The 72,089-nt window shown below is 39.8% G+C and overlaps 1 protein-coding gene across 2 annotated transcripts; it reads right to left on the bottom strand.

Annotated features, from left to right (window-relative positions):
• Positions 1 to 40,847: 40,847 nt before the first annotated feature.
• Positions 40,848 to 56,645, bottom strand: NAF1 (nuclear assembly factor 1 ribonucleoprotein). 2 transcript variants are annotated; one of them, XM_083367541.1, is made up of 8 exons: positions 55,951 to 56,645; positions 55,202 to 55,331; positions 54,304 to 54,400; positions 52,693 to 52,775; positions 44,551 to 44,711; positions 43,445 to 43,496; positions 42,267 to 42,369; positions 40,848 to 41,452 (listed from the first exon to the last, which is right to left on the bottom strand). In XM_083367541.1, the coding sequence occupies exons 1-8, from the start codon at positions 56,577 to 56,579 to the stop codon at positions 41,007 to 41,009; spliced, it is 1,701 nt and encodes a 566-aa protein (XP_083223667.1). In that variant the 5' UTR covers positions 56,580 to 56,645; the 3' UTR covers positions 40,848 to 41,006. The 2 variants fall into 2 exon arrangements, with proteins under 2 accessions (XP_083223667.1, XP_083223668.1); XM_083367542.1 differs by having other exon boundaries at positions 54,304 to 54,397.
• Between the last annotated feature and the right edge of the window lie 15,444 nt (positions 56,646 to 72,089).

The raw sequence follows: 72,089 nt of genomic DNA, 5'->3' as shown, positions 1-72,089 counted from the left end.
TCCTGCTGTCATGTCTCCATCCCCTTTCTCTTCCTGTTCTGTTCTATATTGTTCTTTTAGCAATATATTCTCTAAACACAATTCTTTCTTTAACCTGGTCCTTCAAATGTTCCTATGGTGCATTCATCACCACTGTAATTAATAATAGTAGTTTGCTACATTTTATGTGTCACCCAATTTGCACCTGCTGGTTGCCCTCTTATTTTTATTTCCACCTGTACTATAATTGTAGACATTTTAAGAGAGCTAGGCATAATATATTCAAAATATTATAATCTGGTCATTGATACCTGGGATGAAAGCTCTGGATGGATTCTGTGGTCCTTTTGTTTTCTTGACTATATGTAATATTATTATGAGTCCTCTCTAGTATCAAAAGTCAAAAACATCAATTTCTGTCCTGCTTCTTCAAAGTCTAGTTTTTACTCTCATTATCACAGAAAAACTCATTGTTTTCTTACTTTGAATCAACATCTTCATCTAAGTAGTGAATATGGATTCAAATTAGCCAAAATCTACTATGTTTAACTTCATACCATGTAGAGATTGTGTTCTTGTCTGTCTAATTCACTGTTTAATTGAAGCACTAATTTTGGCAGGAGCATGTGAATCTTTGTTTGTAGCTTAATCACAACAATTTTATAGCCAGGTGAGTTTTGTATCTTGATTTTTCCCTCCCTATTCTATTCTTCCATTAAAATAACTCCTGAATGTGTAGGGAGTTGATTATGAAATTATATTGGATCAAAAATCGCCGTAGTTGACTTGTCACACAAAAAAGTGGATAGGTTTTGGACTGGATAGGTTTTTCAACCACCCCACTAATTCCTGCTATGGATGAAGGAGACAGATATCACTTACAAAAGCAAAGTTGCAATATTTATTCAAACTAAATTCATTTAAATTTCATGTTTTCTTATAGGTTCCCTAAATGTTCTGCTTCATTAAAAGCTGTTTCATGGCACCAAAGACTCTTTCCAAAATATGAAATGCTCAATATAAAACAGTATTTATGCAATATGAAACTTCATATAAACATATAGCAATTACATTTTGACAGTTTGATTATCTTCCCTATTTTATTTAAGATACATTTTAAAGAGGACCAGAACTTCTACGTTTCTCCTACAGTTTCTTGTCATGAAATAATCACACATTCTTCTCCTGCTGTCATGTCTCCATCCCCTTTCTCTTCCTGTTCTGTCCCTCCCCCATTTAAGGTTGTATACTATTGATGTAGGGACGCAGTGGCTCAGTGGGTTAGGATGCTTAGCTTGTCGATCAGATGGTTGGCAGTTTCGTAGGTCAAATCCCAAGTGCTACGTAACAGAGTGAGCGCCTGTTACTCGTCCCAGCTTCTGCCAACCTAGCAGTTCGAAAGCACATAAAAATGCAAGTAGAAAAATAGGGACCACTACGGTGGGAAGGTAACAGTGTTCCGTGCGCCTTTGGTGTCTAGTCATGCCGGCCACATGACCACCGAGATGTCCTCGGACAAGCCCTGGCTCTTCGGCTTTGAAACGGAGATGAGCACCAGCCCCTAGAGTTGGAAACGACTAGCACGCATGTGCGGGGGAACCTTTACCTTTACTACTGATGTAAAGGCTTCTCATGTTTATTCTTTGGAAAGCACCATGTACATTGAGCACACAATGACCCTAAGCTAAAAATAGCCTATTCTTCTGAGCTATATGAATATTACATGGAAACTGATGGCTGAACATTTGGAATAGATTGACTGTGTATTTTTTATTGCTAAGAAATACTGGGAAGATAAATTTATGACCCCAGTTATTGAAGTCTTCATGTTAATTGTGTGTTACGAAACATCTATTGATATGCATATGTCATGTGTTATAAAATCATACAGTTAAATGATACACAATATATGCTGTGTGTGTATATACATATATGAAGATGAGCAACTCACATGCATAAATACATATACATATGTTTCATCCAGGTAATAAACAACAGCACTTGAATATAGTAATTAGAGGAATAAATGCTTCCAGTTACAGTATTCTTTAGTTATGTCATAGCAATAATTGCAGGTTAAATCCCTTCTACTTTTCTTCAGTATTTAATAAAATTTACAAATATAAACCTTAAATAAATGCATTTTAAAAGGTCAGTTTTACAGACTTCAGTCAAGTTTTGTAAACTAATGTCTCTGTTATGATGACTTAAAGGATTAGCTAATGCTACAAAATGCTCAGTTTCACACAACAATTCAATTTTAGCCATCAAATGTTTTGGTTCAAGTCTATTCTTGCTGATTTTTCTCTCTTTTTTTTAACCAAAGAAATTATTTGGTAATTTGCTACTAAATTTCGACTGTGTGGTATTATGGGTGACTAGCAGATGCAAGAAGGTGTTCAAGGACCACCCACACATGCTCCCTCAGCTAGAGATTGTCCAATATTGCCATAATCCATTTTACTGATCAGTTCAGATTTATAATGGGTAATGCCAACTTCATGAGCATTATGTTTAGCTAATGTTAAAGCTTTAACATACATGTTAAAGTTCTCAAAATAGCTTTTCTTATATTAGTATTAGGGTTAGGGTTAGTCCAGCAAGAAAGCTAATAATGGAATCTTAAATGTATTTTTCAGAAGTTTTAAATTAATCCCAGATAAAAGGAAATTGAATTGTATATACAAAACCTGAAAATGAGTTTGAGAAATTGGTACCAAAGAATATGGTTAAGTCAATGACTTATGTGTTCTTTAACTGAGGTTTTAAAAGATGAAGCTTGAAACTGCTTGTAAATTTAAAAATAAAAAGTGTTCATTAATATTTAAAGAAGCCAATAAATTATTTACCAGTTGGTTAATCCTGATTAGATATCATCAGATTATTCAAAACTGGCAAAAATCCTAAATGCAATTGTCCAGAGAACAATTTAGTTCTGTAAGATGAGAGCTTAGTCAAGACAAAATTATTTTTCTGATGTAATCTCCCAATTATAATCTGAATTCCAACACACTTTTTTCAAATAATTCTTCTAAACCTGCAGTTATATTAGCTTGATAGCTAATCAAGGTATACCACATAGTCTTTCATTTTTGCTCAAATTTTCTTTTGTCAATTCATTTTCTAACACTTTTTTTTCCATTCGGAGGCAGGTAAATTTTGTTTGTGTCATCCCCAAGGCTTTTTTTCTCATAGAACGCTCAGAACGGAGTTCCGGCACCTTTTTTGGATGGAACCTTGTAGGGTAAGCAAAGCGGGTTGTATGACATGTGTGAGTTCCGGCACCTTTTTATTTTACAAAAAAAGCACTGGTCATCCCCAAAATATTTGAAGGTATTGTTCCAAAATTACTGATGGGAACACAGAATGCATCTAGGATCAGTTATAGCAGGCAAGATACATGAGAAGAGAAGAGAGGGGTTATCATATTTTCCTTTGTTGAATAGGGAAATCAAGTCTTTCAGTTCTGAGTCAGAAAGTCCTTATATTCCACATGAAAGAGAAATTGTATTAATGTGCTGTTTATGTTTATTTCTTTCTTAAATTTATATGCTAACCATCCCCCACTTTGGGGGGCTTACAATAATAATGTAATGTAATAGCAATAGCTCTTAGACTTTTATACCGCTCCTCTACAGAACTCTCTGAGTGGTTTACGGTGTCAGCGTATTGGCCCCAACAATTTGGGTCCTTATTTTATTAATCTTGGAAGGATGGAAGGTTCAGCCAACCTTCAGCCTGTCAGGCTCAATCTCCAGGCTGTGGGCAGAGTTAGCCGTCAATACTGCAGTCTAACCACTATGCCATCAGGGCTCATGTAATGTAATCAGTGGTGAGATTCAAATATGTGAACAACCGGTTCTCTGTGTGGATGCCGCTTCCAGAAGTGGGCGTGGGCAACAAAAATTAGCTACTGGTTCTGCCGAAGTGGTGCAAACCGGCTGAATCCCACCACTGAATGTAATGTAATGTAATGTAATGTAATGTAATGTAATGTAATGTAATGTAATGTAATGTAATGTAAAAAATAATAAATATCCTAAGCCAACCTAGCTTAGCCTTTCTTTCTTATTTGCACCGGAAAACTGCATGCATACAGAGGCCTGTTTAGGATTTAATGGCCTCCATAACGCATCCTATAAAGCATTAATGTAATCTATGTCGTATCTTATCTCTAATAAGAATTTGTAAAAGAGAACAAAGGTTTCTGTGTCTTAACAAACTTACTTATTACGGGGTGCTCAGATCCAATCTCTAAATTTCTAGAAGGCAAACCCTTTTTATTTTTTTAAATAAATCTAAGTAATGACACAAGTAAGAATTGAATCTACTTGATTGTAAGCAAGATAGGCAGAACTGACATGCCCTCGTGTGTCGTATTCTCCTGTGACTGGTGAAATAATGATGACCGTAACTTACAGGAACATTCTGTGTTCTTTTATCATAGGCAGATCCAGAGTTGCTGGACTTTAAACTTAATAGGATTCACAGTTCTTGTAACTTTGGAAGCTAATTAAAATGGTCTGATGATTCTGAATATCTTTCTACTGGTTCTTGGGAATTGCTGTTTCACATAGCAATTTTGGAGAAAAGAAGTTAAAATACATTGTATACCTTTTTTGTTTTGTTTTTGAAATTTTCATTTATATGATAATGTGTGCAATGTCCCTTGTTTTAACATTATCTTCCTTCTCACCTAAGGACACGTTGAAAGGGAAGACCACAAAGGGAAATGAAATAGCCAATATAAATAAAATTGTGCAAATTAACCTTAATTACATGTTTAGCATACGTTCCTGTATCTATATTGTTCTGTATAGGAGTTAAGAAACCAATGATAATACACAGAACTGAACTTTCAAAATACTTGATTAAAAAAATTGCATTAAATTCTACAAAAAAATGAAGAGAATGATTGCAAAATTATATTTGCATTGAAGAAATAGTCAACATGTCCTTTTTACTACCATTTAGAGTTCTACTCTTTTCTATTTTATTTTTCTCAAAACAAAACCATTGAAAAATTTGACTCAGGATTGTTTGGATATATTTGTGGCTCAGCCATTTTTAAAGAAGAGGAGAGGACTATGAGAAAATTAAAACTTATTCTCTCCTCAATTGTTCATTCACCCAATGTAGTCAACATTCCAAAAGCTGGTCTCTCTTTGACAATTTTGGGTAGAATCTTTTCATTTCTTGAAAAAATTCCCCATTTTTCAGACTTGCTAACATTGCATGGCATGATTTATTATCATTATTTTTCTCGTGATCCCATCTAGGGCATTTAGTTCTGCTTAAGCTCAGTCCACTATTCCAGCTCTACTGTATATCCAATGACTGGAATTCAATGTTGTTAATTGTCTTGATAGTATTTCTGACAGTGACTTTGGACTTTAAGATTTTCTTCATTCTTCTGATGTATTCATACTAATCTCTTTTACTTCACTGTTAAACTTGAAGGATGCTCAGGCATTTGTAATGAACTCTTAATGTTACTTTCACTGGCGATCATGATTCCTTCAGTTTCACTTATTTGTCTGTTGTTGCACAGTCCAAACTCCATTGCAATATCATGTCTGCGTATTAATTTTCCATACAGCTTCAGATTGTCCATATAAAGAAGGTGAGATAGTATAACAGATATTTTTGAAGTTTCATAACCATGGTCAATATTGAAAGTTCAGTATTGTTGACAGAGGAATCAGTGCGATGACAACCAGTAGGGGTGACAGTGAGTTTCCTCGAAAAAGACTTTTCTTTATATTCTTTGTATTAATCTCTCTCAAAAGTATTTCCATATCATAGATTTATTTTCTGGGGATGTCTTACCATCCACACCATCTCACCATCTGGTTGCTTGAGTCACAAAAGGGCAGGAGAGTGCACATTGCACCAGTGCCACTGCCATGAATTGAGGCAAGGCAGGTGTGTGTGTGGGGGGGGGAATGGAGCTGCCCCATGCACCCCACACCCACTTCTTCCCTTTCACTCCCCTCCCGAGCCAGACTGCCATGCTATGGAGGATGTGTGAGGGAGCCTCAGTCCCTTTACCAGATCCCCCTTCATCATTTTGGACCAAGGGGGGAATGGCGGTGAAAGTTCTCCACCGCCACTGTGTAACAGCCACATCCGCTGCTGGCGGAGCTTTCTTAGATCCTTCCTGCCCCTGTTTCGCCCCACCCCACTGATCAATTGCCAGGTGACAACCATCACCCTCTTGTCCTCTGCCTGACTTGCACTGCCTGCTCCCTCTTTCAGAGCTAGGGGGGAGTGACGGTGAAAGGCCTCCACCTCCAACATGAATACATAATAGCTAACAGCCATGCTCCATAAAGGAAACCATGTTCTCCTAACTATAACATGGCCTATGTACAGACTTTGCCAAAAATATAACCGCCCCTATACCCCCCCAGGGCCTAAGCTGCCTAAAGGTGTGTAGGGATATTCTGCTCACCTACAATATCCCCAGATGGGTTGAGATTGCTATTGAAAAACTCCATAGACAATTCAAGAAGCCACTCACAAGGGTCTTAGACAATTCACCCAGCCAATCAACAATCAACTTCTCTGAATGGAAGATGGAGGCTTTCTTCCCTTCTCTTTCTCATCAATGCTTGTAACAGGAAGTGACAAGACAGGAAAGGGACAATAAGTAATAATACCTGAACACATAATATGACCTAAAACAAGAGTATAACTACAATTGCCCAAGGGAAAAAAAGTTTGAAGAACAGTTAATATATATTGAAGAAATTAATGATACAATTACATTTTATATTTCTGTTTAGAAAAAGCAAACAAACTCTCATGGATATGGATAGAAACTGGGGTTTAGGATCTTGGATCCAACAAATCTTGGATTGCACTTAGAAAATCTGCACACTTTTTTTTTTTTGCAATTAGTCAATTGCAAAAGGCCATACTGCTTGGGATCTGCACATATGCCTTGCTGATGACATCCAAAGCTCTTTGAAAAATTCAGTGGGTATGAAGGTGAATATCAGTTGCACCAGCTGTGACTTCACATATTTATGAACAGATAATAATAACAGCTTACATCCTGTAACAATACCTTTAGCAACATCAAACAACATATACCACTCCCAGGTCCTTGAAAAAGAATTGTTAGGTAGATAAAAATGCCATTTACAGGCTAAATATCTGGTTGAATCTGCAACTAATGATAATATTTTAACAATACCCAGCCATTTTGGAATATGCTATATTTTTCAAAAATGTGTTTGAAACACATAGCAGATTTTCTTTAGGTTAAAGAGATTTCTTTAGAGATTTTGCATTTTAGAATGAAAGACACTTGTAGCAACTCTAAAACCATGGAAGACCTAGATAAACTCTTCTTGGAAATTGAAACAATAACTATTTAGCCCTTCAGAGAGGATGTGCAATAATGTTCAAGTCAACTTGCTTTCAATAACTGAAACATCCAATACATTGCCAAGTTGTTGGTTTATATACATAGAAGTTAGCAATACTTTGCTGAGTCAGAAGTACTTAAACAATGTAATGTACTTGTAATCATTGTTAAATAAGGAAAAGGAGAACAACAAATTAATTAAAAAAAATTAAAAGCAAACATGCCAATATTGTCTTTTCTCTACTGTGACTTTGTCTAAATTTGTAATCAAGCAATTAAAAAGTTACTGACATGTGAGCATCCTTCAGACTCTTTGCAGATATTTAATAGTTCTTATTTTTCTTATAAGAGGAAATTTCAATAAATTTAGCAGTAAGAAAGGAGAATTTGCTAGCTTAGAACATTGGCTGTGAAACTATTTAGAAGCCTATTAAAATTCAATATTATATGGCAAGTATATGAACCATAGTATGACAGAAGTGTTCTTCTAAGCAGGCAACTGATAAAAAATAATCATAACATGATTAAATAGAGTTAAATGCACACTTTCCTTCTCTTTGCCCTTTCCTTTGTGTGCTGCACTGATCGCTTTAGGATTTTAACTTATGATTTGCAGCGATACCATTTCACTTTTGCACCATTAAAAGTAACTTTTCTGTGCAGATTCTTATAGAAATTGATTTTATAGTAATCCAGCTATAAAATGTGCTTTTAGAGTTACTGATTTTTCTGATGGCAATGCCAGACATAATCTCACTTGTTCAAATCCATCATGATATAGGTCCTGTGCTCAAGCTTTGCTCTAAGACAGAGGCCCTTGTAGTAAATTGCATCTTCACATGCATATACTTAAACAAAGAGTATGGGTATGAGAATGTATTAAGAGTACTGTTTAGAAATTATTGGAGGAAATAATTTTAATATATTCAAAAGAGCCTTTTATTTTCAATAAAGGGAGAGGGTACTATAGACAGTTTTATTTCTTTAATCAAGCAGAATTCTAAATTATGAGGGAAATTGATCCCTACATAACATTTTTTCTCCTTAGCATGTGGATAACACATATTACAAAGTAACATTCAATAAGATTAGAGAAAAAGTGGCACAAGTGATATCCTGCAGATATTTTGCATGACATTTGATGTGTTGCTTGGGGCCTAAGAACCTGGAGGGCAAGTTGCTTATATGTAGACTGATTGGCCATGGTCATCCAGAAGTAGTTGACTGGAGTTTATATCTCTAGTTCAGTCTAGCTACAGAATTTCGTACAGTGGCACAAGGAAAATGGACTAAAACCAACCAGAATGCAACATATGATTCCTATGATAGCAGGCTTAAGGTTAGGATTTTTTTTCTTTTAACATTGGAAGAAGAGATCTAATCTCAAAAGTCTTTTTCTCATCAAGTCTATTGTGACAGTCTCACTTTTGTACTTTTTTTCTATCCAGATTCCCTCAAGGGTCCAGCCTGAAAACAGAGATAATGACTGAATTTCAATATGTAGTCTACAATTAAAGGCAGTGCTTTTTTTTTTGTAAGAAAAAAAGGTACCGGAACTCACACACATCATACAACCCACCTTGCCTACCCTACAAGGTTCCATCCAAAAAAGGTGCTGGAACTCCGTTCTTGGTGTTCTATGACAAAAAAAGCCCTGATTAAAGGTAAAAGGTAAAGGTTCCCCCGCACATGTGTGCTAGTCCTTTCTGACTCTAGGGGCTGGTGCTCATCTCCGTTTCAAAGCCAAAGAGCCAGCGCTTGTCCGAGGACGTCTCCGTGGTCATGTGGCTGGCATGACTAGATACCGAAGGCGCACGGAATGCTGTTACCTTCCCACCGTAGTGGTCCCTATTTTTCTACTTGCATTTTTACGTGCTTTCGAACTGCTAGGTTGGCAGAAGCTGGGACGAGTAACAGGCGCTCACTCTGTTACGCGGCACTCGGGATTCGACCTGCCAAACTGCCAACCTTCTGATCGACAACCTCAGCATCCTAACCCACTGAGCCACCGCGACCCTTTAGTGTACAATTACAAAATGTTTAATCAATAACAGGAATAATTATCCTGGTGTTCTTCTGCAGAAGCCATAGGAACCATTTGTACTGTGTTAGCCTGTTGTATCTTAATTTCTTTTGTCTCTACATCCTTTCATGTCACAGCAATGGAATTCATTTTTCATGTTTTATTAGCTGTGAAATTAATTCTTGAATTTGCTTTTGGATTATAGGATGGAATCCAAAATTAGCCTTGCCCGAACTAATTTAAGCCTTGACATGAATTTAAATCCCACTGATGTTAATGGATATGCCCACAGATGCCTCCCTTCCCACTTGCTACTTAAATTATTAGTTTAATTTAATTTTTAAAAAGTTGTACCTGGGAAGCATGGTAGAAGCTCCTTAGCTACTGAAATTCATGGTTCCTGAATGCTACTTTATCAATGTCTACTTTTTTAAAAAAATACATTTTAATTTGTTTGAACTTTATTTGAACTTTACTTGTATATAAAAACTTATAACACCACTTCATGGTTATATAACCTAGCACTAGAATTATTTTATTTCACAGCTTTGAAGCTCTTACTTTAAGATTGGAAGAATCTCCAGGCAAAGATCTTCCCTGTAAATTACAGAAAAGTACCTGCACATAGATAATGTTTCTTAGTTAAAAAAACCTTCAAAAATTATTATATGCATCATCTGTATTCTGTCATAATATTTTCATAATATAAATTTTGCTTGTTCTCTCTCTTGCTATATAATACAGTTGAATATGAGGGTAAAGGTTCGTTCTCTGAGCTTGTGGGTTGGTTTCCGAACGTTTCGTTACCAGCCTAGGTCACATCTTCAGCAGAGTTCAGGGGATGTCAGTGTCAGCGTTCTGTTTATAAGGGCTTCAGGTGTGGGTGAGTCAAGTGAGGGTCTGTGGTGGGTTTTGAAGTTGCATATGCCAGTTCAGTAATAGCCATCTCTCATTTGTCTTCTTTCTTTGAAACTCTGTTGCCTTGTAAATATTATATTTGAAGGCATCTGAATTCTCTCTAATCCTCTATATAACTGAATATGTCTGTTGCTGGATATTATATGCAAGAAATTTCTAGAAAATTACTTTGTCAATGCAAGGTAGAATAAAACAGAATTGATATATAAAAACTGTAAAAGAAGAGGAGGAATCAGATAAAATGCCAATTACTCACAATGACTATGAATAAGAACTACACGTATACTGCTGCCCAATATATTTCTAAAGAATTAGTATTTAGAGAATTGCAATACATTGCCAGATCCATCGACTTTGGCTTGGCACCTCGCTGGCATCCTGCCATCAAGCGGGGAAGGGATGGGGGAATTAATGGGCAATAAAGCTGTATACTTTTATGAGGGGAATTGGTAGGTGAGATTGATATGTTGTTGAGGAAGAACAGAGAGTTTTGGAATCTGATTCTTGCTGCTATGCTGACAACGCAAACCCTTTACCCTGAGAGTGGAATTTCACCAATCTAAACAGCTCAGCATTTCCAAAAGCATTTCGGAGGTGCTGGATTGGTTCCACAATGACGGATCATGGGGGGAGGGCTAGGGGGAACAAAGGGGTGAGTTTGGTATCGGTGTGTGGGAACTTTAGATTCCGCTTGACTCTATCAGCATCTCTTAGTAAAAGTGCCTTTTCACTTCACTCAAATGGAGTAAAGAGGTTTACTTCCCTAGGAGATCAGACTGGGGCAGGCCTGACATACATATATTGATAAGAAACCTACACACTCTGTAGAGCCCAAATAATCTCTCTAAAGTGAGTGAGCTGACAACAAAAAGTGAAATAAGTTATACACAGTGAGGCACAATGCCAGCTACAAACTATCTTTAAACTAATAACTAATCAAGAAAGCAAGCTTCCACAATTTTACCTGGTCAAACAAAGGATTAGAGGTCTTGAGGCATTCTGTATCACTTCATTCCATGACTGATTTAAAATTATTCTTAATTGTTCTAATTGAACATTATCTTTAATCCTTTCAAATCCAATACCTCCATTTTCATAAATGTTACCTAAGTTTAAACAGATCTGACTTATTATTAGTTAGATCACAATTAATTGCATATGTACAGAATGTAAAAGGTAGGTATTCTACTTCACAGGAGAGTCTGAGAACAAAATTCAAAACTTGAAAACTAGTTTATACAATGAAAATGGCCACTTAAGGCTGTTTGAAGGGATATAGGAGTGTTTGCAAGGGAGGTTTGTGAATTCAGAAAACAATTATTTATCTTGTACTGAGGCTACAAGCAGTGTTTCTAATTTTTGATGAAAGTTCTGCCTACAGGTTGGGCTTTCTAAGAATATTGTTCAATAGTTGTTTCTTACTGACTGGCTGAGCTCAGTGCTGAATATTATGTCTATAATTTGTAGGTACTTCCATCACAAATAAAGAATTTTTTTAAAATCCCATTTATATCTCGCTCTTCTCCGAAGACTCAAGGCGACTTACAATTTAAAGCACAAATCAATGTGCTTAGCAATAGCCTTCATTCTATGTATATGCCTGCTTATTAGGGCTTTTGCCCCCCCCCAAAAGCGGCATTATTACAAAGTCAGCTTAATTGCCCCCAACAATCTGGGTCCTCATTTTACCTACCTCGGAAGGATGGAAGGCTGAGTCAACCTTGAGCCTGGTGGGATGCGAACCTGCACTAATTGCAGGCAGCTGGTGTTACTTAAGGAGGCATTAGCCCACTGCTCCACCAAGGCTCTTGACTGGCCTAGTTGGCGAAAAGAAGCAACACTTGCAGCTGACTACAGATTTTTCTTTATCGTTCTTACACTTGACCCTTAAAATTGGATTTTTCATTGTTTTCCACCTGAGGAAAGTTATACGTGATATAGAAAGCATAAGATATTGTTAGCTATGGGAAGGTGGTTATTGTAGCAAATATAACATGGTGTAGTTCTGAAGTCATTTCAGGATATGAGCACTTTTTATTAACTGGCAGATTCTAATATTCATAAACCATAGGTCCCTTCAAAAGGTCCTCAGGTGGTTTTTGCAGGATTAGGTTCTTTCATTTAGGTTGCATAAATGAACCATGGTTCTTTTTCTCTGCAAGCATAAAATCATACTGGCAGCAATGCTAGCTAGCTATTCACCATCTTAGTATGCTACAGGCATCACAGACAATGAGAATGATTCACTATCTATATAAATAAATCATTATTATGCTTCATTCTGTAAGGTCCCAGTCCCTTACTTAAACTTGAGATACCATATCAATCTAATCAGGTAACCCAGGTGGAGACTTCTTGATCAAGCAGCACTTCATTTGATCAAATTAAGCAGCTGGGTGGCCAACAATCTGGAACACTGGCAGAGTTACATCCAGAAGTGCCACGCATCAGAAAGTTGGTAGCATTGATTTGTAAACTTTGTTAGCCAATGAAAAACAGACAACAGAGCCATTACATCATAAAGAAGACATCAATCATTCCTGTACACTCCCTTATTCCCTCCTTCAGTATATCCCACCCAGGTGCATGTTTCCTAAGCTTGCCTGAAATTTCTCTGGTGCAAAAGCTGATTACAAAAAGCAAGAAAGCAACAGTTAGACTAAACAATTTCCCTTTGTTCCAGAACCCTTCAACACCAAGCTCAAAACACAGCAATTTCTTAGTCTAAGATACTGCTTTAAAAGTCAAAATGCAGAATGCCTTCACACACATAATGTTCTGTGTCTGTGTTCTCATTTCTTCTTTATATAGGGGGTATTTGCTGAAATAGTTATAATCCAGACATTTGACAAGAGAGACATGATCTTTCCCTAACAAGGAATTTTAGAAAGAAAGAAAAAAATAACATAAGGGAACAGACTAGCAAGTGTTTAGTTAGTATTTTGCTCAGACTCAGATACAAACATTGCTTGTCACTGGACAAGCAAATTGCTGAAACTATATTCAATAACATCTTGAAGCTGCAAATCCATGATACCTCTTTTGGGATTGATTAACGATAACTATATACTTACTGGATGAGAGTCTTATTAAGAAAATGAAAAGAGGCTTACTCTGGCTTCTTATCACCTCATGCTTTCTGCTTTCTTTATACTGTATATGGCTCATAAAGACAATTATTGTCATGTGCATGTGCAAATTCTAACAAGCTCAGAATCTTAATCTATCATATTTTACTGTGCTTTTCTGAAAATATAGTAAACAGCATTCTTTTAAGAGGGAAATTACCATAAAATTAAAATAAAATGAAAGACATTTCAAGCAGAAATAAATGGAAGGGGAGAATTGTTTATTCAAAGCCTGAAAACAATTCTCAGTAGAAATTTAGCTGCAAAGATAATTTGTTAATTTTAGATAAATGATAGAAACCAAATAAGTTAAGTAGCTTGCCTCTGCTGGCCTGAGGCTGGGACGTTCTTGAAATTAAGCTACAGCATCTTCAGCCCTAGAGTGAAAAATAGCTTCTTCTATCCTTGAAAGACTAATTAACACATAATACTTCAATAAGAATGTCTATTAATGTCAACTAATTATGCTTTGTTAAAGAAATACTGCTATCAGACAAGAAAACTATACTACAATGAAATGCCATGTAGCATAGGCTCTGTTAGCTTTTCCTATCCTTGTTTCTGTAAAATTGATTCACTGACTCGTGTCATTTCTTTGGGGCAGGAAAGCAAGAAGATATATAAAAACAAAAACTTCCCTAAGCCATAGTTACAATTCAGCAATTTTCAGCAAATTATCTTAGTAGATACACGACAATAAAATATTTGGCTTTGATATGAACTTCACTTATTTTAGCAGCAAAAAAGGTGAGAATAGAATAGAATAGAATAGAATAGAATAGAATAGAATAGAATAGAATAGAATAGAATAGAATAGAATAGAATAGAATAGAATAGAATAGAATAGAGCTTTTCAACTTTTTCACCCATTGTACCACTTTTAGGATATGGCAACATCCGAGTACCACCAGTCGCCTAGCAAGGTGTCAAAAACTTGATGACCAAACAAAAGGAAAAAAGTGATGAAGTACAGATAGTCCTCGACTTACAACAGTTCACTTAGTGGCTGTTTGAAGTTACAATGGCACTGAAAAAAGTGCCCCCCGAGCCACAGACAAGCAAGACACCTGCCTGCCCACCCGGGAGCGCTCTTCCTCCTGTCCAAAGTTTTCATTGTTGTGAGCATTTCTGTTGAGGATTGGCAGTGGGGGTGGGGGTTGGTTTTTATTCCCCCTGTCTGCTGGGTGGTTGCAGCAGGTTTGGCTCACTTCACATGATCCTGGGACACTGTGACCGTCATAAATATAAATCAGTTGCCAAGCATCTGAATGTAAATCACAAGACCCTGGAGATGCTGCAACATTCCAGCTGATCGGCGCTTCTTCTGGGCTCAGCAGAAGCGCCAGGATCAGCACCAAGCTCCATCTGGAGCCTCGCGCTGATCCTGGCGCTTCCACTGAGCCCTGACAGCCCTGTAGTTCTAGCCATCTCTCGCTCAGTCTTGTGCAGTGCTGCCACCAGTTCAGTTCATTCCCCTCCCCCACTACCACTTTTCTAGGATGGTCACGTACCACCTGCCAGGTGCCAATGTACCACAGGTGGTACCCATACCACTGGTTGAAAAGCAATAGAATAGAATAGAATAGAATGGAATGGAATGGAATGGAATGGAATGGAATGGAATGGAATGGAATGGAATGGAATGGAATAGAATAGAATAGAATAGAATAGAATAGAATAGAATAGAATAGAATAGAATAGAATAGAATAGAATAGAATAGAATAGAATAGAATAGAATCTGGAAGAGACCTTTGAGGTCTTCTAGTCCAGGCCATGGCTCAAGCAGGAGAACCTATACCATCTCAGACAAATGACTGTCCAGTCTCTTCTTAAAAACCTCCAGTGATGGAGCACCCATGATTTCTGAGGGCAAACTGTTCCACTGATTGTCCTCACTGTCAGGAAGTTTCTGCTTAATTCCAGGTTGCTTCTCTCTTTGGTAAGTTTCCAACCATTGTTTCTCGTCCTTCCCCTCTGTTGCTTTGGAGAATAATTTAACCCCCTTTTCTTTGTGACAGCTCTTCAAATACTGGAATACTACTATCATGTCTCCCCTGTTTCTTTAGACTAGCCAAACCCAAGTCCTGCAGGCATTCTTTGTATGTTTTAGTCTCCAGGCCTTTGATCATCCTAGTTGCTCTTCTCTGAACTTTTTCCAAACTCTCGACATCTTTTTTGTGATATGGTGACTAAAACTGGCTGCAGTATTCCAGTTGCGGTCTTACTAGGGTTTTATAAAGAGGTACTAATACCTCATGTGATCTTGATTCTATGCCGCTGTTTGTACAACCCAGAGCTGGAGAGATTTTCATCTTCTATTCCTACTTGAAGTTGAAACAGAGAGATTCTGCAAAGAATAAATATGAAACTCGAGCAACGTATAGCAAAACTGGTATAGAGCAGAAGAGCTATAAAAATTTTGGCAGTGAAAAGCTTCAAAGGGGGTGCTTCAACTTGATTAAAATGCAGTTGAATCACCTCAGGGAAGCAGATTCACAAATCAAAGTAGAGGCTCACTTTGAAGCAGGAAATTGAATTAAGTCACTTCAAAGAGCTTTATAGCCTTTTGCACTACTTCATTGGTGTAATGCCTTTTCTGCTGCTTCTACATTTGCAATGGATACTGTAAAATATAAGCTTGCAATTTCATTAGAATGCTAGACTGCAAGCTGAGCAACATTGCGGAGTCTCTAATGTTCACTTGAAGAATCAGCATCTCTAAACTCCTTATCAATCAGAATTCTGAGTGGATGGTAAGACTAATGCTGCTTTGGGCTCCATTAATTTTTTTCTCAACTCTCAGCTGCTTTACTGTGGTCAGCTACAACTCTTGTAGCTTTCTCATTGTATGAATGGAATGGTACGCTTTAGTGTTGCTCAGTATTCGGAATCTGAGCTAAAGCCAGTTCATTCCATTATACACATTTGAAATAAAACATACTTTTCCCCCAGGTTTGGCAGGTTTGGCATGGGTATTTCAATAATGAGTGACTCAATCCCAGAATAAAACAGTATCTATTCTAGCCCAATCATTTAGTAGTTTTAGGAATAGGGCATTATTTTCTCTGATCAAAGCCTCTTTCTTTATGATTTCTCCAGATCTGTAACATTGCATTATACCAGCCTGTCTTTACTATTTCTGGTAATTAACTAATTTAGATATTGCAAGCAAAGCACAAACCTGATGCAACAGAGTCCTTCTGATTTTGATCAGAGGTACTTCCTAAGAGGGAACAAGCTTGCTAGCCCAACAGAATTCTGTTTGTCTAACAGAATAACAGAGTTAGGAGGACTTCTAGTCCAACCCCCAGCACAAGCAGGAGACCCTATACCAATCTGGACAAATGGTTGTTTAACCCAGGGGTCCCCAACCACTGGTCTGTGAACCGGCACCGGTCCACAGTGTTATGTATTAGGTTTAAAGGAACACCTAAAGCACTTGTATAACAGTCACCACCAGGAGGCGTTGAACTGTAACTGTTTTGGCGGGAATCAGTTTCAGCGGGAAACAGAGGTTCAATCCGATTGGGTGGCTGCATATGTGGCCAGGTATATAAAGAATGCAGGTAACCCATATTCCAGAGCTCAGTCACTCCCACCTAATAAAGAGCTGTTATGCTGTACTCATTGTCCTGGCATCCTTCCTGCTCTCCAGAACCTACTAAAGACATTCCTATTCGAACAAGCCGGCCTGGCCTGACGGGGAATGGGTGGGGTTTTTACTTGCTATTTTAATATTTGTAATTACTGTTTTTAGTTGGGCATATATTTAATCCTTTTTTAACTTTTGTATTGTATTTTTTATGCTTGCCCTGTTCACCGCCCTGAGTCCTTTGGGAGAAGGGTGGTATATAAATAAAATTATTATTATTATTATTATTATTATTATTATTATTATTATTATTATTATTATTATTATTATTATTATTATTATTATTATTATTATTATTATTATTATTATACGACACACAGCATGCCAGCAACCAGGCTGCACAAACAAGTGAAGCCCCATTCACGGGATGTAAGCAGTACACAAAACCACACCCCCTCTGGTCTGTTGAAAAACCTTTCTCCACAGGGAAGGAAGTAGAAAGGTTAGAGGAAAAGAGGAGGAGAAGTGGGGAGAAATGGGAAAGGAGTGGTGAAGGAAGAGGAGAGGAGAGGAAGAAGAGGGAAGTAGGAAAGAAAGGAGAAGAGGAAAAAGAAAGAGAAGAGGGAAGAGAGAGAAGGAGGATGGATACAGTGAAAGGGGAAATGGGCGAGCAACACCCAAACTTACGAGTATGTATTTATGTATTGCGGTATATGTGTTGACGTGTTTGTGGAAGAAATGGAAAAAATAAAAACAAATAAATAAATGAAGGGGAGGAGGGCCCCACAGCACCCTTCCCTTCTGATCTTGAGTGAAGGTGGGGCCTATTCCCCACCACAGCACAGGGAGAGAGAAAAGAAAGAAAGAAAGAAAGAAAGAAAGAAAGAAAGAAAGAAAGAAAGAAAGAAAGAAAGAAAGAAAGAAAGAGAAAAACCTTTCTCCACGGCACCAGTCCCTGGTGCCCAAAAGGTTGGGGACCTCTGGTCTAATCTATAAAAACTCTTAATAATCTCTAGGGATGGAGCACCCACAACTTCTGAAGGCAAGTCATTCCAGTGGATAATTGTTCTAACAGTCAGGAAATTTCTCCTTTGTTTTAGGTTGCTTCTCTCCTTGATTAATTTCCATCCACTGCTTCTTGCCTGCCTTCTGGTCTTTTGGAAAATAGGTTGATTCCCTCTTCTTTATGGCAGCCCCTCATATATTGGAACATTGCTATCATGATGCCTGTAATCCTTCATTTTATTAGACTAGGCATATCCAATTCTGGCAACCATTCCTCATATGTTTTAGCCTCTGGAATTAATCTATGCTGATCTGGCTGGAGATTGTTGGTGCACCAGCAGTTAGCACCCAGATCTGCATAGTGTCAACATCCAGCTGGAGAATCCAATTAAAACTTCATGTTCATTCTGTTTCCGAAAATCTTACTGTTTATTGAATAAATGGCATGGTAATGTCAAAGCAAAACTAATTCTGAGGTTCATAGACACCAGTTCATAAAATTAAACAATAATTTTTCCGGCCAAGCCCCCTTCCTCTCACCGAGTTCATGTAAACAATTTCACTTTGTTATGGGAACCATCTGCTTCCTCTCCACACTTGCTGCAGTGTCCTTGGAAAAGTTTCAGGCTCTCATGGTCTTCAGCAGAATCATAGAGGTTTTGTTTCTCCATCTAACCAATTCTAAAGAAATACCTCCCTCCCTTACTCTAATGGTAAGTTGAAATGAAGAGGCATATAGCTGCCAAAGTTTCATTCTTGGCACATAGATTAACTCCAAGGTTAACATCAGACCATATGAAAGATATGGTTCAATGGTTCTGAGATCATGTCTGCTGTTCTCTTACCATTTTCTTGCCTATTTTAATATGTATTCCTAATCTGTATTTTATGGTTCTGTTTTTGGTAGTTTGGAATGTATTATCTTTTTGGGTGAAGATAGATGCAGAAAATTAATTAAGCAGCTCTGCTTTCTCCCTGCTGCCCATCACTTCCTTGCCATCTTCTCCCATTAGTGCAGGGGTGTCAGACTCAATTTCATTGAGGACTGCATCAGCATTGTGGTGCCCACGGGGGGGGGGGTGTCCACTGGGTGAACATGGGTGCGGGGGTCATGGCTGACTGAGTGGTCATGGCCACCTCAACATTGCTTGTGGAGAGGATGCCTGTGGGGGCAGAGCAGGTTGAGTGCAGATCCAGGGGGTCTCTGGCAAGTGGGGTGGTGGGCAGAAGGCTCATCCTGTAGGATGAGGTGAGGTGAGGCATGGGCTGGGGCAGCTGCTTCCTGACACCATCAGCCCCTGCACACAGAGGCCAGCGAGCACATGGGGAAAGATGGTGTCCATCAGCATCCACAGACTGCTGAGCCTTTGACTGGCACACTCTGGGTCTCCGCAGCCCACTGTGAATACAGAGCCAGACCTCAAGCAGCAGGTAGAGTAGGGGAGGGAAGGGAGAGACACATAATGCAGACCACCAGACACACCTACTCCATCCGATCTGTCTTTGCTTGCAGTTGGAGAGCAGGTCACTGCTGGTCATCTCCTCAGCCCCCTCGCAAATCTTGCCTTTGGCCTGCATGTGGAGCCTGTTCCCCTGATGCACTTTGGCCCCACCTCAGGCTGCCACCACCAGCAGCTCATGCAGGTCCATTAGTCTGCCACCACAGCCCAGAGTGGCACACCCACCCAGCATAAAGGAGACAAAGCGGCTGGCTAGGAATCCCCAAGTGGAGGTGGTAGAGCATACCCAGCAAGCAAAAGGCCACCCTGAGCAGGGAAAGCTGGATCCCCATCGGTGCCATGCTCCCACTCCCAGTTAGGACTGCGTGCCTCCCCCTATTTCTGCTGGGGCTGGGCGGCCATGACGCCAATGGGGATCTGGCTTTCCCCACTTGGGTTGGCCTTTTGCTTGCTGACCCTGGGCATGCTCTACTATCTCTACTCAGGGCTTTTTAGCCGACCGCTTCGCCTCCTTCGTGCTGGGCAGGCCTGCAACTCTGGGTGACGGCCTAATGGATCTGTGTGAGTGGCTGGCAGACATGGCTACAGCAGGTACCAAGGTGCCTGAGGGGAATGTGCTCCACCCATGGACTATGGGCAAGACCCGCAAGGGGGCTGAGATGACCAGTGATGAACTGCTTTCCAACCAAAAAGAGATGGACAGAGTAGGCCTGTCCAGTGGACCGCATCATGTGCTGCCAACCCCAAGTCCATGTGCTGCTGATGCTGCCACAGCACTGCTGCTGGATGGCCAGCCTGGTATTCACAGCGGGCTATGCAGCCCCTGCTGCCAGATGCCAACTGCCCCCTCACACTCGCCACCTCCTGTCCACGCACCTTGGGGGGCTGCCAAGCTGGCCAGGGCCAGGGTGGCAGGGGCCAGTCCCTCGTCATCTCTAGGGCATCCCTGAGGCTAAATATTGGCCAATTGCAGGCCAGATCCACAGGCCTTGTGTTAGACATGTCTGAATTAGTGGATCAATTGTTTCCTTAACTTTTTTCTTATTTATTACATGTTGAAAGAAACTTTTATTATTATTGACATTTGTCGCATGTCTTAGTTCAATCTGAGTCTTAGCTTTTCTGACTTCATCTTTGCAGATTCAGGCTATATGCTGGTATTCTGTCTTAGTTATGTGTCCCTCTTTCCATTTTTTATATTTATCCTTTTTTTTCTTTCAGTTTATCAAGAGTTCTTTATGTAACCATGCTGGTTTCTTCTTGGATTTCTTTTTTTCCCCAGTGATATTGTGCTAAACTGGGCATTTATAATCACGTTTTTCAGAATTTTCAAAGCTTGAGTTGTTTTCCCATTTAAGATGTTCCTACAGCGTGACCCCCTTCTATCATTTCATCTCTGTTAGTAAGAATTAAGTCCATTATAGCAGTCCCTCTAGATCCCTCCTCTATCTTTGGGCTGACACAGATGTTTGATGCAACAATTACTTTGCATTGCTTTACTACTTTGTAGTGTAGGAAAAGGGAATTCTACATATAGTATTATTGAAGATTGCAGTAAACGCATATATTTCTGAGAAGTCAGAGAAGTTTCCCCACTTTGCTCTTTCTTTCTTCTTTTTTCTTTCTCCTCTGCTCCACAGAACTCCTAGAAAAAGAAAAAGTGGCAGGACACACCTATATAGTTAGCCTCATCATCATTATCTTCTTATATAGTGACATAGGTTCTAATTAAAGGCACTAGGAACTAAAATCAATATTCTGAGGAATAGATAATATATGTGCTTATCACATCAATATAAAAAAATAGTAGGGGGTCAGCTCACTCTTCCCTAACAAAATATTAGGGTCATTCAAACAGAAAGAATCACCAGCCAAAAGTGAGATCTCCTTTTTTTAAAAAAATAGTAACATAAAGCTATAGAATAGTAATAGAAATTATATTTCTTCCTTTAAGGAGAAAGAGACTTTGAGAACTATAAATAAGTATCTTCCTTGCTTACATTTACTTTTTCAAAGAGATTAACAGCCTAGCATTGAATAAAATCCTACACTCCTCTAATTCAACAGAATCAGGGAAAGTTGAACACATCTGGAAAACAGCAATTTACACAGGCTATTCTAATGTATAATTTTCAGATGCAGACAAATAAGGCATTTGCTGGCAATGACATAATAAGAGAAAAGATGGAAAAATCATATTGTCTGCATAATATTGTATCACTGAGTAACTCTTAGATCAAACTAGATACTGATCACAACTTTACTGTTCTACCTTAGTAGAATTTTGTTGTTTTCAAAAAAGATTACGGCACAGAGGTTCATTATTTTGGTTTTCTTAATTCATATTTATTCCTTGTTTATTTTCCACTTCTGTTCTTTGAAATTCTTATTTGAAAAGACACATATTTACAAATAGGATTGTGTCACTAACATCTGCAGATGAATTATATTTCAGCTTACAAGGCTTTTGCTTTAACTGAAAATAACTTGCTATTGTGATTTTAAAAACATACTTGTGAATATTTAACTGTGGGTTATATAAAACATATTTTTTTAAAAAAATCACCTTTTTCATGATTTTGCTTTGAAAGCAACAAACTAAGAGGATTTAAAAATTCTTAATCATTCTATAAAGATTTAGAATGACTTCTGGTTTGCCATCATGGCACTGTGGAAGCTGGAAGACGAGCTCCGTCTTTTGCAGCTGGTTTTGTCCCACTGGGGGACCCTGGAAAGGGTCAAAAGTTGCCTTGTAGGGGTGACGAGCAAGGAGGGGACCCCTGCTTCCCCACTGGATCTGGGGAAGCCTTCCAAACCAGTGGGGGAAAGACTCACCATAGCAATATGGCTCGTCACTTAGTTGCTGACAACCAAAGTCAAAATCACCACCAAGCACCTTTAAAGCAATGAAGATGAAACTGGGTGAGATCTGATCTTCTCTTTAAGACTTTAAGTATTTTTTCCTGTAAAAACTGCCCAAAGTATTTTTCCCCCTGTGAAGAGAGAAGGAAGAGAATTTCTACCCCATCCTCTAAGAACAGTGGTGGCTAATTACCCAGGGGAAACAGAGCAACTATAACAACAATTTTAATCTAATTGGATGTATATGCTTTTGAAACTTGGGGACTAAAAGTGTTCCTATTCTTATTGGAGACATTTGTTTTTATCTAAAAAACAAAGAAGACTTGAAAATCTATCATAAAAACTTTGGACTTAAAAACCTTTAAACATCATCGGTGACATCTCATGGTGGAGTATGGTATTACCACTTGTTATTGCTTAAAAAAGACTTGGCTTGAAGCCCAAGAAAAAACTTCTCTGACCTTAACAGCTACCACCTGTGAAAAATTCAGCTGCAAAGAAGGAACTTTTGGGTGGCATATCTGGCCTGTTTGAACTATGAATGTAAACTTTTACTGACATTCAGAGCTATACATGGGGAATTGCTTTCCTATTTCTTTACATGAGAAGCATATGTTATCACACAAGATGATGGAATACCTTGGACTATAAACTCTTACTTGACAAACAATTTCTACTATAAAGACCACCTATAGATGTCCCATACCTAGCTATAAAAAACAAAAACTATTCTTAACATTTGATTCTAAACTCTTCAACTTAACATGCTGTTGTGATTCCTTGTCAACCAGTGGATCTGGCAGCTGAGTCTGGAGTGACATTAGAGTCTGAGGAGCTCCAAGATTTACAGTCAGACTACGAGCCTGGCCCCTCTAATCACGCTTGGGCTGAGACATAGCTGTGCTGGGAGCCTGAGTTGGACAGTGATGAACAACAGCTGGGACAAATCCCAGATGCTTGAATGTACTAGCAGGAAAAGCAAGTGGGACAGAGGAATGCAATGGGGCAGCTCCAAAGGCAACGGCGAAGGCATTACGAATGCCTTGGTTGAATTATAAAAGGGAAGGTGTGGGAGGTGCTGGTTGCCAAAGGCATCTGTTCATGTTGAGGATCGAGTTTCTGTGGACTGTGTTTGTTTGCCTTGGACATTGACTCTGTGAGAATAAAAGGGATTGGTTTTTCTTGTGGTTCCTGCCTGTTTCTTGGAAGAGGGGTTTCTCCTTGTGAGCACAACAAGGACTCATGTAGGCTGGGACAGAACACATACTATCAAGAAAACATGGATGAAGATCAGGAAAAAATCCTTTCCATGTTGAAATCAATACACAAAACCATTCCTTCAGCTTGTGACAAAATAAGATGCAACATAAAGGAACAAGATGCTAGCTTAAATATATAAACCCAGAACTTGACTACAACCAAAGAACTAACAAGGCAGTAAATAACAGAAGTGGAACAACTAAACACTAAGACAGAGGACCCAATTGACCAACAGATCCAGTCAACAGAAAAATCAGAAAAGGGAGTGACAACACTGAAAATGGAAAAGACTTTTTACAAAAATCGGAAGAAATTTGAGGAAAAGGAAGAAGAACAGATTGAATAGAAGATAAACCTATCAGGACAACTGTGGGAAATTGGAGTGATAGGCAATCTAATGAATACAAATGGGCTAGTTCTTCCAAAAAACTATAATCAAATGGTCTTTCTTATTTCAAATAATATATATAATAATAGAGGGAGAACTGTTTGATGATTCAAAAGCATTGATATGAAAGGTTAGTTGGCAAAGGAAGAAAGCCAGAGTAAGGCTGAAGAAAATAAGGGTTTTGATTTATTAGAGGGGATTTCATATTACTAACTAGAGGGTTGAATATGGTGGAAAATAGATAGTTTTTAGAAAATAAAGTAGCATTATAATTGAATAGGTAAGGTGTGTAACAAGACTAATTGACTTTGGTATGGAAAGGGGAAAAGGGAGAAGTTGAGATCAGCGACATTTTGGTAACCTAATATAAAATATTTTTAAATCAGTTGAAAATAAGAATTCTGTTTGTCCAATATGAGATAATAGATATCACCAGAAAAAGAGAGGGAGTATTTGAGCTTTTAAAAATTAGACCTAAATGGAAAAAAAGTATATTACTGATTTATTGGATAATCCAAACAATACATATAATGGTTTTGATCTATTAGAGGGTATACTGTATTATTAATTAGATGGTTTATTTATTAATTTATTATTAATTTTATTTGTATACTGCCCTTCTCCCGAAGAACTCAGGGCGGTGAACAGGGCAATACATGTTAAAAAACAAGAATACAAATATTAAAAGAAATTAAACAAGATGCCCAACAACAGCAATAAGTTAAAATACATTAAAAAACAGTAAAACCCAAGCCCATCACCTATCAGGCCAGGCCGGCTTGTTCAAACAGATAAGTCTTTAGATCGCGCCAGAAGGAGCGAAGGTCGGGCGCCATCCGGAGCTCAACCGGAAGACGGTTCCACAGCTCTGGCGTGCCCACAGAGAACGCCCTCCCCCTGGGGGCCACCAGTCGACATTCTTTGACTGGTGGCACCCTGAGGAGGCCCTCTCTGTGGGAACGCACTGGGCGGAGGGAGGTTGATGCCGGCCGCAGGTGCTCCTTAAGGTATTCCGGACCCTTGCCATGTAGGGCTTTGTAGTTCATTACCAGCACCTTGAATCTCACCCAGAAGACAACAGGGAGCCAATGCAGCTCACGGAGCAGAGGTGTAACATGGGAGTATCGGGAAACTCCCAACACAACTCTCGCGGCTGCATTCTGTACCAGTTGGATCCTCCGAGTGGTCTTCAAGGGCAGCCCCATGTAGAGAGCATTGCAGTAGTCTAAACGAGAGGTCACGAGCACATGAGTGACCGTACGCAAGGCATCCCGGTCTAGATAGGGCCGCAACTGGCGCCCCAGGCGAACCTGGGCAAAGGCCCCCCTAGTCACAGTTACTATATGGTCTTCTAAAGAAAGCTGTGAATCTAGGAGGACTCCCAAGTTTCGAGCCCTATCTACGGGGTTTAATATGATGGAAAATAGATAACTTTTAGAAAAAAGAATAAGACTATATTCAAATAGATGTGTGTTTAGAATATTAGATTTTGTTATGAAAATTACATCACAAATTAACTACTCCCTTTTATAATCACAACACTGCTGAAATTAAGATATTATGATATAATATATTCCAGGAACATGACATAGAAATCAAAGATGCACTATAAATATGCACTCAATCTGCTTTACACAGCAGCTATAAACACTAAAAGTGTCAGATATTATCCCTTGATTATTGTTGACAGTTTGACATGCTAATAATCTAAAAAGACTGTGCTAATGAGAAGTGGCTTGGTTTAATATCCCAGGTATTTTTCTGGCCTGCTAAATAAACTTGTTGCTTTAATGGAAGGTGTGCTACATTAACAGAGATACAATTTACACTGAATATTATAATTTATAAATAAACTCAAGCTCTTGTTTTGCAGGTAATAATCTTGGGAGTGAGAATAATCTGATCCATTTACTTGCAGATGACTAATTCTGATGTGTTAGCTCTGTGCAACAAAACACAGCAAAAGGATTTGCCAGAAATAAGAAAACATGAAGATTTTGCATAAGAATTAGCTACGTGAAATATGGTGATCCTGGAGCCCAGGCATAGAGTCTAGGTTTCATATGTGCTGACTTTGTGTCACTGCAGAGTTCTTGTGCAGAATTAGAGGTTGCAGGGGTGGAGAAAAAGGAGCAAATTCTTACTAAGAAGGCTTCTGGTTGCGCCTTAGACATGAAGGCCACTCTCTTTCTTTCTTAACTTTAGGAAGCAGGCAATGGCAAACTGCCTCTGAAAAACCTTGTTAAGACAACTGCAGGCACTAGGCTCAGGCACTTATCAGAAGTCACAACTTGACTCAAAAGAGCCAGAAAACAACAAAGCTCTCTTTTGGCTTCATCTTAGTCATTTGATCCCAAAAATGCAAATATCATTGTCTTTAATGATTGTCCCATGGTCATAATAACCGTAATGGAGAAATGCTATTTTTTAAAAAATTGTTAGAATAACTTTCTAATTCTGAACTCTCTTTTTAATGTGATTAAATTATTTTCAAATTATTAAAAGAATAATCTAAATCACTTACCAGTGTGGTAATTACTCGCATCTGAGCAAAGCCTCTTCGTATAAAAATGGATATTTTGGAAATGTACATTATTAAAGTATCCTAAAAATAAAAAAAAGCAGCAAATGATTCATGATTCTATTTGTAAGTCTGTGACTATGGAATTCGTTTAGGATTTTATGGTGTGTAAATACTGTTCTGAAATGTGAATGTTGTTTCTATCATCCTTAATAAATGTAGTTTATATCTTATGAGTTATGAGAGATTGTGTTTTTTTGCAAATGTTTATTACTGATTTTCACCCATTTTTTTGGGAAAACTTCAAACTATTTCAAATTGTTTTGAAATTGTCCAACTTGCTAGGCTCAAACTCTGTTTTGAGGTGACTTGCCAATTATTATGCATCAAAATAGTACAGAAAAGGGAAGGAAAATACTAAAATGTGGGAGGCATCAAAGCCATTCAGTGAAAACTTTTGTGCTTAATAAATGTCAACTGATTGCAGAGAGGCAAAAACCTGAAAGTCATGTGGGAAGAGAATGTAGTGCCTAGGAAGTCACAGTTGATTGGGATTTTCTGCTTCATTACATTTTGCTTGAAGGTCACACTTGTCTTTGAATATAATTCTCCAATCCCTTGCTTATCTGTACCTGAATAAACTAGAATTCAGTTTCAAAACACCTTCCTAGGATAGTTCATTTGCTAATATTTTGGGTGGTGCTAGAAAGCTTGCTATTTAGGTGAACCATAAATATATTATTCAGCTGTTGCAGCTGTTTAGGAGAATTCAGTTTTATTTTGATCAGTTTGGTTTATTTTTAGAAGAATTTAAAATTGTTTTAGAAGCTGCTAGCTGTTCAGAGTTTATGATGAATGTTAATAAGATTACTGACCCAAATTTAAAGGTGTATAAACAAAACTGTTTATGCAGTACTGATTTCCTCTCCCTTGTTATTCATGGACAGCTGCTCTTAAAAATTAGGAGTTTCTTCTGAACAGGATGACCAGAGAGAGAGCAATCACATGTGAAGAAAGATGCCCTTCCTTCAGTATTGAATCCAAATTACTACATATACTTAGCAATGAGAAAGCAAACAAAAGCTTATTATACTGTTTGTTGGTGGAACAACTAATTCACAGATCAAATGCAATGGCTGATACTATCTTTACTTTTGGATAAGTATCTTTACTACCCAAGAGGGCAAAAAGTGCAATGTTGTAGTTCAGTATGTTATAATGTTCAAGCAATGACAGGCTGCTACAGATTCACTCCCATAAAATATGTCTTCCTATTTTTTGCTGCTTCTCATTATCTCCATTGTGTGGGAATAGCTAAGGAGCATAAAGGTAAAGGTAAAGGTTCCCCCGCACATGCGTGCTAGTCGTTTCCAACTCTAGAGGTGCTCATCTCTGTTTCAAAGCCGAAGAGCCAGCGCTTGTCCGAGGACGTCTCCGTGGTCATGTGGCCGGCATGACTAGATGCCAAAGGCGCACGGAATGCTGTTACCTTCCCACCGTAGTGGTCCCTATTTTTCTACTTGCATTTTTACGTGCTTTCAAACTGCTAGGTTGGCAGAAGCTGGGACAAGTAACAGGCGCTCACTCTGTTACGCGGCACTTGGGATTTGACCCGCCAAACTGCCGACCATCTGATCGACAAGCTCAGCGTCCTAGCCCACTGAGCCACCGTGTCCCTAGCTGAGGAGCATAGGAGATAATAAATGTGCTCTGAACATTATGGAGTTATAGGCTCCAATGCATCAATCATTTACAGGCAAACTATTATTACACTCTAAAAAGATGTTTGTATCTCAGTATACACAAAGCTGCTCCACTTAACCATGATCATATTTATACATAAATTCCTTTCTGTAGAGTACTGAGGAAAAGTAAAGGGGCACAAGAAAATAACACATTGAAGAGATTACACATGGGAGATCTTCCATACTTGTACTAATGAAGCAAATTATCCCAAGGCGAAGAAAACTGCTTCAAAAAGCAAGTTGCTCTGTTTCAGATCAAAACACTGACGTGAGTCTGATCTGACTCTTCAATACCAGTATAGCTATTTTAATCTGACACAACACTTGAATCAAGTCCTTTGCTCTGAAGGTGTGCTTTAACTGAAAACTTGGCAAGAGAAGCTCCGTTCAAAGCTCCATACAGCTTTACTGCCTGGTTACTTATATTTCTTTGTTCCTGTATGTTCTGAAAAGTTATTCTCTTGTTGAAAGCACAGAATAATCCTTGGGTATATAAAGATTCCAGATTCTCCACAAGTTATTTTTTACAGATTGTACCTGTAGAGATACCCAGAACTTCCTGGTGAACTTACCACAGTGAATTATAGCAGCACTTTTTTTTACTAGCTTAGCAGTATAGCCCTTGTTTATATTATGCCAAGGATAGAATGGAGATCCCTTAAACAGGAAATGGAATTTTAATTATGTATCTGCCACAATGTCATTTATAGAATGGTGTAATCAGATACTCATTCTTCCACTGTAGATAGGTTGATGAAGATCAAGTAACATATTACTGTATGTTGTTGTTGTTAGTTGAGAAGTCATGTCCCACCCATCATGACCCCATAGACAACATTCCTCCAGGCCTTCCTGTCCTCTACCATTTTCTGGAGTCCATTTAAGCTCACATCTACTGCTTCAGTGACTCCATCCAGCCACCTCATTCTCTGTCGTCCCATTCTTCTATTGCCCTCAATCTTTCCCAGCATTAGGCTCTTCTCCAGTGAGTCCTTCCTTCTCATTAGGTGGCCAAAGTATTTGAGTTTCAACTTCAGGATCTAGCCTTCTAAAGAGCAGTCAGGGTTGATCTCCTCTAGGACTGACCGGTTTGAATGCCTTGCAGTCCAAGGGACTCACAGGAGTCTTTTCCAGCATCATAGTCCTCAATTCTTTGGCACTCAGCCTTTCTTATGGTCCAACTTTCACAGCCATACATTGCAAGACCATAGTCCTGACTATATGCACTTTTGTTGGCAGGGTGATGTCTCTGCTTTTTAATGTGCTGTCTAGATTTGCCATGGCTTTCCTCCCCAGGAGCAAGCATATTTTAATTTCTTGGCTGCAGTCCCCATCTGCGATGATCTTGGAGCCCAAGAAAATAAAATCTGTTACTACCTCCATTTCTTCCCCATCTATTTCCCAGGGATTGAGAGGGCCAAATGCCATGATCTTGGTTTTCTTAATGTTAAGTTTCAAGCCAACTTTTGCACTCTCCTCCTTCACCTGCAACAAGAGGCTCTTTAGTTCCTCTTCACTTATATTATATTACTGTATATTACTGTATATCATCTGGTAAAGTATATTTGAAGCATTAATAGAGCCCTGAAGGTAAATAAACTGGCCATAATTACAATGTAATGTGTGAATGATCTTGGAGGACAAAAAGAGATGCTGTCTTGGAAACAGACTAACCATCAGAGAAAGAAACTTGGAAGGACCCACCCTAATGGATTAAGCCAGGGGTGTCAAACTCAATTTCATTGAGGGCCGCATCAGCATTGCGGTTGCCCTCAGGGGGCCGGGTGGGTGTGGCCTGGGTGGGCGTGGCTAGAGTGCGTATGGCCTACTGGGTGGGCATGGCCAGCTCTACATCGTTCGCATCAAGGGTGCCTATGGGGGCCTGGGCAGGAGTGGGACAGATCTGAGGGTCTCTGGCAGGAGGAGGGTCTCTGGGACAGGGCCAAGGCAGCGGGGGCCATTCCCTCACTGTTTCCAGGATGGCTTTGCGGGCCGCATGAAACCACTTCACGGGCCAGATCTGGCCCCCGGGCCTTGTGTTTGACATGTCTGGATTAAGCAGTCAAAATGGTAGTGGGAAGTTTGTGAGAGTCTGTTAAAATAGCATAGCAATAAAGTAGAATTAGTTCGTCCAGAAGTGTTTCCTGTCTGGTCTCAACACTGTTAACATCAAATGTTCTTTCTTTGACAACATATGGAAATGCAGCCTTTTTCTTTAACTTGTGTATTACTCTTAACAGTTATAATTAGATTATACTGGGGGGGGAGAATGTGTATGGGAATTAGTTAGACATAACAATATCGTAGTAGTGTATGATTCAAGGTTGTTTGAAATAAGAGATGATAAGAAATGGGTTGGAGAAATGGAGGGAAAGTCTGCATTTCAGACTAATTGGAGAATGTGATTTATGACTGTTATTTAGAGGAGGGAATTGTGCTTGGATACTATGTGTTCAGGGGAGGGGAATTCAGATTTTGGCTTTGACCATGTATGTGCCAATGCTATGCTTCTTGAATAAAGATTCTTTAAGGTAAACAATGCCTCAAAGTTCTTTGAAGAGTTTCATCTGTCGGAACTATGACATCTGGTTTACCTGAGAAGGCTGATTATAATATACATTTATTGAAGATAAGGAGGTGAACATGTACAAATAACAGCAGTGGGAATCTTTTACAAGTGAAGAATATTAATGACTAAACAAGAGCTCTCTATATACAAGAATCTTATTACAAAATAAAGCCATATATGTCCTAAGGGCAATGGAGAATCAATTTATTGAATTAACTTTTTTTGAGAAAAGTTCATGATAGATTTATGGCAATCTATAATCAATTAGCCTTGGTGGAGCAGTGGGCTAATGCCTCCTTAAGTAACACCAGCTGCCTGCAATCAGTGCAGGTTCACATCCCACCAGGCTCAAGGTTGACTCAGCCTTCCATCCTTCCGAGGTAGGTAAAATGAGGACCCAGATTGTTGGGGGCAATTAAGCTGACTTTGTAATAATGCCACTTGGGGGGTGTATGAAAGCCCTAATAAGCAGGCATATACATAGAATGAAGGCTACTGCTAAGCTTGTAAGCCGCCCTGAGTCTTCGGAGAAGGGCGGGATATAAATGGAATAAAAATAAAAATAAAATAAATAAATAAGTAAAATCTGTACTAAATATTGATAATTAAGGTACCAGAGTGAAATGGCAACCAACTGTATGTCAAAAATCCAATGTCCATAGCAAAATATTTTAGTTTTGTAAAAGGCCATAACAGACCTTCAACTGAGATGTCCTAGTATCTTCAGAGGTGACCTGGCCCTTGTAACAAATAAAATGAATGGGGAGTTTCATATGACTAAAAGAACTCTAGTAACTGTCTTTGCATATAACAAAGGCTCACTTCTAATAAAGTCATCGTAAGTCAGGTGTATGATGGTCCAGCATGTTTGCCTTTTGCAGATGTTCATAATAACTTCCTTCTTAGAGGAAGCAATGATTATATCCAGAAAGTTGATTTGGAGAAATAAGAGGAAAATGTAAAAGATAAAGAGCATAATGGAGAATATAATAAAATGAATGTTACATGTCTGTGTAATTAACAGAAAAGAGAAAGATGTAATAGATTTGAATAAAACCTGACACTTTTTGAGTTGAATAATATGCACACAAGTAAGTGAAAGTGTAGGTTTAATTATGAATGAAAGCTGAAAGTACGAATTAGTGTCATTGAAGTAGGTGCATATGATAGCAAGAATCCTATGTTGGTAATTGTTGCATAATAATAATGGCCATTCTGGAAGATTCAAAGGTGGATTTTAGGAAAAATATGAGCCATTCTGAGTGAATGCTATCAAGGAAGAAAATTATTTTGTAATGAAAATGAATGGTGGTGTGAAAATGACAAGAGAGTACAGAAAAAGTGCCTGGGTTGTTCAGAAACCCAAAATGAATTCTCTGCTTAGAAAAATATTATCTTTTCATTACCAGTAGTAGTAATCAGACACACATTGTATCTGTGTCTGAGAGTTCGAAGAATGCTATTGTTCTATTTATATAAAGGGAAAGATAGCTGGAATTTGAAAAAAAAGATAGCCCATTTGAGGTTAGTCTGAGAAAGTGGCAAGATTTTCACTGAAATGACATAAAAGGTAGCGATAAACAAAATTGAGAAAAATATTTTTTTGCAGAGCACATTTTGCTTTTCAGTGGTTACTGAAAATTAAGTTTCTTCATCTAGGAAAGCTGTATTATGAAGAGAATAGACTTTATAAACTGTTTGTATGAACATGGATTGGGAATTTAATTGCTCAAAGGAGGGATAATATGATTGAAATAAAGCATTTGTGAGAATTGAATGATTAGTAAATGACTCAACATGAGCACAGTAAAACAATATGTGATGTTCTCTTCTCTATTATGTAAGGAATGCTTAAAATGGCAAAAGATACTACCGGTATGTTGACCAATCACTCGGTTTGCGACAAAACCTGCTGCTGTGGTCACAGGTGCGAGGGGTGTTGATGGTGGGCTGCCCCCCAGGGCCGGAGCCGGCACAGCTGGTGCTGTGGGAGCAGTGGGGCCCACTCTATATGACGGGGCTGTGCGGGGTGGGCGGCAGAGGCAGTGTGGGCCAGTCAATGCAGGGTGGCCACTTAAGGCACGCAGGGCGAGGCGACAGTGGCACAGGTCCAGCACCAGGCTGGCTGACACGGGTGAGCACAAGGAAGGAATGCACATAGACTCCGCAGAACCCACCTCCCACTCCTTGTCATCTCTTATTTACCTAGTTGGTGTAGTTGGGCAGCAGGGAGGGATGCAAAGTTTCTGCCAATTCGCCTTCGCTGCAGACAACTTGCTGGTGCAACGTTTGTGGCCAGGTATTTTGGCATGCTCAGCAGCAATTCTTATTGGCTTTCGAAAGCCAATGGGCTTTTGAAAGCCAATAGAGGGATAGCATAGCTTGTGCAAAAGCTTTTTGTGTGTGTGTGTGTGTGTGTGTGTGCAAAAAAGGGTGCCGGAATGCCATTCTGAGTATTCTATGAGGAAAAAAAGCCCTGCTTTATGTTTTAATCTTGATTTTAAAAATATTGTAAGTTGCCTCAAACCTTACCATGTGGATTGCATACAAATATTATATAATCGGTAAATAAAGGTAGAACATATGTTAAATATACATCAAATGATAATATGCTTCCCTACAAAGTCAATTCTTGCTCAATGACAGACCAAGGACTTAACTCGGAAAGGCAAGAGGAAAATCTAAAAGAGGTCTGTGCAACTTGTAGAAGGGAAAGGCCCACATTGATAAATTAAAAATCTTTGTGGTCTGCAAAGGAATGCTGGTGGGCTAATCAATGATTGGTGACTAGAGGACCATCTACAGTGTTGGAGTTTGAGGTCATGGTAAGCTATGGAGGCACTAGGCAACATGACTTTCAGGGCAGTGGTGTTGATTTTATTACTTTAAAAAAAAGTCTGTGCTCTGTCCAAGGGTGTTTGGTAGGCTGCATGTACAGGCCTGGTCTAGAATTTATTTTGGAGCATTCAACTATCTAGAGCAGGCATGTCAAACTCATTTTCTTTGAGGCAACTTCTTATAAAAGAATTGCCATTAATTTGTTTTAATAAAATAATTTAAATCAATTTTTCACTTGATTTCAAATTAAATGAATTATATTGGTTAATAATGAGATTTTTTTAAAGTACAATTGCCAAATGCAATAAACTGGTTTTACGTATATGTGTGCACTAATTATTTCAACACCAATACATTTTAACAACATATGCTATTTGTAAATGAATGCAAATGCAAATTATACAATTTTTTTGTGCAAAAATAAAACAAAATAACAATTTAAGTGCTGTTATCATTAGTTATCCTTAGATAAAAAATAATTTCATCATCCAAAATTTTGTTATACTGTATTTAACGAACAGATGCTTTGGGATTAAAAAAAGACTGACTACATTTGATTGTGTATCACCATGGCATTAAAACAAAATTCAAACAGTGTATGAAAAATAAAGGTTCCCTAAACGTCTGCTGGCTATATCTATACATTTTCCTTGACAGCGCTCTATTGCCTTCTTTTTAGCCTTTTTTTCAACTTCCCAGCTTAGAAAAGGCAAGGCACCAGGAGCTGAAAGTTACAGTGACTGTTTAAGCAGGTTGCTAAGCAACCTGTTCACACTCGTCCCTTCTTACCCTCCCACTTTTAAATTAGCCTGTATGGATTGCATTTCCTTCTATTTGAGCCATCTGAAGGCCTGTCGCTGCAATGTATTCTGCTGCTCTGCAACCTGGCTGCCTGAGGAGAATTTGGCTCTCCGGAACAGTTTCCTTCAGCTTTTGTGTGTGTGTTTGTGTGTGTGCAAAAAAAGGTGCTGGAACGCCATTCTGAGCGTTCTGTGGGGAAAAAAGCCCTGGATATATCACATATAACTGAAGATTGTAATTAGTTGTGTGTGCACGTTCAGCAAGTGTGATGTATTTGTGCTGGCATTTCTACAGGGAGTGCAGAATTATTAGGCAAATGAGTATTTTGACCACATCATCCTCTTTATGCATGTTGTCTTACTCCAAGCTGTATAGGCTCGAAAGCCTACTACCAATTAAGCATATTAGGTGATGTGCATCTCTGTAATGAGAAGGTGTGGTCTAATGACATCAACACCCTGTATCAGGTGTGCATAATTATTAGGCAACTTCCTTTCCTTTGGCAAAATGGGTCAAAAGAAGGACTTGACAGGCTCAGAAAAGTCAAAAATAGTGAGATATCTTGCAGAGGGATGCAGCACTCTTAAAATTGCAAAGCTTCTGAAGCGTGATCATCGAACAATCAAGCGTTTCATTCAAAATAGTCAACAGGGTCGCAAGAAGCGTGTGGAGAAACCAAGGCGCAAAATAACTGCCCATGAACTGAGAAAAGTCAAGCGTGCAGCTGCCAAGATGCCACTTGCCACCAGTTTGGCCATATTTCAGAGCTGCGACATCACTGGAGTGCCCAAAAGCACAAGGTGTGCAATACTCAGAGACATGGCCAAGGTAAGAAAGGCTGAAAGATGACCACCACTGAACAAGACACACAAGCTGAAACGTCAAGACTGGGCCAAGAAATATCTCAAGACTGATTTTTCTAAGGTTTTATGGACTGATGAAATGAGAGTGAGTCTTGATGGGCCAGATGGATGGGCCCGTGGCTGGATTGGTAAAGGGCAGAGAGCTCCAGTCCGACTCAGACGCCAGCAAGGTGGAGGTGGAGTACTGGTTTGGGCTGGTATCATCAAAGATGAGCTTGTGGGGCCTTTTCGGGTTGAGGATGGAGTCAAGCTCAACTCCCAGTCCTACTGCCAGTTTCTGGAAGACACCTTCTTCAAGCAGTGGTACAGGAAGAAGTCTGCATCCTTCAAGAAAAACATGATTTTCATGCAGGACAATGCTCCATCACACGCGTCCAAGTACTCCACAGCGTGGCTGGCAAGAAAGGGTATAAAAGCAGGAAATCTAATGACATGGCCTCCTTGTTCACCTGATCTGAACCCCATTGAGAACCTGTGGTCCATTATCAAATGTGAGATTTACAAGGAGGGAAAACAGTACACCTCTCTGAACAGTGTCTGGGAGGCTGTGGTTGCTGCTGCACGCAATGTTGATGGTGAACAGATCAAAACACTGACAGAATCCATGGATGACAGGCTTTTGAGTGTCCTTGCAAAGAAAGGTGGCTATATTGGTCACTGATTTGTTTTTGTTATGTTTTTGAATGTCAGAAATGTATATTTGTGAATGTTGAGATGTTATATTGGTTTCACTGGTAAAAATAAATAATTGAAATGGGTATATATTTGTTTTTTGTTAAGTTGCCTAATAATTATGCACAGTAATAGTCACCTGCACACACAGATATCCCCCTAAAATAGCTATAACTAAAAACAAACTAAAAACTACTTCAAAAATATTCAGCTTTGATATTAATGAGTTTTTTGGGTTCATTGAGAACATGGTTGTTGTTCAATAATAAAATTAATCCTCAAAAATACAACTTGCCTAATAATTCTGCACTCCCTGTAGGCCTCTTTCCAACCACATCCAGAAAAATTTGTAACAAACATTGGAATTCTTAAGGCCATGTTTGCTATTTCCCAGCAATCTGTTACTGGAAGGAAAAAGCAATCCCTGCTGCGTTACTGATCCCAGAGAAGCATTTGCATGTATGCAGGTATCCTTAGGGTGCCATAGTTATGGATGAGAAATATTGGTTGCAAAGTTGGCATTCTGGATGTAATACAGATATTTTGGACTTATTTTTGTTTCTTTGCATGTTTGATATTTTTAAAAAGGCATATGCTTCTGACTATGCCTATGCACATATGTAACATCTTTTGCTAGGATACATGACCACTGCTTGTCCAGAATGTGAAAAGTGAAAGATTGTGACTAAACAAAATTTTAATGTACATATACCACCAGAAATTATTTTAGCCTTTTTAATAAATGTTATTGATGTTAAGCTCACCATGGAAAACATCATATATTGTTATGTATACACTAGGTTAATTATTTAAAGATTGAAGTGCAACATAACTAGATTCTAAATAATTTATTTTTCAAAACACACAACAGTCCAAACAGTAAAAGTAAAGTCCAAATTAAGAATATTTCATTCTTAAGAATTGTTTAAAGTGGTTTAGTTGTAATAGATGGTTAGATTCAAAATAGTTTTCAAGAATATGTACAAAAGATACTTTTTTCTAGCATCAGCTAAATTAGAAAAATGAGAAAAATGTTTCTTATTTCTTTCCTGTTACCTTGATTTCATTGCAGATAGGAAATAGATTTTGTTATATAATTTTACCCTCCAAAAGACAGAAGCAGAGGAAAAATGTGAGATTCTTTCCTGTTGGCTATTTTGAATTAGCTGTTTTAGATTCTAAAAGTTTAGTTCCTAAAGAAGTAACCGTGTAAATAATTTTAATGTCCTCTTCTAGTGGAGTCTCTTTTATGACTCAAGGACTTTTATGACTCAACTCCCAGAATACCTGAGCCAGCATGGCTCAGCTTGTAAACCTCTCCCTTTCCCTTCAGCATGGCTGGCTCAGGATTTCTGGGAGTTGAAGTCCACGAGTCATAAAAAAGGACCAAGATTGCCTAGCCCTGCAATAGGCTTTCAGAGGGGAGCTTTTTTTTTGCAAAAAAAAAAAAAAAAAAGGTGCCGGAACACCGTTCTGAGCTTTCTATGAGAAAAAAAGCCCTGATAATAGTAGTAGTAGTGGTAGTAGTAGTAGTAAGTTGGAAGTGACGTTGGAGGTCAAATGGCTGTCCAGTCTCTTCTTCAAGTGGCTGTCCAATCTCTTCTTAAAAACCTCCAGTGTTGGAGCATTCACCACTTCTGGAGGCAGGTTGTTCCACTGATTAATTGTTCTAATTGTCAGGAAATTTCTCCTTAGTTCTAGGTTGCTTCTCTGCTTGATTAGTTTCCATCCATTGCTTCTTGTTCTGTTTGTTGTTTGTGGTGGAAAATTGACAGATTTGATCCATATTATACATAAAAGGTAAAAAGTAAAAAAAAAAAACAACCTACAATACTGAATTGGTATGCCTTGTCTGAAAATTAATAAAAAGATGAGAAAGTGGATGAAAATTACTGTGGATAACTAGTAGATCCTGTGGTGATTGTTGTAAGAAATGAGAATTTGTTCAAAGGACAAAAAATGGCTTATATATTTCTACAGTGAATATGCATAAACAAGATGTTTAAGAATTTATGGGTGCTGAATTCTTATTTGACACTGCGGCATGATGGGTGCAGGAAGATGGAGCTCTGTCTTCCATGTTTGACTTCACCCCACTGAGGACCCTAAAAGGATCAAAAGTCACCCCGAAGAGGCGATGGAGGAGAACTTTGTTGATTGCAGGAGGGCAGCGGCCCTTCCGTTTGATCTGAGGAAGCCCTCCAAACTGGTGAGGGAAAGCCTGGCTACATTTGTGTGGCCAGTCAGAAGTTGCTGACAACCGAAGAAAATAAGCAGTAACCAGCAACTTTGGAGCAATATGGATGGAACTGGGTGAGACCCTATCATTTCTTTGACTTTGACTTTTTCCTGGGGGAAAAAACGGCCAAAGAATCCTCCCCTATGAGAGAGGAAAGGGGAATTTCCACCCCATTCCCTCAGGAAAAGAAAAGCGGCAAGTTAATTGCTTGGGGGAAAACAGAAAATTACAAGATTAATTTGGAAACCATACACATATATAACTTTAGAATTTGGGGACTAAAAGTGCTTTTGCGATTTTTTTTATAAAGACTTAAACAGCTTGTAATATAAGTTTGGATGTAAAAAGCTGGAAGATGGCATCGACATCTAGTGGCGAACTACAGCACAATTTATTATGCCTAAAGGAAACTTGGCTGGAAGCCCAGATTCAGATAAGACTTATTGTTTTCAGAAACTTTCACTTTTGAAGACTGCAGCTGGGAAAAGGCGGGGGGGGGGACTTCTTGGGCTGCTTATCTGTGGCAGAGACAAACTATTTTGAAAGTGGACTTTTAGAGCTGTGTCATGGAACTATTTCCTTATAGAAGAAACATGCATTATTGAGATGATGGAATACTTTATAGACTATAAACCTTTGATTGATGGACAATTTTTAATTGCTTTTCTCTCTCTGGACAGAAAGGATGTTTTTTTCATTGGACAGAAAACTTTACTTATATTTGCTGAGGGGAGACTTAAGGACAGACTGATAGGCTGGATAATTAGGAATGCAAATGAATAACTGACTGAAACTTTTTAAATCCCTAGATTGGACTATAAAGTCTACAAACAAAAAAAAATGTATGTTCCATACTTAGCTTCAAATGGTAAAAAAACCATCTGTAACATCTGTCCTCAAAGTTCCCAGCTTAACATACCAAAGAAAATGTTGATGAATTTCAGAAAGAAATTCTTTCTATGTTAAAATCAATACAAGAGACAATTGCCTTAGCTCATGGGACTAAAAATAACACAAAGGACATAAAAGAACAATTCTTTAATCTAAATCTACAAACTCAGAAAATGAGTACAAGGAGCTAGCAACCCAGAAAATAGAAGGAAAATCATAGGAAGCAGATCCAAAGATGGAGGACTTAAAGAATGGAACTAACGGACTCAGACAAACGAAGAATTAGAAGACGTAGCGATATCAGAAATGGAAAAGATATCTTACCTGTCAAGATCCCAGAACACACTTTTGAGAATAAGAAAGAGCTGATCGAGTGGAAGATAGAGCTGTTAGAATTGTGGGAAATTGGAGGGAGGCTGTTTAATGAATATCAATGGGCTGAGCATCCTTCCAAAAATACTTTAATCAAATTGTCTTTCTTATTCCAAAAAATAAACACAAAAATAGAGAAAGAATTACTTGATGATTCAAATGGATTGACTTGGAAAGTTAATTGGCAAAGGAAGAAAGCTAGAGTAAGACTGAAGAAAATAGAGGTTTTGACCCATTAGATGGGATATACTATCAATCAGATGTTTGAACATGGCCTAGAATAGATAATTGTTAGAAATATAACTATTATTATAACTAAAAAGATAGAATTTATAACTAGAATATTATATTTTGGTATGAGAAGGGAAATATGAAAATGCTAAGAGGGTTTGAATAAAGGAAGCTTTTTGTTACCCAAATATAACTTTTTATGAGAAACTATAAGCGATACATTTTGTATATGTATTAACAAGAATTGTATTTGCCTAATGTGGGGAAACGTGTACTACCGGGAGAGGAAGCATTGGATGGTGTAATATTGGGCCTAGATTTAAGAAGGTAATATGTACCATGGAATTACTAATGGACCCAGACAACACATTGCTTATTAAGTACTTATGATTGTAAAACTAGAAAATTAATATTTATATATAAAAAAAGAATTTATGGGTGCTGAATGTTGAAAATTGAATATAACGATCAGACTAAAATAAGTATGTTGACATATGATTGATCATATATAAAGAATAAATGAGAGTAAACAAATATACAAAGGAAAAGTTAATGTGTTAATGGTTTGAAAAAAATGGGACGATGAGAAATTCATAGTTGTAGTTACAACTGAAATAAACCACATTAACTATAATGCAGCCTCAGGTAAACCTACATTAGTTTAGCTTTGTAGTCAAAATCAAATATATTACAATAACATTAACCTTGAAAATAAACATGATGGATACATAGATATGTAGTTAAAACATGTTTTCCTCCCATGCTTTTAAAATTATTTTCTAATATTTTGTTGAATGTTCTCTAAGCACAATTAAGCATGTGCCACCAAATGTTACAGATATGGATACTATTTAGGTTTTGTTGGGTTATGGAGATTTTATTCTATGAATAATTTTGCTTTTAAATTGAATTGTTTTCTACTGCAAAGAGAACAATTATAAAAAGGCAGCACAAAGTACGTATTGCATCGAGAAACAAGAAAATTTGTTTTAGAGGAAATTTTAAATTTATACACAAGAGATATGTAGAAATCTATAGCTTTTGGTCAATGTGGACGGTAAAAAGAAATACTGAATATTCTTTCCATTAGATTTGTAAAGCAACAGACACTAAACATCTTTCCATATTTTTATTTCATACAAAATGGTCATTTTAGTTTCTGTAAATAACTAAAAATAATGTACCTCCCTCAAAGCAAATAAAAAAATATTAACATATCTACCACTGAGGTAGGACATTTAATTTTATAGGTTGTCTGAAAATATATTCTGTCCTAAGGAGAACTGCCAGTATTAGGCACTGTAGATGGTGGGGGCAGTGGAGGTGGGGGCGGTGGGGGTAAAGACAACATAGACAATAAAGGCTCATAGGTGTTCTGAGGACATGTAGGAGGCCACCCCCAATCTACTGGTGGGGGTGGGGGTGGAAAATTTGTATTATTACCAACAGTTTCAAAAGATGGGGGTGGGAAGGAATACTGATGTCTTCTCATACTTTCCAGCCTCTGTTGATGACAAAAAGTAGGTGCTTTCTGCAAGTGTGCATAGTCAGAGGAATAATACGGTGGAGTTATATTGTGCTGTCTATGGAGACGTGGAAAAGGAGCTACAGGAGGAGATCTGCCCCATGAAAACCTGCTTGTAGGCTGTCCTCTACAATATCCACCTGAATATTCTGAAGGAGGTTGTCGTCTGGACTGATAATTTGGCCCATTATCATCTACAGAAGCAAACAAAAATCAGAAGAGATTAGCATCATTTAATGGCTTATGAATATTGTAAAAATAATGCTATGTTTTCCCCAAGAGTACACTAATAGTTAATGAACTAAACTGAAGTTCCATAACTCTTGGCATACTATATAACAGTCATCAAATTGTGTACTTTTTATTTTTTATACATTTTTATTTAAAATGTGTATGCTTTTTAAGATTGTGGTACAACTGAGTTGCCTAATGGAAAACACTGAGGTAACACCTAGTTATTTGAGTTATGGACTGCGCAGCAACGGAATGAAGGAAAATTTAGGATCTGTTGTTAATTTAGATAAACTAAGTTTAAACCTTGAAAGAGGCAACTGTGAATAGTTCAAAATTAGTATTATTTTATCATCCAGATATTCTTCATAAATATAAAACCTGCAGATTTACAATTACAAAGGCATTTATACTTTTAATACATGATTATCCATGCCCCACTTTCCAAACATTCAGCATCACATACATAAAATTATTGATCTGCTATTTTGACATACAAAGGTAGCATTATTTTTCTTAGCAAATACCAATAATTGTTAACCAACATTCTTTTGCAAACCACTGTTTCTATTTACTTTATGCCTGAACAGCTGAAGAGATCTCCCACTTTTTAAAAAGGGTAATTCTTATAAATATAAAAATACTAAATCTGAAAGGCTTATATATAAAGTCAAAAGTGTGGAATGTATTGAATCAACTTTAAACAAATAATATGTAAAATTGGATTTCTGGGTTGTTTAAATATCTATTCAATATTCCAGGACAGCAGCTACTTACTGCTATCATTTTGCTGTGATCTGAGCTTCTTTCTTTTTATATTCTGAGATTTCTTTTGTAATTTTGCTGCTTTTTCTTTTTCATCATCACTGAAATCTAAAGCCTAGAAAAAAATAAAATGAAAAACTGGAAGGTTTAAAAAAAGGTAAATGCCTGCATTTTATAGCAATTCCACAATAGCTAGTCATTTTTTTTAAATCCCATTTATATCCCACCCTTCTCTGAAGACTCAGGGCAGCTTACAATTTAAAGCACAAATCAATGTGCTTAGCAATAGCCTTCATTCTATGTATATGCCTGCTTATTAGGGCTTTCCCCCCCCCAGCGGGATTATTACAAAGCCTACATCTAAGAAGATGCAATTCTTGGATTCAATTCAAAAAACATGCTTCAGTACAAATAAACACACAAGGATAGTACTTGTTTGCAATTCTATAAGATTTGTGTCTTTTCACACAGCATGTATGCTCTTAAAAGTTGCAAAGGCATTGTTTGCACTTCTACTCTCCCCAATGCACCTTTTCCAAATTATTTCCAAATTATTGGAAATATTGGCCACTTTTCAATTATGAAAGAATTCAGAGATTAAATGACAGAAAATCATTTAATCACTGGATCACCTAAAATACTGGACTTGCGTGGCTTGGAGGAACAGAACACGGAGAATGCTAGAATATTCTGTTCCTGGATCTGTAGGTTTGCATATCCCTATCATATTGGTAGAATGGAACTTCTGGAACCTTTCAATCCCTTCTCAGGAACCCCACATAAAACCTACAGATGGTAGATCTGGTTCCTTTTGAATAAAAAAGGAAAGAGACAATCCTCAAAAAATTGTGGCTTACACCCTAAATTTCTAATAAAACATCTCTATTTTGGGCTTTGGAAAAGGGATTTTTAAATATACAGTATAATAGTGAGATATGAGTGGGAAATGCATCATCAACAACTCTTTGACTTGTTATTAAAAACAAATGAACTTTTAAAGAAGTTAAGCTGAAGTTACCACTTCAGGAATAAAATATAAGATTCTCCAGGAGACGGAATTAATTTTCCCAAGTTAATGTTACTTGTTAAGTAATATTCTCTGCATATATTATTCTTTTCAAAGTGAAAGGAAGTACATTTTGAATTGGAAAAACTAAAGTACAAAATCAGTATGCAAAGGATATCCTTGCCTCAAGAGGTGGCTCTTCATCATTCTTCCAAGATGCATCTGATCCCTTTTCTCTAGAACACAAAAGGGCGGGTGTTTTTTTTGTAAAGAACGAAAGAAAAATCCCCATGAGTACACACCACAATAATATTAGCATTATTTGAAAGTTAGTATTTTCTTCTTTAAAATAAAACTAAGTCATGGTGCTTCACAAGAAAAATGGTAAAATCTTTTGAAAAGTTACCAGAGGTGAAGACATTTTCAGAACAGCCTTCCTCAACTGGGAGACCAGTGATTTTCTGACTATAGTGATGACAACCATCATAATTGCAAGTTACTATGACTAAAGAAGATTATATTCAAAAACATATGGTGGGTAGCAAGTAGAGGAAGACTGCTCTAGTGAGCCTTTGCAGACAATCCAGTTAATAACCAAAATTCTAAATACAGGATCAGGTTACGAAATATATGAAGAAACATACAAACTTTTAACTCTCAATTTTTGAAATCTAGTTAAACATGCAGAGATAGATAGATAGGGTTAGGTCATTAGGGCCTAAATAGGAGGAAGGTGGTGTGTTGGATATGTTCGCCACCTTCTGTTATTTGTAAAAATAACAAAGGTGGGATAAGTCTACATAAATAAAAAATGAAAAGGTAAATAATAAATTAGACACAGCTAAAAAGAGTTTAGAAGTTTTTTACTGTTTAAATTATTTGTGTGTATGCATGTATATTTCAAACTTTGAAAGCCAATTTGGTCTAGTGCAGGGGTAGGCAACCTCGGCTCTTTTATGACTCGTGGACTTTAACTCCCAGAATTCCTGAGCCAGCTGGGAGTTGAAGTCCACAAGTCATAAAAGAGCCAAGGTTGCCTACCCCTGGTCTAGTGGTTAAGGCACCAGGTTAGAAATTAGGAAACTGTGGTTTCTAGTTTTGCCTGAAGCATGAAAGCTGGCTGGGTAACTTTGGGCTAATCATTCTCTCAGCCCACATCACCACACTCAAACAACAAGCCAGTTGGTCAATTCCTGCCCTGATCAATGGATCAACACTTGGTTGATCTGAAGGCAGATCTTGCACTTGCAAAAAAACATTAGACACAAAAAATGTATACGTCAAACTTACTGTTTCAATTTTTCTGGAAATATATACTGAGTGAAGCTTTCCACAGCTGGAGCAAAACATACTGCATCTTTTATTTTAATATCTTTAGACTGAATGTGCTCAAGACTATTAAACTGTACTACATAAAAGGGATGAGACACTGGGCCAAATATTTCAAAGATCTGCAAGACAACAAATGTTATTATTTCATAAAAACAAGTTCTGTAATTACTTGATTACATTTAACAAGGAAAATTATTGGGGAAGTGAAAATACTATAAAAATATTTTTCTAACCTCTGAAATTCAGCTTCAAATTTAACTGCTTATAACTGTCCCAAAAGCAATTTTATTATTTATCAATAGAAGGAATATATAAGAGCTCATAGTCTTGAACTGTGTACTTTGTGTTCTCTGAACTTGTCTGTTTTTAAGGAATGCCAAAATTTCCAAATAAAGAAATTGCAGACTATCACAGAAAATACAGGTTTTAGAATCATATAACAATGCCGAATTCAAGTTCGAATGCTAAACTACCGTATATACTTGAGTATAAGCCGAATTTTTCAGCCCACTTTTTGGGCTGAAAAAATCCACTTCGGCTTATACTCCAGTCAACAAAAAAAAAGAACTTACCGAGGACTTGCGCGCGGCCGAGCTACTTTGCCTGATGCTGCTGGGGTCGCCCGGGTGCCTCTGCTCGCCCTCAGCAGCACCTGGCCCGGAATCACATGCGAAACAAGCCCGGCAGAGGAGCCGGAGCGGCGAGCAGAGGCGCCCGGCCCAGATCCTGCAAGGCCCGGCCGAGACACGCCCCCAGCAGCGGAGCTGCTCCGGCTCCTCTGCCGGGCTTGTTTTGCATGTGAGCTACTTTGCCTGATGCTGAGAAGACCCGCTTGGGCACTCGGGTTGCTGTCAGTCTCCGCAGGCCCTTCTCGTTTCCAGGAACGTCAAGCGCGCTTGGCTCTCCACCCCCACGGCAGGGCAGGGCAGGGCAGAGACTTGCTCGCCCTTCTGACGGCCCTGAAGAGAAACGAAGGGCTTGCAAACTCCCCGCGAGAAGCTGGGCGAAGCGCGCGGCTGGGCGAGTGTGTGCCTGCGCGCGTATTTACGAAAGAAACGCTCCGAGAGTTCTTCTTTCTCCGCCCCCTTGGGGGGAACTCTAGCGACTGCTGTAGCCGCGCTTCTCTTCTCGGCTCCGAAAATAGGGATTTCTACTCTCTCTCTCTCTCTCCCCTCCCCACCCCGCATTCTCCTGCCTCTTCGATTGCGACAATAAAAGGGCGAAGGGTGCGCTGGTTTCTTCCTCCTTCCTCCCCCCCTCCCCTCCCCTCCCCGATTGTCAGGTGAGGCAGCTGGAGGTCTGGCCGGGAGATTGTAGCCATTTTGAAACGCCGCGTCTTGAAACGCCCGATCAGCTGATTTTCGGGTGGAAGAGCCGCGGCTTGAATCTGTTTGCATCTGCCTGAATTAGACCAAAACGGCCTGAATTTGACCAGAGTTGCTTTGTAATGGCTGGAGGAACTGCAGAGGAGGTCTTGCCGGGAGATTGTGGCCGTTTTGAAACGCCCGATCAGCTGATTTTCGGGTGGAAGAGCCGCGGCTTGAATCTGTTTGCATCTGCCTGAATTAGACCGAAACGGCCTGAATTTGACCAGAGTTGCTTTGTAATGGCTGGAGGAACTGCAGAGGAGGTCTTGCCGGGAGATTGTGGCCGTTTTGAAACGCCGCGGCTTGAAACGCCCGATCAGCTGATTTTCGGGGCGGAAAGAGCCACGGCTTGAATCTGCTTGTATTTGTTTGAACTTAACCAGAAACGGCTCGTAATGGCTGGAGGAACTGCGGAGGGAGTGAATGCTCCAGCCTGGAATATTTGGAAAGGCTGGGGGAACCAGATGAACTGCAGCTTAAGCGACTGTTGCCGGAGGAGCCATGGCTTGAAACGCCCCAGTTTTGGGGCAGCGTTTGCTTGTTCCCTCCCTCCCTCCCTCCCCTTTCCCTCCTCTCTAAATCCTTCCTTCCTTCCTTCCTTCCTTCCTTCCTCCCTCCCTCCCTCCCTCCCCTTTCCCTCCTCTCTAAATCCTTCCTTCCTTCCTTCCTTCCTTCCTTCCTTCCTTCCTTCCTTCCTTCCTTCCTTCCTTCCTTCCCCAGCCCTAATCCGGAAAGTGGAAGGAAAGAAGAGTAAAGGCTGGGCGGAGGAGGAGGGGAAGTTTAAAAAGGGGGCGGCGTTCCCTTTAAAAAGCCGCCCGCCACGCCGCGCTCCCTCGCAGCACTCGCGGCGGCTGGCTTCTTGGCTCCCGGTCTCCCCCAGGCTTCCCGGCTGTGATTGGCGAGCGAGCCTCCGGAGCTCCGGCGGCCGTGACATCAGCAGAAGCGGAGCAAGCAAAAGCGAAGGGGGAAGGAAGTTCACCAGCAGCACCTCGAGCCCGCTCCGAGCGCTGGCGGACGCGGAGCCGAAAGAGAAGCAGCATCTCTGCGCGCCCGGGCTGCTGGGGTGAAGTTGCAGCCGCCGCACCAACCAGCCGAGGAGAAGCAAGAGAAGGAAGTCACCGCCGCTGCCCAGGCTGGGTTTCCTTGAAGGCTGCTGTTTGCACCCGGGAAGGAAAGTGCAGGAAAAAGGGCAAAGTGGCGAGCTAGCCCGGCATTCAACGTTTCTTCGCCGCTGCCATCCCCGAGAAGGCGAAGGGCTCCTATTTACAGCCACCCATCCGAGAGAAAAGCGGCTGTCGGTGCTTCGTCGGCCTTGATCCGGGACGCAGCCTGACCTCCCCTCGTCCCGGGAGACTCTCGCTTCCCCCCACCCCCCACCCCCCACCCTCCCTACATCCCGAGCCTTCCAGATCTTCGCCTGCCTACTCGCGAGCAGGCATGTTTTCCAGCCAATCCGGGCCTGGGAGCAGGGCGCCGGCGGCACGTCCACTTTCCCCGCACTCTCCGTTCAGACGGCGCCCTTTGAGCCTGGAGTGATGCGGACGTCGGAAAAGGGCGCCGGGCGAAAGCAGCGAAGCGGGATCGCCGCGTGCCCCCCACTCCTCCTCCTCCTCCTCCTCTTCTTCTTCTTCCTCCTCCTGGTCGGCTTGACACCCCCATTTCGGCTGCTTCGCAAACTGCTTCCTCCACCCCACCTCACCCCTCCCCGCAAAAGATGCCGGGGTCGACAGCGTTTTTTCTACCCGGAACAAGCAAACACGCAGGCAACCCTGCACTATTCAGCTCAGTGAAGTCACGCTTGAAACGGCTTGAAACGCCCGATCAGCTGATTTTCGGGGCGGAAAGCGTGCGGTGTTGTTGTGTTTTTTTTCCTCCCCCCGAAAGTGAACGGCAGCTTTCCGTACTAGTGTATTGGCATGTCAAGACACCAGCACAAAGACCAAGGTACAAGCAGCTCTCCTTCAGTCATTATTGAAACATTTGATCAGCCCAACTTCTTCTTCTTATTATTATTATTATTAAATCTGTTTTTTAACCAAGCGTGACTTCACTGAGCTGAATAGTGCAGGGTTGCCTTGACATGCCAATACACTAGTACGGAAAGCTGCCGTTCACTTTCGGGGGGAGGAAAAAAAACACAACAACACCGCACGCTTTCCGCCCCGAAAATCAGCTGATCGGGCGTTTCAAGCCGTTTCAAGCGTGACTTCACTGAGCTGAATAGTGCAGGGTTGCCTGCGTGTTTGCTTGTTCCGGGTAGAAAAAACGCTGTCGACCCCGGCATCTTTTGCGGGGAGGGGTGAGGTGGGGTGGGGTGGGGTGGAGGAAGCAGTTTGCGAAGCAGCCGAAATGGGGGTGTCAAGCCGACCAGGAGGAGGAAGAAGAAGAAGAGGAGGAGGAGGAGGAGGAGTGGGGGGCACGCGGCGATCCCGCTTCGCTGCTTTCGCCCGGCGCCCTTTTCCGACGTCCGCATCACTCCAGGCTCAAAGGGCGCCGTCTGAATGGAGAGTGCGGGGAAAGTGGACGTGCCGCCGGCGCCCTGCTCCCAGGCCCGGATTGGCTGGAAAACATGCCTGCTCGCGAGTAGGCAGGCGAAGATCTGGAAGGCTCGGGATGTAGGGAGGGTGGGGGGTGGGGGGAAGCGAGAGTCTCCCGGGACGAGGGGAGGTCAGGCTGCGTCCCGGATCAAGGCCGACGAAGCACCGACAGCCGCTTTTCTCTCGGATGGGTGGCTGTAAATAGGAGCCCTTCGCCTTCTCGGGGATGGCAGCGGCGAAGAAACGTTGAATGCCGGGCTAGCTCGCCACTTTGCCCTTTTTCCTGCACTTTCCTTCCCGGGTGCAAACAGCAGCCTTCAAGGAAACCCAGCCTGGGCAGCGGCGGCGACTTCCTTCTCTTGCTTCTCCTCGGCTGGTTGGTGCGGCGGCTGCAACTTCACCCCAGCAGCCCGGGCGCGCAGAGATGCTGCTTCTCTTTCGGCTCCGCGTCCGCCAGCGCTCGGAGCGGGCTCGAGGTGCTGCTGGTGAACTTCCTTCCCCCTTCGCTTTTGCTTGCTCCGCTTCTGCTGATGTCACGGCCGCCGGAGCTCGGGAGGCTCGCTCGCCAATCACAGCCGGGAAGCCTGGGGGAGACCGGGAGCCAAGAAGCCAGCCGCCGCGAGTGCTGCGAGGGAGCGCGGCGTGGCGGGCGGCTTTTTAAAGGGAACGCCGCCCCCTTTTTAAACTTCCCCTCCTCCGCCGCCCAGCCTTTACTCTTCTTTCCTTCCACTTTCCGGATTAGGGCTGGGTAAGGAAGGAAGGAAGGAAGGAAGGAAGGAAGGAAGGAAGGAAGGAAGGATTTAGAGAGGAGGGAAAGGGGAGGGAGGGAGGGAGGGAACAAGCAAACGCTGCCCCAAAACTGGGGCGTTTCAAGCCATGGCTCCTCCGGCAACAGTCGCTTAAGCTGCAGTTCATCTGGTTCCCCCAGCCTTTCCAAATATTCCAGGCTGGAGCATTCACTCCCTCCGCAGTTCCTCCAGCCATTACGAGCCGTTTCTGGTTAAGTTCAAACAAATACAAGCAGATTCAAGCCGTGGCTCTTTCCGCCCCGAAAATCAGCTGATCGGGCGTTTCAAGCCGCGGCGTTTCAAAACGGCCACAATCTCCCGGCAAGACCTCCTCTGCAGTTCCTCCAGCCATTACAAAGCAACTCTGGTCAAATTCAGGCCGTTTCGGTCTAATTCAGGCAGATGCAAACAGATTCAAGCCGCGGCTCTTCCACCCGAAAATCAGCTGATCGGGCGTTTCAAGACGCGGCGTTTCAAAACGGCTACAATCTCCCGGCCAGACCTCCAGCTGCCTCACCTGACAATCGGGGAGGGGAGGGGAGGGGGGGAGGAAGGAGGAAGAAACCAGCGCACCCTTCGCCCTTTTATTGTCGCAATCGAAGAGGCAGGAGAATGCGGGGTGGGGAGGGGAGAGAGAGAGAGAGAGTAGAAATCCCTATTTTCGGAGCCGAGAAGAGAAGCGCGGCTACAGCAGTCGCTAGAGTTCCCCCCAAGGGGGCGGAGAAAGAAGAACTCTCGGAGCGTTTCTTTCGTAAATACGCGCGCAGGCACACACTCGCCCAGCCGCGCGCTTCGCCCAGCTTCTCGCGGGGAGTTTGCAAGCCCTTCGTTTCTCTTCAGGGCCGTCAGAAGGGCGAGCAAGTCTCTGCCCTGCCCTGCCCTGCCGTGGGGGTGGAGAGCCAAGCGCGCTTGACGTTCCTGGAAACGAGAAGGGCCTGCGGAGACTGACAGCAACCCGAGTGCCCAAGCGGGTCTTCTCAGCATCAGGCAAAGTAGCTCACATGCAAAACAAGCCCGGCAGAGGAGCCGGAGCAGCTCCGCTGCTGGGGGCGTGTCTCGGCTGGGCCTTGCAGGATCTGGGCCGGGCGCCTCTGCTCGCCGCTCCGGCTCCTCTGCCGGGCTTGTTTCGCGTGCGAGCTACTTTGCCGGCCGCTGCTGAGGGAAGATCTCTGGAGAGGAGCATAAGGTGAGCTGCTGCATTTCCCAGCCTCGGCTTATACTCGAGTCACCAACTTTTTCCATTTTTGGGGGGTAAAATTAGGGGTCTCGGCTTATATTCGAGTCGGCTTATATTCAAGTATATACGGTAATTAAAACATGCTTTAAAAGAACATTATTACACTGATTTCTTTTTTTAAATAAAAAAATCTTAAATTTTAATATATCATGCTGAATTCAAACTTCTCAAGAATTTTGTAAACTGGTAATTATCTAGATACTAGTAATTATCTACATGCTACTAAAAATCTTGGTCTGTGCCCCTTAACTGGGCAAAACAATGCCAAGGGTTGTCTAATCCAGGGCTTTTCAACCTTTTCACCAATTGTACCACTTTTAGGATATGGCAATATTCGAGTACCACCTAGCAAGGTGTCAAAAACTTAATGACCCCCCCCCCCCAAAAAAAACCTGTTCAAAGTTGCAATTGCATTGAAATGACTTATGACCATTTTTCACACTTACGACCATTGCAGCATGCCCAGGGTCATGTGATTCATATTTGGATGCTTGGCAACTGATTCATATTTATGATGGTCACAGTGTCCCAGGGTCATGTGATCCCGTTTTGCAACCTTTTGACAAGCAAAGTCAATGGCAGGGCTGCTGATGGCCAAGTGCTAAGGCGGGACTTCCCTCCCTCCCTCCTTCCCTGCCTCCCTCTTTCTCACGCCCACCTCCTTCTGAAGGAAGAATTTGAACTCCCCCCATATTTTCTCTCTTCCATATATTCATCAAACAAGCAAAAGCCTCCAGAGACAGAAAAGACAAGCTGCTGAGTGAACTAGATTAAAAAGGCACATTCCCCTTTAAGAATTAGCTACTGGCTAGAAAGGAAAGTTAAGGAGCGCAGCAGGCACTCAAGGAAGAAAAACAAAATGTAGTATGTATTGGCTGCTGGCTAAGGCAGCCTCCCCAAATGGCTCCATTCATAAATAAAGGAATGCTACAGGCAAAATCCATTCAGGAAAAAAAATACTTCAAAATCCCTTGCAGCAAAAACTTACAGCTAACAATAGCAGAGCAATAGAAGCTAACACAAGACATCAGCCACCAGCCAAACAGAAATTGCCAAACGCTCCTTAAGAACACAAAGCCCCCATTGCACAAATCCCAGAACTTCAAAGTCACAAAAGCACATAAGAATCCTTCCACTCTCCATCTCCAACCCTCCCTGCCTCACCTCCCGCTGATGCTACATTTCTTTGTTCCTCCTTGAGGGCAACCCCTCCTCTGCTGCATTTCTTGCCTGTTTGTGGCTGCCAGCACAGGTGGCTGCCACAGCAGTTGTAGATTGGCTCATGGCCGGCCTGCTTGATCTCCTCTCCTCTCCCCCCCACCCTCCTCCTCCTCCTCCTCCTTCTTTCTCTTGGTGCAGATAGAGCTGACTCCACCTCCTCCAAAGGCTGCTTTTTTTCTCTCTCCCTCTCCTGACCAAACTGCATTTTACAGCCTCTCCTGTCTCTGCCCCGCCCTCCTTTCTCATGTGGAAGAGTGAGCCAGAAGTGAGCCTGGGGCCTTTGCCTCACCCTAGCCACTCTGCAGCTCCCGAGGACTCTCTCACAGTATGTCCTTGCCTGTGCTGGCTCTTTCCCTTCCCCACTACATTTGGCTAGGCAGTGCTGCGTACTACCTGCCCTGTGCTAATGTACCACAAATGGTACACGTACCACTAGTTGAAAAGCCCTGGTCTAGTCAATAATAAAAGTTAAGGTGAGTCCCACCTCAACTGATTTCTAATCTTGTTGCTTGTTAATTGACATATAAAGCATTTTTTTATTTAACAATTGGATTAATTTTAGGCGCATGGTAGCAGTTTTAGGATCATTTTAGGAAATTTTAGCAACTCAACTGTTTGTATGTTTAATTTTTTTACACTCACTATGCTATTTATTTGTGTTTCATATGTTTTTCAAGAATATTAAGAAAGGCAAGTCTTATACAAATAAGTATACTATTGAAAAATTAAATAAGCCATTATCAACAGATGTACTGTATCATAAAAATATACTCTTATTTTTTTCTAACAACATGTGCTTTGCAAACCAGGTAACATACAGTATTTCCCTAAGGAAACCTACTACCGTAATATGTCTCAAAAATGTCTTTATGCTGCTAATACGTTTATGGTTGTTAAAACATTGTTTAATGGCATTAGCAATACATCCAAATAATTTAAAAAATATTTACCTTTCCTAATGAATGACGATCTTCCTTGAAAAGTACTGTATTTTCATTCACCGGAGGAAGCCCCTTCTCTGACTCAATTATTACTAAAAAGGAAAAAAAATGAACATTTTGCTAAATTCTTCCAGAAAGAGGGTAAAGCTGTTGTCAGCTTTGTGACAACAGAAGAAATTGTACCCATTTTACTTTGTATTTCATTGTAACTTTCCACTCTGTATTTGGGGATTTTCACCTAGACAGACTAAGGGGGAAGGGAGAACGAGCATTCTTAGTCATAACAATTGCAGCTGCAGCTATACTCAAGGTTAATGTGAGTAAAAAAATTTGTCGGCAATAGGACGGGGGGGAGAAAAGCCCACGTTTAATTGTATTTGGAGAATGTGATGCATGACAGCTTGGTTTAGGGTGGGAATTGCAACTTGTAACTTTGTGTCAGGGGAGGAAACTTTCAGTTTTGGTTTCAACTAAGTAAATGCCCATATTTTATTTCCTAATAAAATGTTCTTTAAGGAAGATTTTTTTGCCTTGAAGTTCTTTTAACTGGTTTCATATATCTATGGACTGAGGATGGCTTCATACTTCTACACTCTAACTATCCCCAAGTATAGGAGAGTCTTCTCTCTAGCCCGTTTCAATGTCTTGCCCTCAGCACTACTTGACGGGCGATTTAAGAGGCTCCCCATTAGCGAGCTACTATTCCCCTGTGATAGGGCTGAGGTTGAAACTGTGGAGCATGTCTTTTTATACTGCCCTATAAATAACACAGGCAGAACTAAATTACTGTCTCTCCTTAAAATAGACCCTTCTGGTCCCAATGCTAGTAATTTGGTCTTATATTGTTTAGGGGATGGCTCCTCATATATTACTTCTCAGGTCTCTAAAAATTTTTTAAGAGCTGTAACTATTAGAGGAGAATGTTGTAATTCTCCTCAGCCAAGGCTTTAATAGCATTATTGTAGACTATAGCATTAATGTAGACTTACAATTTATATTATAACATTCACTGGTTGTAATTCAGATATTACAGAAGAAAGAGTCATCTACAACATACAGTATAAAGGCTGCAACAGCCACTATATAGGACTGACAGGCAAAAGACTAGCAGAGTGCATCCATGAACACCATGAAAGCAACACAACACAAACTCAACTGTAGTTTCAACTGAGAAACCATGGCATCATGTAGGTAAAGTTAAATTTCTAAAGTAATAAAGATTGAATTAAAAAATATAATAAGACTGAATAATTAATTTTGCTTGGAATGATTTATCAAACTTTTTATATGTACAAGTATTCACTACTTGCTGCTATGCCCTGCTGATGTTGAACTTTCAGAATGCATTTAAAATAGATGAGATGCTATGTGGGGATTATTGTTACATTTTCTTCATGATTCCTCTTTTAACCTGACAGGGAATTTCTGGATTTTCCTTTAGGAGGGGGAGGGACTATAAAATATGTTACTGAAAATCAAATATTTTATGGGGCTGCAAAATAATCACAAAGAGCCACAAATTGCTCACTCTTGTATTAAACAATCAAATACCCCATACATAACTACAAAATAAAACATTTTCAGGGAACACAAAATACACATTTCCACACATCATCTCACCTAGATGTTCAATGATGCTGGAAACTTTCCCAAAGGGCATCAATTTAACAGATTCAGGAAGAATTATCATTACGTCTTCAACAGGAAGTGGCTCCTGCTGAATAAATAATTTTAAAAATCATTTGCATACCAAGACCCACATTCAATTTTCCCAATCTAAGTAACTTAATTAACATTCACTACAGGCTATAATTATTTTCTTACTGATATTAATGATGCATTCTGACAAGCAATATGTTAAAGATAACCACACATACACAAAAAAAATACTTGAAGAGTCTCTTCAGTTCTCCAAAACTAGAAAATGCTGTATTTGTGCACTCTGAAAATTGGCCCAAACAACTTCAATCCTCTGAAAGTTGGGCAAGATTGGCCAAAATGAGTAGCTGAAGTAACTAAAAAATCTGGTACTTTTTTCTTTTTGGAATGCATTTGTATAATATGGATGCATCATATGGTTTAACACAAGGGAAAGGGGAAAAAAGACATAAGAACTTAAAAGTAAATGTATCTTTGTAGCCCATCTTTCTTCCATTCCTTGTGTACATGGCAAGAAAGAAACTATTAAAACTTTTTTCTGTGAAAGATTATTTCACATCAATTAGATACATGTACATAGCACAACTTATGATGAAACTGAATAAAATTTCTATTCTACAAGTAATTCCACTTCCTCAAAACAGCAATTCTCAAAGAAGAAATAGATATTTATAAGGGGAATGAGAATAGCAGAGTCTGCTAATAAATATTTATATGAACGATCAAAGAAATAAAGTACCTCAATTTGCACAATATATTTCTGTTGTCCCCTCAAATTCATTATTTTGCTAAATGTAGCTTGGTGGTAATTTTTCCTAGGTAACACCCAACTGTGTTTTATAACAGTAAAGACACTTACTTTAGTCAATTCACTTTTTTTAGTAGCAGGAGAATTATTTTCATTTTTATCTTGTTGATTATCATCATCAGACAACAATGGAGGAGAGGACGACGAGGAAAGAGAAGATGAACTGTCTTCATCAGTATCACTGCAAAGGGAGATACTATTTTTCAACGTATATTAATTTAAAAAAGTATTAACAATGATCACAAGGCCTGGCTTTGACCAAAATCTCCCTTTAGTAATAAGTGACAACATGCATCAAAGACTTGTGTCAGGTGCGGTGAATGTTATGTAGCAGCTATTAAGAAAAAAGAAAAGCCTTCTATTTTTTGCACGACAACCTACAGTACTGCAGAACTGGAAAAGGGCAATTTTTACAGTTCTTCGTTAACTGTCAAGTTTAAAGCTATAAGGGCAGGGGTAGGCAACCTCGGCTCTATTATGACTCATGGACTTCAACTCCCAGAATTCCTGAGCCAGCACAGCTGGCTCAGGAATTCTGGGAGTTGAAGTCCACGGGTCATAAAAGAGCCGAGGTTGCCTACCCCTGTATTAGGGTTACCTCTTGGGTCTCACAGCTTCATAAAAAGGCCAAGTCTCAATATTAATGCATCGTGTTTGTTTGTTTGTTTTCCTTATTACTTACCTAAGCTGGCTGGCATGACTGCAATACTTACAGATGGGTACATCACCTAGCTTCCTCTGCCTAAAAAATGTGAAGAACATTAAAAAGAGAAAGAGAGAGAGAACGTCCCCCGACTCACCTGTCCGATTCCGAGCTACCACCACCCTCCATTGACCCTGCTCCCTTCTCCCCCCGTAGCGCCGCCGGATTCTCCTTCGAGAGCGCATCTTGCTCTTCCAGCCCGACCGCCGCCGTTCGGCGAGCGAGTCCTCCGTTCTGTGCGCTGGGGCCAGGCTGGAAAGCAGAGGAGGAGGAGGAGGACGACGACGACTGAGGGTCCACCTTCACTTCCTCGGACGGTGGGCGGTCTCCTTCCTTTTCCGATGCTGCCGCCACAGCCTGCGGGTGTTCGCCTGGCGGGCAAGCCTGCCCACCACTCATCCCGGGAGAGGTCCGGCCGTTGCCGTCCCCAAGAGCTGCCGGCTCCTCTTCAGCGGCAGGGCTGCTAGCGTGAGGAGCATCTCCTGCAGCGCCACCTCCCTCCAGGCCGACCCAAGGAGGCTCTGGCTCCCGTGGAAGCCCCGCGGGCTTTGCCGGGGCTTCTTCGCAGAAGCGCTGCGGGGAAAGCGGGACTCGCTCGTCGCCCTCCTCCCAAGCGGGTCTCTGGGAGGCCGCCGCCGCCGCATCGGAGCTTCCCTCGCAGGCGACCTTCAGCGTCTGCAACTGCTCGGCCACCGTCGAGCCGGCAAGGCCGGAATCGCCGTCCATCGGCACAGCCGAAGACGCGGCCGCGGCCGATCCACGTGCGGCTACAACCAGGGGTAGGCCACCTCGGCTCTTTTAATGACTCGTGGACTTCAACTCCCAGCATTCCTGAGTCAGCGTAGCTGGCTCAGGAATGCTGGGAGTTGAAGTCCACGAGTCATAAAAGAGCCGAGGTGGCCTACCCCCCCCGGGCTACACGAACGGATGACAACAAGAGATGGCGCGCTGTAATTACGCCACGTCCGGGGCGGTTCCTTCCAAGGGAGCGATATGCGCGTGTGGGTGCGCGTGAGCGGATAGGTTACCTGCAGTTGCTGGGGCTGAGCGGCCGATGCGATATAAAAAATGGAAGGCTCTCGTAGTTGGGGGACGGTTAGAATCTGGGGGTCTGGAGTTGCGTTCGGATTCATTTAGCTCGGCTGCCAATGACAGATTCTATAGCAGGGGTCTTCAAACTTGGCCCTTTTATGACTTGTGGACTTCAACTCCCAGAATTCCTCAGCCAGCAAAGCTGGCTGAGGAATTCTGGGACTTGAAGTCCACAAGTCATAAAAGGGCCAAGTTTGAAGACCCCCTGTTCTATAGTATACCGCCAGTCTCGAATAATGTCATTATCTGCCCACCCACCCCCAAAAAACATTTATAGATCCTCTTGTTTTTACACAAGCATTTCGACTTCGCGTACAAACAAGCAATTATGAATTGCCCCATTAACGCCCGTTTAAGAAGCATAGCTGTAGATAGGAGTGAAGGCTTGACGAGGACGATCACTTGGCTATGAGCCAGTAATGTGTGGCAGCAGCTAAAAATCTTAATACAATCCTGGGTTGTGTAAACAGGCATAGAATCAAGGTCACATGAGATATTAGTACCAATTTATAAGAACCCTAGTAAGACCACACCTGGAATACTGCAGCCAATTTTGGTCACACTATCACAAAAAAAGTGTTGAGACCTTGGCAAAAGTTCAGAGAAGAGCAACGAAGATGATCAAAGGCCTGGAGACTAAAACATACGAAGAATGGCTGCGGGACTTGGGCTTGGCTAGTCTAAAGAAAAGGAAGAAATAGTGGAGATATGATAGCAGTATTCCAGTATCTGGTAAAATGACATTCACAATAAAAAGTCACATCACCAGCTGAAATGACTAATGTCGTGACCTAAATGCCTGTGGGACCATGTGAATCTCAGTTCCACAGAATGGAAAGGACTGAGCAGGTCTTTTCTGCTAGACCTAGTTTAGATGTAATACACACTAGATATATTATCAACATTCTACTTCATTGATATTTGGAAAGTTAAATTATAAAAAAGTTTGTTGTGCTTTCCAGATTTTCACTTATCTTTTTACCCTACTCATATATATTTTAGGAAACCCAGAAAAACATTACTGATGGTGATTTAAGGGGAGGGAGGGTGATTGGCTTCAGAATCTAAATATGAGCTCACAAAGCAACTAAAGCATTTAAAATTTTTCATGTAGGAGATCTTTATGAATTGCATGATGAACTGTAATGAATTTATATGAAATATAGACTACATTGTGGTTACATTACTGTTTAATATTCATACTAGTGCTGTTAAATGCAGTACTTGACCAGGCTGTAACCTTAATTACTTATGTAGTTTAACTGCCACTTTCAATAAGCTTCCATTACCAAAATATGTCAAGGTTAATATTAAATAATCTAAATTTCTCTCATTTTGCTTCCAAAAGTACATTTTATTCTTTTATTTGTTAAACAAAAAGGAAAGGAAGTCACTGTGAAGCTTGATAAATACCAAAATCCATATTATGACAATTTAGAAATCACCAAATTGTATAGGTTTTTTTTTAGAATTTCAGGATTATATAAAGATACATTTTATCCTATCATTGAAAATTATATTTTTTTGTAATTCTTATAGAATTATAAACTTATTAAACTTGTTTAGATATGGTTTCTAGATCCTTGTTCTTTAATTATTCATATTCTTCTTACTTATTTTAGTTGGCAGATTTTTATGAGGCCAATGAATCCCATCTTGTGAAAGGTGTTTTGGAGACTTACACCGAGGACCTGATGAGCTAGTCATCCCTGAAGGAGTGGGGATGTTATTACAATATAAATTAGCAGCAAGAAGGTGGATTCTGACCACCAAAATTTCTCCAGAACAAGGAAAGATTGTTCACATGTACTCTGGATTTCCTTTTTGAAGTACTCTGCAGGATCCTTTTTTTGTGTGTGTGTGGTCAGTTGGTAAGTTGAACAGTTAGTAGTGGAGGGATTCCATCTAAGCTCGCTGTTGTAATATAGTCTATATCAGGGGTATCAAACTGCCAGCCCGCAGGCCGGATGCGTCATCTGGAAGCCGCACCCACCCTATTGCCGGCAATGGCAAAACTGTCCCGATACATTGCATGAGGTCACATGACATCATGAGTTTGACATGTCTGGCCTATATGGACATAATGTTCAGCTGAACCTCATTTCTTAATTACTTTTGGAATCACCTTTTTATTGCTTTTCAAATATTAAGAACCTTTAGAAGAGCAATTTTATTCTGTTTTAAGATTGCAGTACAGAAACATAGACATAGTCTGAATGTGAAGCAGATAACTGCAGACAGAAATATAATTCAAATGCCTAGCAAAGAGTGCTTGCCTGAACAATGCTGATTACAAGGGTATTTCTGAACAATGGATTCAGAAGTTAATTTTAGAAATGTCTGCCATCATAGATAATGTGCAGATGGTGTTAGGGAAGAGGAATAACTTCTATCAAACAAGACTTAAATTGATTTAAATCTAGAATTAAAAATGACAGGTTATAGGTAAAGGTAAAAGTAAAAGTTCCCCCGCACATGTGTGCTAGTCAGGGCCGGTGCTCATCTCCGTTTCAAAGCCGAAGAGCCAGCGCTTGTCTGAGGACGTCTCCGTGGTCATGTGGCCGGCATGACTAGACGCCAAAGGCGCACAGAACGCTGTTACCTTCCCACCGTAGTGGTCCCTATTTTTCTACTTGCATTTTTACGTGCTTTCAAACTGCTAGGTTGGCAGAAGCTGGGACGAGTAACAGGCGCTCACTTTGTTACGCGGCACTCGGGATTCGACCTGCCAAACTGCCGACCTTCTGATCGACAAGCTCAGCATCCTAACCCACTGAGCCACCGCGTCCCTCATAACAGGTTATAAGTATGATCTAAAAAACAAAATATAATGGATATACAAATGAAAGTGGCTGGTAACAATTAAAAAGGTTGTACAAATAACAATTTAGAAAAGTGACTTGGATAACTTTCCTGTATTAGTTTACAGAAGAGACCTGTTAAAGTTTCAAGGATATGGTGAGAAGGGACAAAGAAAATTGAAAAAGAAATCAAGTTCTAGAATATTATTTGAAGGGACTAAAGTCCAAAACTGTTAAAAGTAAAGGGAAGGAATATAACATGGCTTTATTGGATGTTAGTTTTAGTAAACATAATTATTATCAGAGTTGGAAGGGACCTTGGGGGTCTTGTAATCCAACTCTGCTCAAGCAGGAGACCTTATACCACTTCAGACAAATGGATGACCAGTCTCTTAAAAGCCTCCAGTGACGAATGATCTACAACTGCTGAAGGCAAACTGTTCCACTGGTTGCTTGTTCTCACTAGTAGGAAATTTCTTCTTAGTTCTAGGTTCAGTGGTGGGATTCAGCCAGATTGCACCATTTCAGCAGAACTGGCAACTAATTTTTTATTGCCCAGGCCCAGAATCGACTTCCGGAACTGGCATCCATATAGAGAACCGGTTGTTCACATATTTGAATCCCACCACTGTCTAGGTTGCTTCTCTCTTTGTTCAGTTTCCAACCATTGTTTCTTGTTTTGCCTTCTAATGCTTTAGAGCAGTGCTTTTCAACCCATGGTACACATACCACCGGTGGTACTTCAGCACCTGACAGGTGGTACGCGTTGAACATGGTTGAAAGGCACTGTTAAAAAAAGTGTAAAAGTGTAGTGGAGGATGAGTTGAAGTGGCAACAATGCCACACAGGCTGGTGGAATCAGCTAGAGCTGTAGTGTTGCCAGGGCTCTGCTGAACACCCAGGATCTGTGTTGGAATCCAGCTGATTGGCACATGGCTCCAGCTGATTGACACTTCCAGAAGCAGCTTGCAGCCTTGGGGGAAGGAGTCAGCTGCAGCTACACCAAAGAGAAAAGGAGGAGGTGGGGAGAGAGGAGAGGATATAAAAGGAGGAAGTTTTGGAGGGAAAGGGAGAGAGAAAAACAATGTGGAAAGAGAAGGGGATGAAGAAAGAGAGACTCAGAAGAGGAGAGGCTTCTTTGAGACAAGCAGAAGGAGAGAAGGGGATAGAACAGTGCAAAGATTAATGTCAGAAAAACAGGCACAAGTTTCCCATTAAAAGTGTGGTAAGTGTACAGATAGTCCTCAACTTAGAACCACAACTGAGCTCAAAATTTATGTTGCTAAGTGAAAAATTTGTTTAATGAGTTTTGTCCCATTTTATGACTTTTCTTGACACATTTGTTAAGTGAATTGCTGCAGTTGTTAAATTAGTAACACAGTTCTTAAGTGAATCTGGTTTCCCCATTGACTTTGCTTGTCAGATGTCCCTCAGAACCTGGGACACTGTGACTGTCATAAATATGAATCAGTTGCCAAGCATCCAAATGTAAGTTACATGACCCTGGGGATGCTGCAACAGTCATAAGTGTGAAAAATGGTCATGTCACTTTTTTCAGTGCTGTTGTAACTTCAGATAGTCACTAAGCGAACTGTTGTAAGTCGAGGACTACCTGTAGTTTATCAATTTTTTTTCTTTTTTTGGTCATCAAGTTTTTGACACCTTGCTAGACAACTGGTGGTATTCAAATATTGCCATATCCTAAAAGTGGTACAATTGGTGAAAAAGTTGAAAAGCCCTGCTTTAGAAAACTCTTAATGGACTTTTGCTGACCAGAGATGAATGCTGAGTTTTATTTTTTGTTTATAGATGGTGTATGAGATGAAGAAATTGTTTGCTGTATTTTAAGAGAAGGTGATAAGTTGTTAAAATTGACTGTGGTTTGTCATGGACTGCATTAGGCTCTGACTGTTGAATCTCTTTGACTCATGCAGTGTTTGCAGTGGCAATCATTGTCACTGAGAAATGATGTTAAGGATGCTCTTACACTCTACATATTTTTGAAAGTCCTGAATTCCCTTAAAAACCAACAGTTTCCATAGAGATCCAAACTAGTTGCATTGGTTGCCTAGTGACAGAGTTTACCAGTAGGCTACATTGCAGTATTTTCTACAAGGAAATAGTTATGCACAGGCATCCAAATAGATGCCATTTCTACTGATACCTCCTGTGTAATAATGGAAAATGTATTATTTAATGTGCATCAATGTATATTATTCTGTATTGGAGCACTGATACATGGGCAGATTTCAGTACTTACTTGCATTGTGTACTGAGTTACAGATATGATTTTGGAAAAAGAATGTAACATTCAACAAAATATGATCCGAGCTTGGGAAAAGAGGAGAGTATTAGAAAAAAGTTAAACTGGTTCCACCTTAACTCTGACTAGTGTAAAAGTCAGGAAGTGAAAACTTGGTCAGTCTTTCAAGAATCTATTACGACAGCCTATATCAATAAAATAGAAATCCAGTATATCTTGTGATTTTATTTCCTGATCTGGTCTACCTTAAAGGGCTGACATACATTGACAGGAATGTGTAGATGTACTGAATGCTGAATGTGTGATTCAGTGTGTCTTTTTACTCAGTAGCTTGTATTCCGTTTTTCTATGCTACTGAAGTCCAGTTCATTTTCTGAACAGACCTGTAGATTCCTCATTTGTGTGTGCACTCATATTCAGGGGCTATTTCAACCATATCACCTTTGTTCTTCCTTGCCTGCTCACTCCTGGAAATATATAAGCAATGATATGATGACAGGAAGTAATTTTTCTTACCCAAATGGGTCACCACAGTTTTTTTTGAACTTAAAAAAACCCAAATAATTCACAAAAGCATCAAGAAGGGCAGCCAGCGGCTTCCGGTTTGCGCATGTGGCGCTTTCGGACGCGCAGAGAGAGCTCCCTCCCTGCCGTCTAATCCTTCTTCATTGGAGGACCCTGAAAAGGATCGAAAGTCACCCTGGAGGGGCGACCACTGCAAGAAGACCCTCCTGTGGTCGTGGAAGGGTGGCAGCCCTCCGCTTGAATCCGGAGCAGCTCCTTTTGGCCCGAAGAAGAAGAGACTGGCCATCAACATGGCCGATCATTAAGCCGCTCCCTGCCAAAAGCCAAAAGCACCATCTAACACAACGAAGCAATCTGGAGGACCTGGGTGAAACCTTTTCTTTCTTATCCCTCTAACTGCCTGCCTTGGGACTTTTCTGAAAATTTTCTCCCCCCTTTTTTTGAGAAAACAGCTTCTTTATACTTGGGGGATCAACATTTTAAGCCTTAAAGCATTGAAGGAAAAAAAAACCAGCTGATTAAACAAAGAATCTAAATCTTTTTCTTACTTATTAAAAAGTTCTTATTTTTGTGGGGATCTACTACCCTATTTTCTGTTTAAGATATGAACTAAGGAAAAAAGAATGGACTAATTATACAAAAGTTTTATATTAATTTGGAAAAAAAAGAACTTTGCAACTTATTCTATATGCTACTGATGACATCCTGTGGCTAAACGTGGAATTGCAAGTAAACCTTTTGCTTATTTTGAGAGCTGAGAGCTGTCCTTGATATTATCTTTAAAGACAAGTGTGGGAACACCTGGCAGTGAAAACAACTTTTAGAAGCATTGGAGGTGGAAAATTACTGACTCTTATTAAAATAGCCTGCATGGAACACTTAGCTGTAAACACTAACGAAATAGATGACTATATCCCACCACTTAACTACAAATTGATATTGGACACAATCTTGGCAATAACTGAACAAATTAAAGCCAAATTGCATGATAAACCTGACAACTCAAAGCCACCAAACCAAACTTTCACCTTAAATGATGAATTGACAACCCAAAAACAAATAGAAGTGGAAATTAATACTAAAATAGGAGACTTCAAAGAGCAACAAACGCAACCTACAGAGAACTTCAAAATCCAAACTCCAACTTTAACTACAAAACTTACAATTCAAAAATCAACAATACCCGAAGAAAACAACATTAAGAGCAAAGATATCAAAGGCCTCCAAATACAGTATGTTGAGGATTCAGCTAATCAAATGATAACATTAGCTACTACTTACTACCTAACTCAGATGAAAATGGAACAAGAAAAAGATCAGACTGAATTAATGACAATCATATCACATCAAACATCAAAAACTGAGCTATTAAAGCAATACTTCAATGATTATAAAGGGGACACTAGCTTGGCAAAACTGTCATTTGGATGGTCTCCATGGATTCAAATAAGAGGTGGAGGAAGAAAGGGAGACACGTTGGAGAACTTAAAGGCATTAAGATGGAAGCCTGATTGGTACAAAAAGAAGGCGAGAGTTAGATTTAAAGATCTAGACTTGTCTGTTTTTTGGGATTTGTAAAGACAGAACTTAAAAAATTTCTTTTGATGGACTAAGGGGAATCTTAAAAAAAATAAACTGATTTCATATTTAGGTTTTAGATTTTTAAAGGAAAACAAAATTAAGCTTTTAGAATAAAACTTTGAATTATACCATAGAATTTAGAATCTTATAATATAAGATAGTATTTTATTAAGTGGTTAATGGTTAAGACAAAAAAATCTTTTCTAATAATTGGTGATATGTTAAGATGAAAACTATATTTTACTGCTAAATCATAAGAATGATTTGTAATGAACAATGTAAGTTTTGTAGACAAGAGAATTATTCTTTACTGAAATAGGGAATTGTAGGTTACCCAAAAAGTAAGCTCTTTTCTGTATATTATAGGTTACCTTAGAGTATTTTATTGTAATTAGGTAAAACTTAAAAACAGGATTTTGATATGTATTAGTCTAACTATATTGAAAACTTTGTTAATTGACTAGCTCATAACTAGAAATGTATTAACTTGCTTACTTTGACTATGTGAAAATTAAGGGAATCAGAGAGGGAATTTTTATTGATGCAACCTGAACTATCTACAAAAAACTTGTTATTTGTTACTTTTGACTACCCAACCACTATATTGCTCCACAAATACATGTATATACCCCAACCCCTACCCTTAACCTTTCCTCTACCCTATTCCAAATCCCCATTTCCCTACCTTCCTTTTTAACCCTATAAAACTAATAAAAAAATTCAAAAACAAAAGAAGGGCATCCAGCCAGCAAATGCTCAAGCTCCATTCAGTCACCCCGATTCCACCCCAATGCAAGGGATTGTAGGGCTTTTAAAAGAAAAGAAAATAATACCATGCTTCTGCTATAACTAGAGCAGCCTTCGCAGACCTGTCAAACTCGCGACGTTACGTGATGTTGCGCAGCGTATCAGGACGGTTTTGCCATTGCCGGCAACAGGGTGGGCGCAGCTTCCTCATGATGCATCTGGCCCGTGGGCTGACAGTTTGATACCCCTGACCTAAAGTGTCTAAACAGGAGGCGGTAACAAAAAAGTCCAATCATTTCAAGTAAATTAATTTAATATGTTTTCAGTGTTAGCATCAACATACAAATTGCAGGAAGGAAAGGTAAAGTGATAACCCAATGTTGAAAATGTTACTCACTCCTGCACATTGGGTGAGATTTGAAGTAAATCACCAAAGGAAGATGAAAGGAGTAAACTGAAATACTATACAGTGGAGATGTCAACATCCAAGATACATTAGAAATATTCCTTACATACAAGAGCTTGTAATAGTAGAAGATAAAATTAGATCAGCACTCCAGTCATTACCAAATTGGAAGGCTACAGGAACTGATGCAATATCCACTGAAATACTGTACAGCAATCAACAGAAGAAGACTCAGTCAAGGTTCTCACCAAGCTATACCAGCAAATATGGAGAATAACAGTGGCCAACTGATGGGAATAGGTCACTCTACAAAGATATGTAGCAGAGTATGTTAACTATTGTACAATATCCATTTCATAGCACCAATGTGGATGCACTCCAATGAGTGCACCATTGGAGGATTCTTAAAAATAGGGATAGGTTATCATGAAGAAAATCTATTCATGAATCAAAAAAACCTCAATGGCACATGATTAGTTAAAATAAATGAGACAAGTTAATTGATTTCAGCATAACAACATTGTGCCAAACTTGATCTCAATCCTATTCTTTAGCACCTCAACTAGATCAAGCTGTTGGATTAAAAATAGAGCCATTTTTAGTTGTCTAAATTCTGGATGTAGATAGCTGTTTTCCAGTCTTTTTTTTTAATCTGCAGCATTTATCTAAGAGAAAGGATTCTTTGTATTTTTATTTCAATAGCAACTGTTTTGAAGTTTTTATGACTCTTGTATAACCTGCATATTTGTTTGTCCCCTGCCTCACATAACTCTTCTGTCTTCAGGAATTCTTTTCTTAAAGGTTAAAAAACTAAGCCATTAGGTTAAATAATTAATTAAAAACTAAACAGTGAGGTGATTAGAAATCCCGCAGTCTTTTTGAGACTGAGATCAGTATGTGCAATTTGAAAAATAAAGACAATGAATTAAAAGTAGATATTTTGATCATAATTTGTTCCCATTTGTGGAAGTTTTCTGATTCTAATTCTGTATCTGCAAATCTAAGTGCCCTGGGATACATGTGCATATATGTGAAGGCAGATTAGTAAAACATATGATGCTTCAAACTCACTATAAAGTCTCACTTACCAATCCCAATTGGGATTGGCAACTCTGAGACTAAGCAGCAGCATCATAAAATGAAATGTCACATGACCATGCCAACTAACATTAGTTACACTGTGGTTGTTAAATAAATTACCATGGATTCTAAATGCAATGTGACATGACCACAATCTGCAACTTTCTGCTGTTTTTCCAATTGATTTTGTTTTTCACAAGCCAGAAGTGAAGATCACAAATGGTGATTATTTGACTGTAAGACACTGGAAAGCTGGTGCAAACCCTTTTGGAGATGGTAATCTAAATGTATATTTAGATTAGATTGAAGAGTCATGTCTCACATCTGGTAAAGAGTGCTGGGATATAATGAGCTCCCTTTGAGTAAAAATAATTCAGCATAGTTGTTGTGTAGTGGGTCCGACGCAAGGAAGAGACACCAGCCGGTGTGTGAGTTCAGCTCTTTATTGGATGGGGGGTAGCGAACTGGGAGATGAGGGTTACCTGGCCTCCTTAAATACCTAGCCAGGTAAGCGGACAGCCAATGGGGTTGGCCCTAGGTTTCCCGCCGAAACTGGGTTTCCCGCCAAAACCGTTCAGGCCAACGCCCCCTGGTGGCTGTTGCTATGCAGGTGCCTGCATACATAACAATAGTGACTGAGCTACACTGAGCAACTAGCCTCATAAGAAAGATGTGTATTCCTAGATAGAAAGGTGTGGAACAGCAATATGAGATACCGGTATTTATAGGTGTGCACCTTAATTAGAGTCCTATTAATCTGCCACTCGTGTAGTTTATATAATGTCAAGCAAATACTAGAACTTTGGTGGTTTTTGAAAATAATTTATTAATAATCTTCCTTCTAGGCAGAAAGAGGCCATTAGTGCCCTTCTCATTCCTACCTGAAAAATAAACATCATAACTATATCGTCTGCTGACAAAAGTGAGAGAATTGCTTATTTTGCTAGAATGGGATGATGATGATCAGGGATTGTGAATGCCTTTATTATGAAATAGTTGTTGAAAATTAAGATGCTACAGCCTTGCTTTACTCCTCTGTTATAACAACTTCAGAAAGATGGCCCCAGGAACTTCTAACTCTCAGAGTTGTATTAAACTAAAGAGACTGGATAAGCAGTAGAGGTCTTAATCTGTCCTATAATCTTTTCCATTGGATTATGTCAAAGGTTGATTTAAAGTCAACAAAGGTTGCAAAAGCAAGGAGCCTCTGGGAGGAGTAGAGCAGAGTATTTTTCAAATGGATGATGAAGGATCATGTAATGGTCCAAAGTTGATTGTTCCTCTCTGTAGCCAATATGTTGCTTCCTCAATAACATTATCATTTTGGATCCATTCCAGTAATTTTGTATATAAAAGTTTGGTGTATAATAAGTAAACTAATGGTCTGGTAATTTGTAGGGTCAAGTCTATTCCCATTATTTTTATGGAATAGTATGGCAGTAGCTTGGCTCCAGTAATAATGGGAAGTAAACTGAGTATGAGTAAATAAAGCAACCAAAATAGGGAACCATAAATCTTGTTTCTTTCTTATTAGTTCTGAGGGAATGAAATCTACTGATGTCTTATCCAATTTTAATTGCATAATGACATCCTTGACATCAGCTGCAGTTACATACACAAATGGCCAGACCAGGAGATCATTGTAGGATGTAATCTAATCAAGATTTTCTGACACTCTTTTAAGCATATTTTGAAAATAATTCTTTCAGTCTTCCACAGAAATGTGAGGCAGTGCATCTGTCAGTAAACAAGTGGTTATTTAGATACCAGAACCAAGAAGGATTCTTAACCTTGGCTGATGCAATTAAATTCCTGCAGTCCTCTCTCATACACTGTCTTTTCTTTAATTTTAAAAGATTTTTTTACTTTTGAATAACTGAAAAGGACCTGGTAAATTGCTTTGTTGGAACACGTTTAGCACATCGAGGAAGGCCCTTTTTAACTGATGGAGTTTGTATCATACTAAGGTTTGAACCTCATAAAAGAAGGATCTGACCTGGCTGATGGTTTGAAGGATGTGGCTGGTAGACTGATAAATAATAAGTAAGACTGATAAGTAACATTGTTGTTCACTAGAGTAAGATGAGCATATTAGAGAATGCAATTTAAAAATAGTGTATGTTTTTCCTTCATATGTCTACCAGGTAAAAAACCTGCTTGATCATGATGAATAAGATCTTGAAGGACCTTCTTCAATCTTGTAGCCAAGATATTTGTGAAAATTTTGTAATCCACATTTAACAAGGAGATTGGGCGGTAATTCTTTACTTGAGCTCTGTCTGTATCTGGTTTGGGTATCAGCGTAATAAATGCTTCTCTCCAGGTCTCAGGTGCCTTAGCCCCCTCTAGTAATTCATTGCATACTTCCATCAGTGGCTGAATCAGCCAGTCTTTCAATGTTTTATAATATTTTGCTGTCAATCCGTCAGGTCCTGGTGCCTTGCCAATTTGCATTTGATTAATTGCTGCTTCCAATTCTTGTCTTGTAATCCAGTAATTAGGAATATAGTAGATATTTTGGAAAGGTTAGAGGCCAAAAAGAACTGTAAGGCTATATTAATGTTTATTGATGCGGAGAAGGCCTTTGACAACATTTCTTGGAGTTTTATGAAGAAGAATTTTGAAAATATGGAGGTTGGGCAGAGTTTTATGAATGGTTTAAACGCAATCTATTCTGAGCAAAAAGCAAAAATCATAGTTAATAATGTGGTGTCAGAGGAAATTAGAATTGAAAAGGGTACCAGGAAAGGGTGCCCACTCTCCCCTCTGTTGTTTATTACAGTTCTGGAAGTCTTGCTGAATATGATAAGGAAAGAGGAAGGTGTAAAAGGGATTGTAGTGGGTTCGAAACAATATAAACTAAAAGCCTTTGCTGATGATTTGGTGTTAACTTTACAAGATCCAGAGACCAGTGCAATTAAAGCACTGGAAATAATACAAGAGTTCGGACATGTTGCAGGTTTTAAATTGAATAAGAGTAAAACCAAAGTTTTAGGGAAAAACCTGTCATTAGAGGAAAAAAATAAGTTACAGGAAGCCACTGGTTTGATGTTTGTAAAAAAAGGTGAAGTATCTGGGTGTAAATATGACGGCAAAAAAATTGAATTTGTATAAAGATAATTATGACAAAATGTGGAATGAAATTAAGAGAGATCTAGATATCTGGACAAATTTGAAATTGTCTTTGATGGGCCGAATCTCAGTTGTTAAGATGAATGTATTGCCAAAAATGTTTCTATTTCAAGTACTTCCAATTATTGAAAAGTTGAATTGTTTTAAAGAATGGCAAAAGGTATTATCGAAATTTATCTGGCAGGGGAAAAAACCTAGAATTAAGTTCAAGTTATTAACAGATTCAAAAGATAGAGGGGGCTTCTCCCTGCCAGATTTGAAACTTTATTTTGAAGCTGCTGCTTTTTTGCTGGTTGAAAGATTGGTTTGTGTTAGAGAATACAGATGTATTAGATTTGGAAGGTTTTGACAATGTATTTGGATGGCATGCATATTTATGGTACGATAAGATAAAGGTCCACAAAGGCTTTAAAAATCATATAATTAGAAAGTCATTGATTAATGTGTGGATGAGATATAAAGACCTGTTAGAAAGTAAAACACCCAGGTGGATTTCGCCACTAGAGGCTAAGACTCAGAAAAGGTCAAATATGGAAACCAAGTGGCTGAAATATAAGGATATATTGGTACAAGAAGGAGACCAATTTAAGATAAAAACATATGAGCAGTTGAAAGATAATGTTGATGATTGGTTTCAATATTACCAAATGAATGAAGTGTATAAAATGGATAAAAAAGAGGTTTTCAAATAGAGAAATCCAAATTGGAAACGTTACTGATAGATACAAAATTAAAGAATCTTTCCAAGATGTATAATTTATTGCTGGAGTGGCACACAGAAGATGAACAAGTGAAATCAGTGATGATCGATTGGGCTAATGATGTGGGAGAGGATGTGGAAAAAGGGTATTAAGTTCACAGCATGTAATGTTTTGAAAGAAAATATGATGAAGATGATGTATAGGTGGTATTTAACACCGGTTAAACTTGCTAAAATTTATCATACATATGATAATAAATGCTGGAAATGTAAAGCTGTAGAAGGAACCTTTTACCACATGTGGTGGACTTGCCCCATAGTAAAAGACTTCTGGGAAAAGATTTATAATGAATTAAAGAAAGTTTTGAAAAATACATTTATTAAGAAACCAGAAGCCTTCTTATTGGGTATAGTCGGAAAAGAAATTCCCAAAAAAGATGTTACTTTCTTTCTGTATGCCACAACAGCGGCGAGAATTTTGATAGCTAAGAATTGGAAGACACAAGAAATACCAACGGTGGAAGAATGGCAGATGAAAATGATGGACTGTATGGAACTCGCTGAACTGACAGGGAAAATCCGTGACCAGGGAGAAGAGTCGGTGGAAGAAGATTGGAAAAAATTCAAGGATTATTTGAAGAAATATTGCTATACCAACTAGTTTGAAATGGACTTGGAGGTGTTTATAGGTTGTAGTTTTAGAATTTAATGTTTAGTATTAAGGATAATATGAAATAATGATTGTTAAATGATAAGAAATTAAATATAGGTAGATATTAAATATGATTTAAAATTATGAAATAGAAATTGCTAATGAGGATTAACAAAGAAACGCAGATAGGGGGGATTCGAGGAAGTCACCTGAAAATGATTAGAAAGATTAGGAATAATGGAAGTTAACTATTATGTTTGTATTTTTGTTGTTGATTGTATTGTTTATGTCATGTCTTGTTTTTTATATGTATTTCTTTTTGTTTAAATATATGTTTATATAAAAGCAATAAAAAAATTTAAAAAATAAAAAATAAAAATAGTGTATGTTTTTAAAAGACCAGACAGATAGCTTGCCTGGAAGACCATTTATTTATTTATTATTTATTTATTTATTTGATTTGTATACCGCCCTTCTCCCTAAGGACTCAGGGTGGTGAACAGTGACATAAATAACAGAATGGACAAATATAGATAATGAAAACAAATTAAACCCTAATTTTGCCCAAATGCAGAAGATAGTTACCTTAAAACAATAATTACAACAGAACCCATCAGACCAGACCGGATTGCTCAAACAGATATGTTTTTAGGTTGCGTCGGAAGGAGCGAAGGTCGGGAGCCATCCGGAGTTCAACCGGTAAACGGTTCCATAGGTCAGGCGCGCCCACAGAGAACGCCCTCCCTCTGGGAGCCACCAGATGGCATTCTCTGAACGGCAAAACCCTTAGGAGGCCCTCTCTGTGGGAGCGCACTGGACAGAGGGACGTTGACGCTGGCAGCAGGTGATTCCTAAGGTACTCCGGACCCATGCCATGTAGGGCTTTGAAAACCATTACCAGCACCTTGAATCTTACTCGGGAGCCAATGCAGCTCACGGAGTAGAGGTGTAACATGGGAGTATCGGGAGACTCCCAACACAACTCTTGCGGCTGCATTCTGTACCAGTTGGAGCCTCCGAGTGGTCCTCAAGGGCAGCCCCATGTAAAGAGCATTGCAGTAGTCTAAACGAGAGGTCACGAGTGCATGAGTGACCGTACGTAGGGCATCTCAGTCTAGATAGAGCCGTAATTGGCACACCAGGTGAACCTGGGCAAAGGCTCCCCTAGTCACAGTTGTTATGTGGTCTTCCAAGGAAAGCTGTGAATCTAGGAGGACTCCCAAGTTGCGAGCCCTATCTGTGGGGGGTAATAACTCA

This window comes from Vipera ursinii, assembly GCF_947247035.1.
Source record: "Vipera ursinii genome assembly, chromosome: 7".
In the NCBI taxonomy this organism is placed as follows: domain Eukaryota; kingdom Metazoa; phylum Chordata; class Lepidosauria; order Squamata; family Viperidae; genus Vipera; species Vipera ursinii.
This window is presented reverse-complemented; position numbering and strand designations above follow the sequence as displayed.

Excerpts from the sequence above, each read along its gene's own strand:
- NAF1 (XM_083367541.1), bottom strand. The coding sequence starts at position 56,579 with ATGGACGGCGATTCCGGCCTTGCCGGCTCGACGGTGGCCGAGCAGTTG. Across the intron at positions 44,712-52,692 it reads ATCGTCATTCATTAGGAAAG|ATCTTTGAAATATTTGGCCC; the intron begins GTAAATATTTTT and ends GTTGTCTTGCAG. Across the intron at positions 41,453-42,266 it reads ATCACAGCAAAATGATAGCA|ATGATAATGGGCCAAATTAT; the intron begins GTAAGTAGCTGC and ends TTGCTTCTGTAG.